Raw genomic sequence first — 72,089 nt, 5'->3', positions numbered from 1 at the left:
ACACACACACACACACACACAAACACACACACACACACACACACACACACACACACACACATATACATGTACAAAGAATATAAATCTAGAAAGTTTCCTAATTACCTAAAATCATAACCTAGAATATAACTAATTTATAGTCAATAGGTTATTTACAAAATGAAAAAAAAATTAGTGATTGAAAAAGAATATGTTAATTTCCTTTATTATGGCCTCTCAAGATGCAGCTCTAGGTGGAGAGTCCAATCTTGAACATGAGAGAAAAAAAGTGGGTGTGTGGAAGTGGTTTGGTAAGAGCATATTGTCACAAGATGGTTCAAATGACCCTCCCCATGGGCTTATATAGGAGGAAGGAAGCTTCTGGAAGACTCTTGGAGCCATCTACACTAAGCCATTGGTAGGAAGAGTGTGGAAGGTTCTAGAGATGTCTAGAGATATCTACACATCTGTACACTATGGTGGAAGGCATGAGAGGAGTCCAAGGCTTTCTAGAGAATTCTAGGAATCTCTTGTATATCCTTGTACATAGGTTTGTACATAGAATTATGTAGGGTGTTCTAGAATATTCTTGATTTGTAAGGAACCCTCCAAGGTTCCAGAGAGTTTCATTGGTGCTTATAAATAGGTGAGAGCCTCATCTAGCCAAGGCACCACCCAAAATCACTTCCTAACCAAGCAAGTGAGTAATAAAAGCTTCCATTCTTTAAAGAGTTGCCTACTACGCCTTCTAAGCTTCTAAGTCATGAGCACCTTAGCCTAGCGAGCTAAGCATAGGGAGTTAGGCTGACTTAGCAAGATCAAGCGCCTTGACTTGTCTAAGTGTCGCACGAGCTTAAAAAACGACTAAGTCCTTGACAATATGCTAGTTGATCTTCAAATGATACATGAGCAATGTGAATAACACCATTCTGAACTTGATCATGCATGAAGTGAAAATTAATGGCCACATGTTTCATGCGTGAATGAGAAACTGGATTGGAGCAAAGATGAGTAGCATCAACATTGTCGCAATAAATCACAAGTGTTTGTGGAAATAGGTTGGGGTAGGATGAGTCTTGTGAGGATGGATGCAAGTGGGTTGGGGTAGGATGTGGGTTAGAGAGCGTAGGTGAGGTGCATAGTGGGGGTACTGATAGGATGGTGGGTGGGTCTTGTGACAGCGCATTGCATAAAGGTGTTTAGAGGGACAAAGTTGTACATAGTGATGAGACTGGTGGTGGTGGAGAAGGAAGAAGAGAGATTATAAGGATATGTGGGACCTAGGCGAAAATAGTGTCAAATTGAGGACAAAGTAAATGACTTTGAAGAAACGTGAAGAGAAACAAAGAGTTAACAAACTTGACATGAAAAGTGACAAAGATTTTGGAAGTGGAAGGATCAAGGCAAAGATATGCGCTTTGAGTGAGAGAGTACCCTATGAAGACACATGGTTTAGAGTAAGAGTCAAGTTTGTGAGTGAAGTAGGGACGAAGCTAGGGGTAGCAAAGACAACCAAAGACACGAAGTTTAGAGTAGTTAGGAGAAGTGCCAAAGATTTTCTCAAAAGAATGAGTGATTAAGGTGGGGAGTGGGTATGCAGTTTATAAGATAAACAACAATGGCAAAGGCATGAGACCAAAAGGTGAGGGAAAGATAGGCATGAGAAAGAAGGAAGAGATCGGTTTCAAAAAATGTGACAATGATGTATTTTGGAATAGCCATTGTTTTCAAGGGTGTGGGGGGAGTGTGAGGTGAGAAATACCTTGGGTGGCATTAAAATTTGCAAGATCTTGGTATTCACCTCCATTATCAGAGTAAAAGGTGATGATTTTGCAATCAAATTATTTTTCTACAAGAGCCTTAAATTGAATGAATATATCATGAACTTTGGATTTTTGCTTAAGTGGATAAACCAAATATACTTTGTGAAGTGATCGACAAAGATAACATAATATTTAAAATCATTATAAGAGAAGTCCACACATCAGAGAAAAGAATTTCAAGTGGTTGGGAGGAGATAATTTGTGACTTTTATTGCAATTGCAAGCATGAAAAAACAAACTTGATGACATAGAAGATGACAAATTGAAGTTGTAACTAGAAACAATGTGCTTTAAAATTAGAGAAGCAGGGTGACCTAATCGATGATGCCACTCAAATGAAGTAGTCTTGACACTAGAGAAGGCAAGTAAAGGTAATGACTTAGGAGGGAAGATCGACCACTCATACACTTCATTCTTAGTTCGACCCTTTAAAAGGATTGCCCCCATGCAAAGTTCCTTCACAAGAAACGAAAAAAGTAAGAATTCAACTGATACATGATTTGATGTGCAAAATTAAGAGATTGAAATCAAGTTTTTTTTTTCATACTAGGTACACAAAGAACATTATTTAAAGAAAAGGTAGTAATAGGAGTGATAAGAGAGGTGGAACCAGTATGTGTGATAGGAAGCCTTGTGTCATCACCAATCATGATGTTGTTGATGTTAGTGTACGAGGAATGGAGGGATGGATTGCTCAAGTTGGCATTAACATGATGAGAAGCACCACTATCAAGAAGCCATGATAGAGGGTTGCAAGTGATGTTGACAACAAGATCAACATGAGGTTGCCATGGTGCCTATGGATGTGGTGTCGAAAGGCAAGAATGCGTGGAGGCTTGAACCAGTATGAAGCAGAAGAAAAGGCACCATATGGTAGTGTGACATTGGAAGTTATAAATTTGACAAAAACCTTAGTAGAGATATAGATGTAGTTGGTCACCTTGTGATGGTACTAAATTTGGTCCGACATTGGGGGCCATGGGAGAGTGATTACTAGAGAGAAAGGATGGACACCAGCCCCTATTATGGCTAGGGGAATGAGATGAGTGCCAATTTATGTTTCGATGAGTCAGATTAGCAGTAGCAGGGAGGTGATCCAATGTAGGTTGCTTGGTATGAAGAGATGCTTCAAAATTTACGAGCTTTTCATGGAGCTCATCAAACGTGATTGCGGTGTCATGTGCTTGAATGACATAGATTAGTTCTTTGTATTCATCATCGACACCATCAAGGATTTGCTCCATGAGATCCTCTTCATCCATTAGGGCACCAAGGAGAGCAAGTTCATCTACATGAGCTTTGACGGTTTATAGGAAGACATTGATGCTTTATGAACCCTTGGTGGGATTCTCAAGGTGGCTATTGACTTGTTTAATGTGGCCACACAATGGTTTCACTTAGGTATTAGCAAGGATGGTCCATGCTTCATGAGAGATTGTGGCACAGGCAATGAATGGAATTATGTTGTGTGAAAAAGGGTTAATAAGTGCATTTAGTATCAATTGATCTTGATGAAGCCATGAGAAATAGGTTGGGTTGGGTATTAAGGTATTTTTGGCAATGAGAGTGGTGGGTGAGCAAGGTTTGGTTCCATCAATATAGCCAAGGAGGTCATAGCTAATGAACAGGGTTTGGGATTGAAGCCTCAATGATACATAGTTGGTAGTGGTTAGTTTAAGTGGGGCTTGAGCAGAAACATTTATTGAGATGAGTGTTTGATATGACTCATGGGTGTCGTGAATATTGAGAGTAGAAGTTGGAGAAATGGTGGCATTTTGGATGGCCATAAGGCTATGAGGATGAGGAGGAGCACTAGATGGCTTTAGCAAAGAGAAAGAGGCAAGAAGGAAGAACAAGTGGTGGTTGGCCAAGAAGCTTGAATGCTCTGATACCATATTGAAGACGAATGAGATTGGTAAAGTATTTTGTGTATTTCCTTTGATTGTGAAGAATATATATATACAAAGAATATGAATCTAGGAAGTTTCTTAATTACCAAAATTATAACCTAGAATATAACTAATTTACAGTCAATAGTTTATTTACAAAAGAAAACAAATAAGTAATTGATAGAGAATATGCTAACATCCTTTATTAGGTACAAGGCAGTACTTCTCATGGGAATTTTGGAAAGCATGGATTAGCAACAGAAGATACTAACAGTAAAGCTTACAATGAAAGGAACCCCATAGAATAGAGCCAAGTGGAGGAGACACATCATAAAAGATTCACAGGAACATGATAAACATTTTGGGCTCAACCACACTTACAACCAATGCTCTCTAATTCAAAGGTAAGAATTTTTATTTATTATTTTTTTTTATCATGTTTCTCCTTTTTATTTGTTTTTTTTCCCAAGAAAAACAAAATTTTGGGGCTATCACCCATGGGTGCAAACTTCAATCATACCCTTCCCAAGGTTTTTTTTTTCTCTCTCTCTAGATTTTTTTGCATTTTCTTTAACCTCACATTTCCAGGAATAGATATGAAATTCAATTACATTAGAGCATTTGAATCTCTGTAGATACCATCTAAATCATTTCTAGGGTTTCTATTTTTTATGATGGTTGTAATGTTATTGATTTGTAAGACACCTTTTTATGTAAAGAAGAAATCATGGTCTTCTTTTCTCTTTTTACGTTTGTTTAAGTTCTATCATAAATCCAAGCTTTGGCTTGCTACTTCAACCATCAGGGATCAGTTTTTCTATTTGATCTTGTACTCTGATCTTGGTCTATAAATAATTATATAACATCTACATTATAACTTGTTATGTATCTATTAAAGTAATAAAAACATATATTGTTAAGAACTTAAGATGCATGTTATGATTCATTGATTATTTAGTCTTTTGCATTATACTTTGGGTAGTATGTACAGATAAACAATACAGAGAACAGGTCAGTACTTCATGTTTCTTTTCGTGCTCCAAAGGATGCTGTTATAGAAAGTGATGAAAAGAATATGGTCTCAAATGTCTACGAGGTTCTAGACAAGATGGCAATATTTTCTGATAGTGGTTCGTTGTAATCAAAGTAGTTGTTTACAAATCTAATTCAAATATGTAGTCCATAAATATCAAGTAATAATTAAATCTTGACCTATAAAAAATGTAATTATTAAATTTTGGTGCGTTGGAGCCACAAGAAAAGCATTGAAAGATGTAATTTCTGTGGGCATTGATGGCAGCTTCTTAACTAGACCCTCTTTTTTGTGCTCATTGCTCTACAAACAAGATTAGATTCATAATTTACTCAGCAACCTTCTAAAACTTAGGAATTTGGATTGGGAACCATGAGGAATCATTTAGAGATTGTATGAGAATAAATTTTAGAGTAAGGTAGGTGATGCATGTTAAAGGATGAAAGAGGGATGTGTCTCATCCTATAGTTCTTTGGAATAATTATAGGATTTTGGAAATAACTTTGGACTAATCTGGAATGTTCAAGATTTTTGAATAATTTATAGACCACATCTTTTTTTTTTCTTTTTTTTTACATAAAAAACTTCGATAAGGCCTACAGCAGTAGCAAAACATATGTTGGCTGGCAACACTGATCTTACAGTATATTCTCTCTCTTGCAAATAGGTTTTAAAAGCATCTGTTGCATTCTAACTATGATATTTTTCTTGAAAAAAGAATTCCACTCTAACTTTGATATTTTTCTTGAAAAAAAAGAATTCCCTTCACTTGCACTAAATTTATCCCTGGAAAGTATTCTTATTGTACTAAATGTCTATTGGTAGTCATTGTGGTCTTTTCTAGACAAATGCTATTGTTTGAGCACACCTTACTTTTAATAGATTTCCTTGCTTTCAAGATAACAAAGAAAGGAAAACTTTGGGTTTGCATAGTTGTATGATAGAAAGCAACATCTGGATTACTCTCTTCTATCTCCTTCTATTTTGAATGGATGACTTCTCCATCTATTTCCAAATTCCTCATTATTTTGATATATTTCAAAGAGGAACTAAAGACATTGGCAACGTATTTTTCATATTTAAGAAACTCGTGTAGTTGAATTGCTTGCACATGATAACATCGATATCCTCTAAAGCACAATTTCATTTACATTGAAACATGAGAAATTTCAAAATCATGATTTAAATTGTTTTCAAGTCAAGTAATAGGCATCCATCCAATGCACTAATTTGTTCCTAAGGCAGTGAGGAGACTAATGGCGATGGTAAAAATATAAAATAGGTCAATTGTGATCATCGGCCGTTTGCTGTCATTTTCTTCTTCTTCTTCTTCTTTTTTTTTTTTTTCTTTTGCAATATATAAAAATCTTAAATAATATCCTACAATTGTGACATGTATTTGTTCCTACTCTTAATTTCAAGATATAAGAGTTTGGTTTTTGATAGTTTTTTTCATGTAACTTAATTCTATACATGCATTTACTTTTACTTTTATTTTAAATGTTTTAATAATTCAATTTTTTTCTATTAATCTTGAAGGAAAGGCAATTTTAGAATTTCAATAATTAGATATTCAAGTAAAAGTTCTAAATATTCTTTTTGTTTCTGATGCAGCTTATAGAACAGTTTGGCATTAATCCTAATATTGCTTTTTCATTTCGGGTCTAGGTACACTACAAGAAAAAGGGGAAATAGTCGTAGGACTTTAGTAGGGGATTAAAAAATAACCGCAACTAAAGGGTATGTATAGTTGCCTTTGAGTATGTTTGCCTTTACTATGTCATGACCATATCTCATGGCGCTAAATTGAAGTGAGCAAATTTCCTGAGCCTATTATTAGGATGGTACTATGACCACAACCATAGAATGGTTTTGAACAAGGCATCTCATGCATTGCAAAAATAAGCCGGATATGGCTATGGTGGGCTAAGCAATAAAAACAGGGTCAATACATGAGCACTGATTCTTCTTTATGCAGTCCTATCTCTTTTGATAGTCCCATTTTAGTAGCAAGAGACTACTAAGTCTAATTATTCCTGATTTTGACCATGGTAGGCTAAAATAAATTGGGTAATTGCATGTTTCTATTTTTCTCCACACCACACTCTTCCTATTTTTCTCTTTTCTTCTTTTTTATCTCTTTCAATTTAAGGTTCATATTGGTACTCCCATTTTCATTTCCACTAGAAAAAATATTTTCTCCACAAAATCATCAATTTTTTTCCTATAGAATATGAAACAAGTGATAGCAATTTGAATAATGTAGGTTAGTGTTAGGGTCTCGATTATTTATTCATTACCTTTTCCAATTTCATTTGGATGCTTTCTTGTCTTGTGGCTCCAAATGGTTTGGAGACTGGGAATTTATTATTCTCAGACAAAGCTCACTATCTGTTTATTTTTTGTTTTGTCATTTTCTGCTTTTTATGTTTTTTATTACTCTTTTTGAATATGGTTTTGGTGAATGATTTCTTCATCGCTTTATGGTTCAATGTTTTAATGCTACCAATATGTTTTTGGCAATTGACTATTTCATTGATTATATTTTAGGTTTTATTCAAGCTAAAGATGATGAAGGATGGTGTTTTGAAGTCTATGTGGACAATTTTATTTGGTTCTCTCTGAGTTGAGTTTTGGTATTGCCAAAATTGTTGTGGATTGTGGTTGAGGTTTTAGCTTTTTTTTTGGTAGTTGTGAATAGGGAGGAAAAGAAAAAGAAATGAACATTTGGAGCTTTCAATCTTCTTTTCCTTTTTGGTGCTCTCCCAGCAAGGATAGTTAGAGTTGTCATTTACTGGTTTGCTATTTTGCTCAGTTGGCTGCTGAGAAATTGGAGGAGAGGAAAGAAAATTCCAAACTGTACACTTTTGTTCTCAATGAAATTTAGAGAACTATTGGACCTTCTTTTGTGTGTGTGTATTTTTTTTTTTGACATAAGACTTTAATTTTTCTTTTTGTTCTCGATTTCTCGACAACAAAATAAAACCTTTGGGGAATTTACATTCTTTACATCTATTTACCATCCCCTGTTTTACGCCTGTATTTTTGTTTTTACCATCTCATTTTGCAGCACTTGACGCAGCTACAAGGGGAAATTGTATATAAATTCATGTCTCAAGTATTACATTTAGATGTCCAATATTGGTATTCTATGGTTTCATGTTCTAGTTGTGCTATACTTGGAGGTTACTGGCATAGTAGATGGAACTAGGTAGCATTTGTTTTTGTTAATTGTAGCTAATTATTTATTTTTATGCATTTTATTTGACATTGTATTTGAGCTACATACTTTCCCTTTTTACCAAGTTTTGGAAGTCATTCTCACTAATGCTTCAAATCAGAGGAAAAGGAATGTGCAAAAATTATATAAAGTTTACTCAGGTTGAAGAGGGCTTAATGATGGTTTTTAGTTATGACAGTTGTAGCTGTTGTTTGTAAGGGGTGTAAAATGGGTCAGACCTAGTTCTTTCTTCGCTAGGGTCATCCAGGCCTGAGAACATGGCTTGGCCTTATGCTTCAAGCTTTTATTGCTTGAAACTTTAATAATTTAAACTTGATAAATCTAATGTTCACTAAACTTCATAATTTCATAATTGAACTTTAAATTAAATTAATGATTTAATATTCACAAGCTTAGGGGTACTTATAAATTATTATTTAACTTGTTTATGCTCTATATAAGTTTATAAATAAAAGTCGTGCATCGACTTTCTAGCATTTATGAAACATTACCTTCTTCCAATTATCCTTCTAAGGTGGATGGAAATGCAAGTGTCATTATCATGATCTTGGATCATTAGGATGTGAAAGCAAGTGTATGATATATTGAAGAAGGAAGAATCTAACTACTAGTTTATAGAATATGAAGTTCTTTGCTGAACTTGTAGTTTAACCAAATATGAGTTGGAATTGTATACCTAAGTTGGTTGTCTAAATAGGATCAGCTTGATTCTCTTTATTTCCATGGATGGAATTGTACACTGAATTATGCTCTCAAATTACATCAATGGTTGTTCATCTACAGTTTCTTTCACCTTATTTAATTTTATATGTAGACTACTTTTTCGGTTTTGTTTTGCATGTATGCCATGAGCATATATGTAATGTACGTACCTGAAATAAAACGGTGACAGATTTTGTTTGTGATGGTTCCACACTATATCTGGTAATTGATGTAGCTAAGTAATTTGTCCACTTCTAGTCAAACTAGCACCTACCCCAAAACCTAAAAAAAATGAGTTAACAATGAATGTCAAATACCTTCTCATATTGTGATCCATCACCTCTATTCCATTTTGCAAGTAAATGGTATAAAAAAGAATCTGAAATCTAAATGACTGAGGAATATTTTATAATATAGATAATTAAGAAGGAAAAAAGTCATTTTAGAACGAAATCACTGGTCTCGGAATTTGAATCCTTTAAATCCAGGTGTTTTAGCAGAAATATAGTATGCAAGGCCATCTCCAAGACGCCTTAAAAAGCTGGGAGTTTTGCTAAAAGTTCCACACTCCCTTTCCCCATGGTGTCTTGTAAGATGTCATTCTGCATTAAGGTATTATATTTTAGCTCTCACACTGGGATAATACTCAATATCTAATTTTCATTTTGTTCCTCATGTAAGGCCTATCACTTTATGTCTACTTTTGGCAGCATAAGTTTTAACTCTTCATTAGCTAGTTTTTCCAAATTCCCGTGGAATGGTTAAAACTGCTTGATCAGTTTCCTCTTAGGTACACTGCAATTTAATAACTGAGGAAGTCCGGATAAGCATGACTCTATGGTACATGAACCAAACTTTTGAAGTTGATATCAAAGTTTTTGTGAATTTTATTGATTAATCATTTTATACCTTGACAAATGAGGTTTTCCTATACTTGAATATGCATAATTACCATAACTTCAGTATGTAAGCTATGCGTAATTTAGCTCCTCTATTCATTTTTCAGCATGGGGATAAAGACATGACATTTATACTCCATTCACATGCCAAGACTATATGATGATACCAACATGAAAATAAACTTACCTACCATCTTGAAGACCTTATAACAAGACTATTACACCATGGCACCATGCAACATACTATTTTATAATGTGTTGTGAACAAGAAATCAAAGTAAACATTGAATATGAAGGTTAGAGTCGAAGGTTCATTCTGCATAAGTTGGTAGCTTAATAGATACAAAAGGACTGTATGTCTAATATTGAATTTTAGTTTAGCTTAACAAATGCAAATTCCTCAACTTTTGCGTTCACTAGATAGAAGAGATGAGCATTGTTAGACCAAGATGGGAAATAGAATTACCATTTGGTAGTCTACAATCTCACACTTCATCTTAATCAGTAGGCATGTAACACTAAGATTTGTCTTATCCACCTATGTTAATTATTTTTTCACTTTCTATCAATCCTTCATGTAATGTTTTTTCTATTTATTGTTTTAATTTTTTATTATAGTATTATCTAAGAGGATGTTTGCTTTTTTAGCTTTTTGTTGAAAGCAATTTGCTTTCAAACTTAAATTGTTTGTTTTTCTACTTCTTCATGACTTATTATAATTTTTTTGCTAAATAAAAAAAGTTAAAATATTTGGTTTTTTATAAATGGAAAAAGTAACATATTAGTTTTTCTTTACTTTTTAATGCTTAATAGAAATAAAATATTATAAAAACAAACAACCTAATACTTAACTCTATTAAACACTATTTAGATTTAAGTTCTATTTAAAATTTTAAGTAAAAAAAACAAACACCGCCAAAGACTTTTTTCAAACTTTCTTTTGATTATCTTTGACCTAGATGTTCCTGTTGTGCCAGCGAAAGCTTTGATGCCAATAATGTTAGTTCAAGAACACAAAGATAAAACAATCACACATACAGTACACGAGGTTTTAACATGGTTCGGCCAACCATGCCTACGTCCACGGATGAGAGAGAATGATTCCACTATAGAATAAAGAATATTACAGAGGACAGAACCAGATACAACTATTGGGTTCCCGAAATATCCCATGTTTCCCCACTCCTTGTATTCTTGTATCCATAACCTACGATTCCTCTCCCTCCATCGGGTACCTCCCGTTCTTCCTCACATCTCTATCCACCTCGTATAGTCTTTACAAGCTCATCTCCATCTCATGACTTTTTCCCCTGGTATTAGAGCCTAGGGTTAGGTTTGAGTGGGAGCAATGGCAGAGGAAGCAGGAAAGGTGTCTGGAATAGAAAATTTTGATGGCACAGACTTTGCGTATTGGAGGATGCAGATTGAAGATTATCTCTATGGGAGAAAATTGCATCTGCCTCTTTTAGGGACAAAACCTGAGAGTATGAAGGTTGAAGAATGGGCGCTTCTTGACAAACAGATTCTGGGAGTTATTAGGTTAACTCTATCTAAGTCTGTTGCACACAATGTTGTAAAGGAGAAGACCACAACAGATCTGATGAAGGCTTTGTCTGGTATGTATGAAAAGCCATCTACAAACAATAAGGTGCATCTGATGAAAAAATTGTTCAATTTAAAGATGGTAGAGAATGCATCAGTAGCACAACATTTGAATGAATTTAATACAATCACAAATCAATTGTCATCTGTAGAAATTGATTTTGATGATGAGATTCATGTTCTAATCGTCTTGGCTTCTTTGCCAAACAATTGGGAGGCAATGAGGATGGCAGTAAGCAATTCTACAGGAAAGGAAAAGCTCAAGTACAATGATATATGAGATTTAATTCTGGCTGAGGAGATTCGCCGAAGAGATGCAGGCAAAATCTCAGGATCTGGTTCTGCTCTAAACCTTGAAACAAGAGGCAGAGGTAATGACAGAAATTCAAATCAGGGTAGATCAAAATCCAGAAATTCTAATCGGAATAAAAGCAAATCTAGATCAGGCCAACAAGTACAATGCTGGAATTGATTACTACTCAAAAAGTGCTATTTGATAACCTTTAATTAATCCTTTTAAACACTTTTGAGTAGTAGTTAGTGCCTTTTAACCCAATTAGCATGTTAAGACCCCTTTCAATCAATTCTAATCAAATTGTGTAAGTTTTGGTGTTTTTGTTAGTATTTTGATCACCAAAGCATTATGAGATTGAGGAGAGTTATATGGAATCCTTGGCAAGCAATGGGAAGCTTAGAGGCATGAAGAATCAAAGCTTTGAAGCACTTTTTCCATAAGCAAGTCTGGAATGCAAGGGGAAGCAAAGAGAATCCAGCCATGAAGCATTTTTTATGACAGTCACTGCAGCCACTTTTGGAGCACTTCCTGAAGTCCAAATTATGTATGCTATATGTCATTTGAAAGCTTAGGAAGTCAAAAATCCAATGCTTTAAACCGTGTGCAAATCGGAGTTGAAATGAGGAAGTTACAACCTTTGGAAGGAAACTGCTTCAAGCTGAAGGAAGGATTCAGAAAAGTGCTGCGGAATCAGCCTTTTGTTGCGAGATATTTCGCAACACTTTTGTACAGTGCTATGGATTTCCCCTGAAGCTTCAAGCCGCGATGGAAGCCAAACACCAGAAGATGGAAGTCAACTTTGCAGAGGTGTTGAATCAGCCTTTTGCTGCAAAGAAATTTCGCAGCCCTTCTTATGCACCTGCGAAATTTCGCAGACCTCACTTTTCACCTGCGAAGTGGTCCTTAGTGCTTCCCGATATTTGTAACCGACACTTAGAGATATTTTTCATTAGATTTTTGTTACCTAATTGCCCAAATTCTCCTTGTAAGTCACCAATGATAGGATTCCTTAGCTTTTAAGTTAGGAATTTGGCAAAAATATCAAGGTAATAGCTATCATTGTAATTTTGGTTTAAAGGGAGCCCGAGGAGCCTGTTCTGGGTGTTGAACCTTTTGTAAGTTTGAAAGAAAGTAATATACAGAGCTTGAGCTCTATCTTTACCTTACCTTCTCACTTTGTATTTTACTTATTTTACTAAGTTATGCACTCTCTGAGGAGCTTTCCCCAGAGAATGAGTAACTAAACCTTTTAGTTCCTTGGAGTTAAGGTTGCCGGGAAAGGTTCCAAGTGCAAGAATCAGAAGCTTTGTGGTTTCAGCTATGAATGAAGAGAGTGTGTGTCCCGTGAATGGTTTCTAATGTTTTTAGTTAACTTAAAACACCTTGGAGTCACCTGGGCCAACACTTGGTAAGGCAAGTGATCTCTAACCATGGAGATGCACTAGTTTACCCCTTGCGAGCCTCTGGTAGGTGACTTGAAGGTAGGATTTTCTAGAATAGCCAACACTTGGTAAGCTTTTGGACTCTTAGGAGACATCCATTAGTTACCTCTTGCGAGCTTTAGACGGGTAATCCAAGGTTAAAGATCACCTTGAATGGTAAAGGCTAAGTGAGAGGCTCAAACCATTGCAAGTTGCATCAGTGAGAGAATTAAAGCTGAAATCCAATTGAGGGATGCATTTGTGCAGCACCTGTTAGAGAATTGACTTTATGTTAATTCTCTAATGTGAGAAAATGAACCAACTGACCGAAGCTATGCTTTTGCATGAGGAACCTCCCCTGTAAACCTGAATCTCCAAGGAATGCTTTTCTTCTTAAGTTATTTTCATCACTTGTTGTGTTGTTAATCTAAGTCCAAACCTTTTCCAACCAAAGTTTGTGTTTTATTTCTTAAGCTAATCTTGAAATGAAACAGCACCAATTCACTTTGAATTGGTATCATTTTCAACTTGAGTACCCTTCCCAGTGGAACGATCCTAGAGCCACTATGCTATAGTAGCTTTGTATTTGCTACCCTAGTTCATGGTGTTATAGGTTATAAATATTGTTGATTACTCTCGCCATCAAGGAGCACCAGTTGGACACGAACCAGCTGAGACACCAATTAGGCATGAATCAAATGGCGCCGCTGCCGGGGGAGGTGTCAAGAATCAGTGATACTATTTCAGTGTACTTGTGATTTTCATCACAAGTGTGGTAACGTTTCTTTTGAGTTATTAATTCTTTTTCTTTCTTTTCTATTTACTCATAATTTAAAGTTAGCTTTTAAATTCAGCTTAGTTTTATTTTGTTTTTGTAGCCTTGTTTTCTTTTGTTGTCCTGTATTTTCATTTTAGTTTCAGCTAGATACTAGTTGTATATGCCAAAGTGGATACGAGGCAGTAGAGGAAGGCTTGTTAGAAGTGATTCACCTCATACTAAGGAATTGGAATTGAGCTTGAATATCATGGAAACTACACCTGAAGATCAGCATAGTCACCAAGTTCGTCAAGACAATCTCAATGAATTTAGATCAATGAGGGACCGTATGCATCCACCTCGTATGAGTGCACCATCATGTATAATACCTCCTACAGAGTAGCTAGTGATCAGACCGTATATTGTTCCACTTTTACCAACTTTCCATGGGATGGAAAGTGAGAATCCCTATGCACATATCAAGGAATTTGAAGATGTTTGTAATACATTCCAAGAGGGAGGAGCTTCAATTGATTTGATGAGGCTTAAGCTATTTCCTTTTACTTTAAAGGATAAAGCCAAAATTTGGCTTAATTCTTTAAGGCCAAGGAGTATCCGTACTTGGACTGACTTACAAGCTGAATTCCTTAAGAAATTTTTTCCCACTCATAGAACAAATGGCTTGAAAAGGCAAATTTCAAACTTCTCAGCTAAAGAGAATGAGAAATTCTATGAGTGTTAGGAAAGATATATGGAAGCTATAAATGCATGCCCTCACCATGGTTTTGATACATGGCTATTGGTGAGCTATTTTTATGATGGGATGTCATCCTCAATGAAGCAACTCCTGGAGACAATGTGTGGAGGAGATTTCATGAGCAAAAATCCGGAGGAAGCTATGGATTTTTTGAATTATGTAGCTGAAGTTTCAAGAGGATGGGATGAACCAACCAAAGGAGAAGGGGGAAAGATGAAGTCTCAACTGAATGCTTTCAATGCTAAAGCTGGGATGTATACCTTGAAAGAAGAAGATGATACAAAAGCAAAGTTTGCAGCTGTGACAAGAAGATTGGAGGAGCTGGAACTGAAAAAAATGCATGAAGTGCAAGCTGTTGCTGAATCACTAGTGCAAGTGAAGTTTTGTCCTAATTGTCAATCCTATGAACACTTGGTGGAGGAATGCCCTACAATTTCAACTGAAAGGGAAATGTTTGGAGAGCAAGCAAATGTTGTTGGACAATTTAAGCCCAATAACAATGCACCCTATGGAAATACTTACAACTCAAGTTGGAGGAATCATCCAAATTTTTCATGGAAGCCTAGAGCACCTCAGTACCAACAGCCAGATCAACCATCTCAACAATCTTCAAGTCTTGAACAAGCCATTGTGAATCTCAGCAAGGTAGTGGGAGATTTTGTTGGAGAACAAAAAGCCATCAATACTCAACTTAATCAAAGAATTGACAGAGTAGAGAATATTCTGAATAAAATGATGGATGGAATGCAAAATGATATAACTCAAAGAATTGATAATCTCCAGTACTCAATATCAAGACTTACAAATTTGAATACAGTGCAAGAAAAGGGAAGATTTCCTTCCCAACCCCATCAAAATCCCAAGGGTGTCCAAGAAGTGGAAAGCCATGAGGGGGAATCATCACAGATGAAAGATGTCAAAGCCTTGATCACTCTGAGGAGTGGTAAAAAAATTGAGCAGCCACCACCTAAGCCACCTGTTGAAGAAAAAGAGACAAAGAAGGAGGAGGAAATGAAAGACAAAGAAGGAGAGATCAATGATAAGAAAGAGGACTCTGAGTCAACAATGAATGCAAATCCAGAGAAGGAACTTCTGAAGGAAGAAAGGCTGAAGAAATCAACTTCTCCACCTTTTCCTCAAGCATTGCATGGGAAAAAAAGGGATTAGAAATGCAGCTGAAATTCTTGAAGTATTGAGACAAGTTAAAGTCAATATCCCACTGTTGGATATGATTAAACAAGTTCCAACATATGCAAAATTCCTAAAGGACTTGTGTACTATCAAAAGAGGGTTGACTGTAAATAAGAAAGCCTTCTTGACTGAGCAAGTAAGTGCAATCTTACAATGTAAATCTCCTTTGAAGTACAAAGATCCGAGAAGTCCTACCATTTCAGTCATGATTGGAGGAAAGGTAGTGGAGAAAGCTTTATTAGACTTGGGAGCTAGTGTGAATTTGCTTCCATATACTGTCTACAAGCAATTGGGGCTTGGTGAGTTGAAGCCAACAGCAATCACTTTATCTCTAGCAGATAGATCAATAAAAATTCCCAGAGGAGTAATTGAGGATGTCTTGGTTCAAGTTGATAATTTCTACTATCCAGTGGATTTTATTGTTCTTGATACGGATCCTACTGTTAAGGAAGCTAATTTAGTTCCTATCATCCTGGGAAGGCCATTCCTAGCTACCTCAAATGCAATTATCAACTGTAGGAATGGGCTCATGCAACTCACTTTTGGCAACATGACACTTGATCTCAACATTTTCTATATGTCTAAAAAACAAATCACTCCGAAAGAAGAAGAGGGTCCAGAAGAAGTGTGTATTATTGATACTCTGGTAGAGGAGCACTGTAATCAGAATGTGCAAGACAAGCTGAATGAAAATTTTGTGGATTGTGAGGAAGGTTTGTCTGAACCTCCTAATGAGCTTGCTACTCTACAAAGTTGGAGAATGATAGAAGAGATTCTACCTTTGTTCAATAAAGAAGAAGGAGCAGATAATGAACAAAGAGAACCACAGAGGATAGTCATCAAGAAAGAATTGATGAAGAAACATATGCCTCTACTTTTCCTCCAAGCGTTGTATGGCAAAAAGGGAATTGGTTTCGTTGCCATCATACACAGCAAGCCTCAAATGAAGGATATTAACTTCATATGGGATCCGGGCAAGCTAACTCAGGATCAAATTCTTTGATGGACTTAGTCTTTCTTAAGACTAGCTAGTCCATATCTTTTTGTTTTACTTATTACTTGTTTTAATTTTGATTTCAATGTTTTAATTTTGATTTCAATGCTTTAATTTTGATTTTAATGCTTTAATTCTACTTTGTTTTGATGTAATATAGGTTTTTGGATGATCTCAGGTGAGAGAAAATGCAAAGGAAGAAATCAGGAAGAAATCGGGAAGAAAACAGAGCGAAAACAGAGCAAAAACAGGGGAGGAAAAGAGCTCTGCGAGATTTCGCAGCCAAAGAGGATTTCTCTGTGAAAATGGTTTTTTGTTGCGAAATCACTTCGCAACACTTTTTAGCCCTCTGCGAATCCAAGATTGGCACACGAGTACCACTCCGCAGCACAGGAACCCCTATTTCGCAGCTACAAAGTGCTCTGCGAACCACTAAGGCGTAAAAGAGCGCCATTCCGCAGCGATTTCTCAGCGATTTCTCTTTTGCGAAGGGTGTTCCGCAATTGCGAAACCGATTTTTGGCACACGAGCGCCATTCCGCAGCATAGTAACTCCAATTTCGCAGCTGCGAAAGCAATTTTCGCTTCCGAAACGCCCAATTTTGCTGCGAAACAGGTTTTCTTCTGCGAAACCCCAAATGACCGTTCATATTCCATTAGCCGTTATAAATACCGGTCATTTGGGCTGCGAATCCATTTCAGAAAAGGGGAAAAATCGCAGCAGCAATCCGTTCGTCTCCTCTCCATTGCCCGTCGCCGCTCGCACCTCCGGTCGTCCCTTCCAATCATCACCGCCGTCCTAACCCTCGTTAGTTCGCAATGGCACGAACCAGAGGCGCTAAAACTTTCTCTCTTTCAGCCCGAAAGTCGGCGCCGCGCGAGGCACCTGTGCAAGCTTCAACCTCTGAGCCGCCTCGACCAGAAGCCGTTCCGCTGCCGGCAAAGCCCTCGCCAAAGAAGTGCCAGGCCAAGCCAGCATTGCAAACGCCTCCGGTGAGGCGTTACCTTACCAGGTCAGGGGGCCGGCTCCTCCAAAAGCGAGCTAGAGTGGAAAGCTCGGAGCCCACTGACTTGACAGGGCAATCCCCTGTTTCGTCCCCTGTTGCATCCCCTGCCCCATCTCCAATTCCATCTCCGATGCCATCTCCGGCACCGCCTGCGAAGCTTCAAGCAAGCCAGCCGCCGCCTCCTGAGCCCCAAATTCCATCTGAACCAGCTCAAGAAGCGATAATCAGGCGTCCAATTCTCGCTCAGCCTCCAATTGAAGGCAATTTGGATTGCCGAGCTCGGTCATTCCATTCGGAGCTGTGTTTTGATACAGCCGCCTTCCAGTTGCACCCAGAGCTTGAAGGATCATTCCAATTGCTGCGAAGATATCGAATGGAGCAGCTTCTGACACCGCGAGACTTCTTCTATCCGAGAATAGCAATGGATTTCTATCAATCCATGACTACTCGACAGGTCAGGGATCCTACCTTAATTCATTTCACTATTGATGGTAGACATGGCATCTTGGGAGCTCGGCAAATAGCTGAGGCTTTGCATATTCCATATGAGCCCAGCCATTTTGATGATTTCCGAGCTTGGGCCAATCCATCTCAGCTAGAGATGGTGCATATTCTGTCTGGAAGAGCTTCCAGAAATCCGTATCTGTTGAGGGGGGAACTTCCTCCAAGGATGTTCCTCATTGATGCCCTGTTGCGGCATAGTATCTATCCCCTCCAGCATTGGACCCAAAGAAGAGAAATTATGTTGGAGACTTTGTTCAGAATGTCAGAGGGCTACTTTTTTGGCCCTCACCACTTGATCCTGGCAGCCCTTCTCTACTTTGAAGAGAAGGTGCATAAGAAGAAGTTGCAAAGAGCTGATGCCATTCCACTCCTCTTCCCACGGCTGCTATGCCAAATTCTTGAGCACTTGGGATATCCAGCAGAGCCTCAGCAGGAGCAAAAGAGGATTTGTAGAGATGTGTTTACTTTTGAAAAATGGAGCAACATGACAACTTATAGGATGGAGCAACTAGAGCTTCCACAGCCAGCTCAGGCTCCAGCTGCCAGGAGAGCATCCCCACGCCTTATACCTGAGGGTATACCTGCTGCCTCTCCCTCCATAGCCAGTGCCTCTCCAGTTCCTCCAGTTGCCCCAGCTTCAGCACAGCCTTCCACATCAGCCGAGCCTAGGATGGCTATCCCTATTTCTGAGTATAGGGATTTATGCCAGGCATTGGAGACCTTGACAGCCTCTCAGAGCAGTCTTGCTCAGGAGATGGCATCCTTGAGAGCTCGCCAGGAGCAGATGATGGCTACTCAAGCTCAGCATACTATTATTCTGAGGCAGCTTCAGCAGCATCTTGGCCTCCCAGCAGCTGATGAGCAGATCACTCCTACCACCACAGAGCCTCACGCCCCTCATGAGTCAGCTACTCCAGAGGCAGAGCCGTCTTCATAGGCCATCAGCTTTAGCACTACCCTCCTATCTGAACATTTATATGTCTTTTATATATTACTTTTTTGTATTTTGTTTTGGTTAGTCTTATATGAAATCTCCTACATTTTGATAGCATATATGGAGATTCTTTGGATTACTTGTATTACTTCTTTTTCCAGCTGTTCACAAATGATTAAAGTAATACAAAGTCTAGTTTTTTTGTTAACTCTTAGCATTAATTTACTCTTATTTCCTTTGCTCACACCTTTTATTCTTTTTGAAACATGTGGTTTCTCCAATCAGTATTCGAAATTGATATCGATCAGGAGGTACCACTTCCTCCCTTTATTTTCGATCACCCATATCACATTGAGGACAATGCTCAGCTCGGTTGGGGGGGAGAAATGAGGAAGGAAGTTTGCCAAGTTGAAGGAAGTATGCTAAGTTATTTTGATATTTCAGCCTTGTCTAGCAATTTAGTTGTAGTTTTTTTTGCTTGTTACTATAATCTCCATGGATTTTGAGGAAAAAGTTCAAATAAAAATAAGAGAAACTGAACTTTTGCTTTTCATCTAACTTAGAGTTTGGATTATGCTTGCTAAAGTGGTTCAATTGTTGAAACTTTTATTGAAATCAAATTTAGTCCTTCCACTTTAAGCTATCCACACACTGTGCACAATAGATTCCTTTTATAAAATGAGAAACTATTTCCCCCTTGACTTAGGAAATTTTGAGACTTGGTACCTTTGACCTCATTTTAATGATATTGAGACACCTTATGAAAGGCCAATGAGCCTTTGAGAAAAAAAAAAAAAAAAAAGCAAAATGTTTGCTTGCCTTGAAACCCGAGCAAGGTCTGAAAGGGTATATGGTGAAAACCTTTGAAACCTGGTGCCCTAAGCCTTCAATGGTTGGGAGTCACCGGCCTCAATGCTCATTACAAGGGTGGATAGGTGGAGTTAGCATATGGTAGGCAAAAAGGGTATATGAAAAAGTCCGGGGCGAAATCCGAGGAGTTAGTGGTTGAAAGATCCTTAAAGCTTGATGCCCTAAACCTTAATTGGTTGGGAGTCATCGATGGACCCCCGTTACATGGACAAAACAGAAAAGAATGCCCCTTAAGCCTAATACCTTAAAAAAAATAAAAATAAACCTTAATTGGTTGGGAGTCATCGATGGACCCCCGTTACATGGACAAAACAGAAAAGAATGCCCCTTAAGCCTGATACCTTAAAAAAAAAAAAAAAAAAAAAAAATGGTGTTCTCTGTCTATTGAATTTGGTCAGTTTGCTAAGTGTTAAAAAGAGATAGGTTGGGGGGAGAGACTAGTTTAGCATGCTATATTCGGAAGCTATCATCTTACACTTAGATTTTTGTGGAAGAATAAAGTTTGGTTCTTTGGAAGTGAAAATGGTTTTAAAACTTCAATTTGCATAATGCATTCCCTTGATCAATGGTATTTAGCAAAGTTTTTGATAACTCTTGTTGAAATTTGAGGTTATATTCCTTTAATGTTCCATGTGAGAGTTTGTCAGTCATGCCACTTAAATATTTTTTGGAAGTGATTAGCATGATGTTGTAAATTATGGTATTTTTATTTTGTTTTTCTCTCCTTCATTGCTAAGGGACTAGCAACATGTCGGTTGGGGGAGTGATTACTACTCAAAAAGTGCTATTTGATAACCTTTAATTAATCCTTTTAAACACTTTTGAGTAGTAATTAGTGCCTTTTAACCCAATTAGCATGTTAAGGCCCCTTTCAATCAATTCTAATCAAATTGTGTAAGTTTTGGTGTTTTTGTTAGTATTTTGATCACCAAAGCATTATGAGATTGAGGAGGGTTATATGGAATCCTTGGCAAGCAATGGGAAGCTTAGAGGCATGAAGAATCAAAGCTTTGAAGCACTTTTGCCATAAGCAAGTCTGGAATGCAAGGGGAAGCAAAGAGAATCCAGCCATGAAGCATTTTTTATGACAGTCACTGCAGCCACTTTTGGAGCACTTCCTGAAGTCCAAATTATGCATGCTATATGTCATTTGAAATCTTAGGAAGTCAACAATCCAATGCTTCAAACCGTGTGCAATTCGGAGTTGAAATGAGGAAGTTACAGCCTTTGGAAGGCAACTGCTCCAAGCTGAAGGAAGGATTCAGAAAAGTGCTGCGGAATCAGCCTTTTGTTGCGAGATATTTCGCAACACTTTTGTACAGTGCTATGGATTTCCCCTGAAGCTTCACGCCGCGATGGAAGCCAAACACCACAAGATGGAAGTCAACTTTGCAGAGGTGTTGAATCAGCCTTTTGCTGCAAAGAAATTTCGCAGCCCTTCTTATGCACCTGCGAAATTTCGCAGACCTCACTTTTCACCTGCGAAGTGGTCCTTAGTGCTTCCCGATATTTGTAACCGACACTTGGAGATATTTTTCATTAGATTTTTGTTACCTAATTGCCCAAATTCTCCTTGTAAGTCACCAATGATAGGATTCCTTAGCTTTTAAGTTAGGAATTTGGCAAAAATATCAAGGTAATAGCTATCATTGTAATTTTGGTTTAAAGGGAGCCCGAGGAGCCTGTTCTGGGTGTTGAACCTTTTGTAAGTTTGAAAGAAAGTAATATACAGAGCTTGAGCTCTATCTTTACCTTACCTTCTCACTTTGTATTTTACTTATTTTACTAAGTTATGCACTCTCTGAGGAGCTTTCCCTAGAGAATGAGTAACTAAACCTTTTAGTTCCTTGGAGTTAAGGTTGCCGGGAAAGGTTCCAAGTGCAAGAATCAGAAGCTTTGTGGTTTTAGCTATGAATGAAGAGAGTGTGTGTCCCGTGAATGGTTTCTAATGTTTTTAGTTAACTTAAAACACCTTGGAGTCACCTGGGCCAACACTTGGTAAGGCAAGTGATCTCTAACCATGGAGATGCACTAGTTTACCCCTTGCGAGCCTCTGGTAGGTGACTTGAAGGTAGGATTTTCTAGAATAGCCAACACTTGGTAAGCTTTTGGACTCTTAGGAGACATCCATTAGTTACCTCTTGCGAGCTTTAGACGGGTAATCCAAGGTTAAAGATCACCTTGAATGGTAAAGGCTAAGTGAGAGGCTCAAACCATTGCAAGTTGCATCAGTGAGAGAATTAAAGCTGAAATCCAATTGAGGGATGCATTTGTGCAGCACCTGTTAGAGAATTGACTTTATGTTAATTCTCTAATGTGAGGAAATGAACCAACTGACCGGAGCTATGCTTTTGCATGAGGAACCTCCCCTGTAAACCTGAATCTCCAAGGAATGCTTTTCTTCTTAAGTTATTTTCATCACTTGTTGTGTTGTTAATCTAAGTCCAAACCTTTTCCAACCAAAGTTTGTGTTTTATTTCTTAAGCTAATCTTGAAATGAAACAGCACCAATTCACTTTGAATTGGTATCATTTTCAACTTGAGTACCCTTCCCAGTGGAACGATCCTAGAGCCACTATGCTATAGTAGCTTTGTATTTGCTACCCTAGTTCATGGTGTTATAGGTTATAAATATTGTTGATTACTCTCGCCATCAAGGAGCACCAGCTGGACACGAACCAGCTGAGACACCAATTAGGCATGAATCAGGAATTGTGGGAAAATAAGTCACTTTAAAAAGTAATGCAAAAGTCCTAAGAAGAAGAATGAAGATGATTCTGCTAATGCTGTAACAGAAGAGGTACAGGATGCATTACTTCTTGCAGTAGATAGTCCACTTGATGATTGGGTTTTGGATTCAAGAACTTCGTTTCGTACCACTTCACACCGAGAAATCATACAGAATTATGCTGCAGGTGATTTTGGTAAGGTGTATTTTGCTGATGGTTCAGCCTTGGATGTTGTGGGTCTGGGAGACATCCGGATATCGTTGCCTAATGGGTCTGTTAGGTTACTGGAGAAGGTTCGACATATTCTTGACCTGAAGAGGAATTTGATTTCTATTGGACAACTTGATGATGAAGGACATGCAATACTATTTGTTGGTGGTACTTGGAAGGTTACAAAGGGAGCTAGGGTATTGGCTCGTGGAAAGAAGACTGGTACTCTGTATATGACCTCATGTCCAAGAGACACAATTGTAGTTGCTGATGCAAGTACTGATACAAGCTTATGGCACCGCAGACTTGGTCACATAGTGAGAAAGGGATGAAGATGCCGTTGTCAAAAGGAAAACTACCAGAATTGAAGTCCATTGATTTTGACATGTGTGAAAGTTGCATCTTAGGAAAGCAAAAAAAAAGTGAGCTTCTTGAAAATTGGCAGGACACCGAAGGCTAAAAAATTGGAACTAGTACACACTGATTTGTGGGGGGCCTTCTCTGGTTGCATCCCTTGGAGGTTCAAGGTACTACATTAGTTTTATTGATGACTCAAGCAGAAAGGTATGGGTTTATTTTCTGAAAAATAAATCTAATGTATTTGAAACTTTTAAGAAGTGGAAGGCCATGGTTGAGACAGAAACAGGTTTGAAAGTAAAATGTTTGAGGTTAAATAATGGAGGAGAGTAAATAGATGGAGGGCTCAGTGAGTATTGTGTTGCACAGGGAATTAGGATGGAGAAAACCATTCATAGGACACCACAGCAGAATAGTGTGGCTGAGAGCATGAACAGAACTCTAAATGAGCGTGCTAGAAGTATGAGGTTGCATGCTGGACTACCAAATAATTTTTGGGCTGATGCTATTAGCACTACAGCTTACCTAATAAACCGCGGACCATCAGTTCCCATGGAGTTCAGACTTCCTGAGGAGGTTTGGAGCGGTAAAGAGGTAAAGTTTTCACATTTAAAAGTTTTTGGTTGTGTTTCTTATGTTCATATTGATTCTGATGCTCGTAGTAAACTTGATGCAAAGTCTAAAATATGTTTTTTCATTGGCTATGGTGATGAGAAATTTGGCTATAGGTTTTGGGATGAACAAAACAGGAAAATCATCAGAAGTAGAAATGTGATATTTAATGAACAGGTTATATACAAGGACAGGTCAACTGTAGTGTCAGATGCTATAGAGATAGATCAAAAGAAATCTGAGTTTGTCAACTTAGATGAATTGACTAAAAGTACTATCCAAAAAGGGGGTAAAGAAGATGAGAGAGAATGATTCCACTATACAATAAAGAATATTACAGAGGACAGAACCAAATACAACTATTGGATTCTGATTCATGCCTAATTGGTGTCTTAGCTGATTCGTGTCCAGCTGGTGCTCCTTGATTGAGGGAGTAATCAACAAAATTTATAACCTATTACACCATATACTAGGGTAGCAAAGACAAAGCTACTATAGCATAGTGGCTCTAGGATCGTTCACTGGGATAGGTTTTCACTTCACAAATGATATCAATTCAAAGCTGAATTGGTGTCTTTTCATTTCAAGGTTAGCTTTAAAAGAAAACATAAAGATGCTTGAAAAATGATTGGTTTTAAACTAACCAAAAATAGTAACTAATTTTACTTACAAAGAAAAGTGTTTCTTGGAGTTTCAGATCACTAGGCTCAGATTCCTTGTACAAAAAGGAGAGTTCCGGTCACTTGTTTCTTTTTCTCGCATTAGAGAATTAACATATAGTTCCTTCTCTAACCGGTGTTGTACAGATGCTTCCCATTAATGGGTTCAAACACTAAATCTCTCTCACTGATGCACCTTGCAATGGCTCATACCTCTCACTTAGCACTTGCCATTCAAGGTGATCTTTAACCTTGGATTTCCCTTCACAAGCTCGCAAGAGATAACTAATGGATGTCTCCTTGGAGTCCAAAAGCTTACCAAGTGTTGGCAATTCTAGAAAATCCTACCTTCAAGTCACCTCCCAGAGGCTCGCAAGGGGTAAACTAGTGAATCTCCATGGATAGAGATCACTTGCCTTACCAAGTGTTGGCCCAGGTGATTTAAAGACGTTTTAAGTTAACTAAAAAGATAGAAATCACTAACGGGTCACACTTTCTCTTCATTAAAAACTAAAACAACAAAACTTCCAATTTATGCATGTGGAAACTTACCCGGCTTTCTTCACTCCAAGAGACAAAGAGCCTAGCCTCTCATCCTCTGAGGAAAAATCCTCAGAGTTTGATTGGCTAGAAAGAAAACTAAAGAGAAAACAAGAATATATAGGAAAAACAGAGCAAGTGCTCTGTTCGTCGGTTTCACATATATTATATCTATCTAATGGATTCTCTATTTTACAATGGATGCAAGGGAGTCTATATAGGAAGGTAATTTACCCTTCCTTGGATACTTCCTAGCTAAGGAATTACATGAGTGGCTAAATACAAGGAGAAAATGGAAATTTAGACACAAAAATATCAGAAGAAAAGATCTAAAAAAGTCGGTGCACAACTATCGGGAAGCTTCAGGACCGTTGCACTGTGCAAAATGAGGTCTGCGAGATTTCGCAGATGTACAAAAAGGGCTGCGAAATTACTTCGCAGCAAATGGTTAATTTCGCACAGCTGCGAAGTGGTCTTCCAGCTTGCGGCTATCGGCTTCCAACTTGACGTGAAACTTCGGGGGGAATTCACAGCACTGTGCAAAAAGGCTGCGAAATATCTCGCAACAAAAGGGTGATTTCGCAGCACTTTGCAAAATCTTCCTTCAGCTTGGAGTGATCGGCTTCCAATGGCTGTAACTTCCTCATTTCGACTCCGAATTGCACATAGTTTGAAGAGTTGGATTCTTGACTTCCTGAGCTTTGAAATGGTATATAGTATGTAGAAAATGGACTTCGGGAAGTGCTCCAAAAGTGCGAAGGAAGACTGCAGCTGCTGTCCTCTGTTTTCTTCTTTGCTTTTCTCTTCTTTGCTTCTCTCCTTGCATTCCGGATTTGCTTATGGCAAAGGACTTCAAAGCTTTGGTTCTTCATGTATTTGAGCTTTCCATTGCTTTTCCATGGATTCCAAATAATTCTCCTCAATCTTGGATTGCTTTGGTGATCAAAAAGCTATCAAAAACACCAAAACTTAACACAATTTGATTAGAAACGATTGCAAGGGTCCTTAACATGTTAATTGGGTTAAAAAGCAATAACTACTACTCAAAAGTGTTTAAAAGAGTTAATTACAAGCTATCAAATAGCACTTTTTGAGTAGTAATCACTTCCCCCAACCGACATATTGCTAGTCCCTTAGCAATGAAGGAGAGAAAAATAAAAATAAACAATACTATAATTTACAACATCATGCTGATCACTTCAAAAAATGTTTAAGTGGCATGACTGATCTAACTCTCACATGGAACATTAAAGAAATAAAACTCAAACTTCAACAAGAGTTATCAAATAAATTGTCTAATCACAATTCTTAAAGAGAAGGCATTATGCAAATTTAAGCTTCAAAATAATTTCCACTCCCAAAGGTCCAAACCTTACTCTTCCACAAAAATCTAAGTGTTACTTATTAGCTTCCGAATATAGTATGTTGAACTAATCTCTCCCCTCAACCTAGTTCTTTTCAAAGCTTAGCAAACTAATCAACCTCCAATAAGCTAAGAACGCACCTCTTTTCTTTCACAATTTTTTTCTTGTAGGAGTGCAAAGCTTAAAGGCATTCTTTTCTAAATTGTCCATGTAACGGGGGTCCATCGATGACTCCCAACCAATCAAGGTTTAGGGCATCAAGCATTAAGGATTTTTCAACCACTAACTCCTCGGATTTCACCCCGGACTTTTGAGAATGATTTTTTAAATACCCAAGCACCTACAATATGTTAAACTCCACCTATCCACCCTTATAACGAGCATTGAGGTCGGTGACTCCCAACCAATTAAGGCTTAGGGCACCAGGTTTTAAAGATTTTCACCATATACCCTTCAGACCTTGCTCGGGTTTCAAGGCAAGTAAACATTTTGCTTTCTTTCTTTTTTTTTTTTTTTTTTTTTAAAGACTCATTGGCCTTTCATAAGGTGTCCCAACACTATTAAATGAGGTCAAAGGTACCAAGTCTAAATTTTTCCTAAGTCAAAAGGGAAATAGTTTTTCATCTTATAAACGGAACCTAGTGTGCACAGTGTGTGATAAGCTTAAAGTGGAAGAACTAAGGTTGACTTCAATAAATGTTTCAACAATTCATCAACTTTAATAAACATAATACAAACACTAAGTCAAGTAAAAAGACAAAAATTCAATTTCTCCCTTTTCATTTTGAAAATTTTTCCTTAATAACCATGGAGAGTAGAATAAAAAACTTAAAAATTTTAAAAATTAAACAAAAAGCAACTAAATTACCAAAATAACTTAGCATTAATAGCAATACTTACTTCCTCAACTCTCCCCCCAACCAAGCTGAACATTGTCCTCAATGTGACAAAAGCGATTAAAAAATAGGGAGGAAGTGGTACCTCCTGAGTGACATGGAGTCTGAGTCGTATAGGAGAAACCACATGTTTCAAAAAAAACAAAAGAGTTAGTGAGTAGAGAAAATAGAAAAATGCCAAGTTTAAACAAGAATTGATGTCTATATATGATGTATCATCAGTAATACATCCAATCCCAGAATATAAGACATCAAAATATGGAATTATGTATACTAATATAATAAGTAAATACAAAAAATAAAAAAGATGATCAAGTAATGGAAGGGTCTTGTGGAGCTGATGCATCTGTGGTGGCCTCTTGAGTGACATAGATCAGAACTTCAACCTCTGTTCTGGTAGTCTCCTTAGATGGCATAGTCTCCTCAACTGGAGCTATGGGCTTTGATGGTTTAAGGAGGTAAGAAATGGAATGAGAGGCTTCGTGTGTGTGATCTCAGGGTGCGCGGGGCTTTCCTCTAGTCTTGGCCATGGCTGAAATGGAGAGAGGTGGCTATTCATGAGTTCCAGAGGGTACTCAGCTGGTGCGTGGGGCTCTGTTGGCATTTTAGCAACTTCCCTTAGCTTTGCAAGGTGTTTTTGCAAACTTCCCTCCATTTTGCAAATCAATTTCACAATTTGAAGGCCATTTCGAAGCTTGGAGATCATTTCATAGCCATTTCGCAGCTCAAAAGTGATTTCGCAGCCCAAAAGTGATGAAAAGAAAGAAAAAAATTTTCGCAGCCCATTTCGCAGCTGCGAAATGAGGGTCACTGTGCTGCAAAATGGCACCCGTGTGCCAAAAAGTGGCTTCGCAGCTGCGAAACTCCCTTCCAAATGGCGTCTCGACTGCAAAATTCCCGCTCAGCTTTGCACGCTCGTCTTCAAACGGCCATAACTTCTTCATTTCACCTCCAAATCGCATACTGTTTGAAGCGCTGGACTCCTGACTTCCCAAGCTTTGAAACGAGATATGGTATGCATAATTTGAGCTCCAGGAAGTGCTTCAAAAATGTGTCCAATAGTAGCAAAATGGAGGTGCGACATTTCCGCTCATGGTTTGCACAGTCATCTTCAAACAACCATAACTTTTTCGTTTCAAATCCAAATCGAGTACCGTTTGAAGCTATGGACTCCTGACTTCCCAAGATTTCAAATGATATATGGTATGAATGAAATGAACTTCGTAAAGTGATCTAAATGTGTCCAATAGTTGCCAAAATGGGGGTGCGGCTGTGACATGTCTGTTCATGGTGTGCGCGCTGAAGGATTTTAAGGTGTGGAGGTTTCACAGCCATTTCGCAGCTGCGAAATGAGTGTACAGGGCTTCCAAATGGCACTCGTGTGCCAAAAAGTGGTTTCGCAGAAGAAAGGCCGATTCCGCAGCAAAAATTGGAGTTTCGCAAGAGAAAACCACTTTCGCAGCTCACTTCGCAGCTGCGAAATTGGAGTCACTGTACCGCGGAATGGCACTCGTGTGCCAAAAATTGGTTTCGCAGCTGCGAAACATCCTTCGAAATGGAGAAATCGCTGCGGAATTGGGGCTTTTTACGCCTTAGTGGTTCGCAGACCACTTCGCAGCTGCGAAATGGGGGCTCCTGTGCTGCGAAGTGGCACTCGTGTGCCATTCTTGGATTCGCAGCTGCGAAAACTTTCGTAGAGGACTCAAAAGTGTTGCGAACTGATTTCGCAACAAAAAGCCATCTTCGCAGAGAAATCCTCTTTGGCTGCGAAATCTCGCAGAGTTCTTTTCCTCCCCTGTTTTTGCTCTGTTTTTGCTCTGTTTTCGCTCCGATTTCTTCCCGATTTCTTCCTTTGCATCTTCTCCTGATTTTGATCATCCAAAAACCTATATTACATCAAAACAAATTAGAATTAAAGCATTGAAATCAAAATTAAAACATTGAAATCTAAATTAAAACAAGTAATAAGTAAAACAAAAATATATGGACTAGCTAGTCTTTAAAAAGACTAAGTCCATCAAAAAATTTAATCCTGATTTAGCTTGCCCGGATCCCATATGAAGTTTGCATCTCTCACTTGAGGCTTGCTATGTATGATGGCAACAAAACCAATTCCCTTTTTGCCATACAAAGCTTGGAGAAAAAGCAGATGCATTTGTTTCATCATTTCTTCCTTGATGACTATCCTCTGTGGTTCTCCTTGTACATTAACATCATAGCCATCTTTCTCTATCATTTCCCCCTTTCTCTTTCCTTTGATTTCCTCCCTCTTTTCTTTCTCTGTTTCACTCTCTACCTCATGCTCTAGCTTACATGTGGGCAGATCAACCTCTTCACCACTCCTCAGAGTGATCACTTCTTTGACTTCCCTCTTTTGTGAAGATTCTCCCTCCTTAGCCTCCATTTCATGGATACTCGTGGAATTTTGATAAGGTTGAGAATGAGAGTTTTCTTTCTCTTGCATTGTTTTGAGGTTGGCAAACCTTGATATTGAATCTTGGAGATTATCTATCTTTTGAGATAGATCATGTTGCACTTCATCCCTCTTTTTGTTCAATGAACTCTCTACACTGTCAATTCTTTGACTGAGCTGAGCATTGATGGATTTTTTAGGTTCAACAAAGTCTTCCATGACCTTGTTAAGATTCATCATAGCTTGTTCAAGGTTTGAGGCTTGCTGAGGTGCTTGAGCAGGTTGCTGATACTGAGGTGGCTGTGGTTTCCAAGAGAATGTTGGATGGTCCCTCCAATTGGAATTGTAGGTGTTGCAATCACCAAACATTTCCCTCTCCGTTGGAATGATAGGACACTCTTCAACCAAGTGCTCATAAGATAGACAAATGGCACAAGGCATAGGTTGCAATGGTGTCTGAGAGATGGCTTGCACTTCTTGCATGTTCTTCATTTCTAGCTCATCCAATCTCCTTTCCATAGCTGCAATCTCTGCCTTCATGTCCATGCCGTCATTCAAAATATACATCTCACCCTTAGCTTTAGGTTGAGACGTCATTCTTCCCATATCTCTAGCATTTGGTTCACCCCATTCTCTTGAAAATTCAGGCACATAACTGATGAAGTTCATGGCTTCCTCTGCTATCTCATATTCAATATGGCATGCACAACTAGCAATTTGTGAATTAAAAACAGAGAAAACAAAAGAAAACAAAAGAAAAACAATTCTAAAAAAAATTAAGACTAACTAAAACTAGCCGAAAGGTAAACTAAAACATAAATAAAGAAAAATAACAATTAAAAAGAGTTAGTAAAAAGAAAAGAAAAGTCACCAAACTTGTGATGAAGATCACAAGTGTTCTCAAAAGATCATATCATTGCAAAGTGGCACCATCCCCGGCAACGGCGCCATTTGATTCGTGCCTAATTGGTGTCTCAGCTGATTCGTGTCTAGCTGGTGCTCCTTGATTGAGGGAGTAATCAACAAAATTTATAACCTATTACACCATATACTAGGGTAGCAAAGACAAAGCTACTATAGCATAGTGGCTCTAGGATCGTTCACTGGGATAGGTTTTCACTTCACAAATGATATCAATTCAAAGCTGAATTGGTGTCTTTTCATTTCAAGGTTAGCTTTAAAAGAAAACATAAAGATGCTTGAAAAAGGATTGGTTTTAAACTAACCAAAAATAGTAACTAATTTTACTTACAAAGAAAAGTGTTTCTTGGAGTTTCAGATCACTAGGATCAGATTCCTTGTACAAAAAGGAGAGTTCCGGTCACTTGTTTCTTTTCCTCGCATTAGAGAATTAACATATAGTTCCTTCTCTAACCGGTGTTATACAGATGCTTCCCATTAATGGGTTCAAACACTAAATCTCTCTCACTGATGCACCTTGCAATGGCTCATACCTCTCACTTAGCACTTGCCATTCAAGGTGATCTTTAACCTTGGATTTCCCTTCACAAGCTCGCAAGAGATAACTAATGGATGTCTCCTTGGAGTCCAAAATCTTACCAAGTGTTGGCAATTCTAGAAAATCCTACCTTCAAGTCACCTCCCAGAGGCTCGCAAGGGGTAAACTAGTGAATCTCCATGGATAAAGATCACTTGCCTTACCAAGTGTTGGCCCAGGTGATTTAAAGACGTTTTAAGTTAACTAAAAAGATAGAAATCACTAACGGGTCACACTTTCTCTTCATTAAAAACTAAAACAACAAAACTTCCAATTTATGCATGTGGAAACTTACCCGGCTTTCTTCACTCCAAGAGACAAAGAGCCTAGCCTCTCATCCTCTGAGAAAAAATCCTCAGAGTTTGATTGGCTAGAAAGAAAACTAAAGAGAAAACAAGAATATATAGGAAAAACAGAGCAAGTGCTCTGTTCGTCGGTTTCACATATATTATATCTATCTGATGGATTCTCTATTTTACAATGGATGCAAGGGAGTTTATATAGGAAGGTAATTTACCCTTCCTTGGATACTTCCTAGCTAAGGAATTACATGAGTGGCTGAATACAAGGAGAAAATGGAAATTTAGACACAAAAATATCAGAAGAAAAGATCTAAAAGAGTCGGTGCACAACTATCGGGAAGCTTCAGGACCGTTGCACTGTGCAAAATGAGGTCTATGAGATTTCGCAGATGTACAAAAAGGGCTGCGAAATTACTTCGCAACAAATGGTTAATTTCGCACCGCTGCGAAGTGGTCTTCCAGCTTGCGGCTATCGGCTTCCAACTTGACGTGAAACTTCGGGGGGAATTCACAGCACTGTGCAAAAAGGTTGCGAAATATCTCGCAACAAAAGGGTGATTTCGCAACACTTTGCAAAATCTTCCTTCAGCTTGGAGTGATCGGATTCCAATGGCTGTAACTTCCTCATTTCGACTCCGAATTGCACACGGTTTGAAGCGTTGGATTCTTGACTTCTTGAGCTTTGAAATGGTATATAGCATGTAGAAAATGGACTTTGGGAAGTTCTCCAAAAGTGCGAAGGAAGACTGCAGCTGCTGTCCTCTGTTTTCTTCTTTGCTTTTCTCCTCTTTGCTTCTCTCCTTGCATTCCGGATTTGCTTATGGCAAAGGACTTCAAAGCTTTGGTTCTTCATGTATTTGAGCTTTCCATTGCTTTGCCATGGATTCCAAATAACTCTCCTCAATCTCGGATTGCTTTGGTGATCAAAAAGCTATCAAAAACACCAAAACTTAACACAATTTGATTAGAAACGATTGCAAGGGTCCTTAACATGTTAATTGGGTTAAAAAGCAATAACTACTACTCAAAAGTGTTTAAAAGAGTTAATTACAAGCTATCAAATAGCACTTTTTGAGTAGTAATCAGGTTCCCGAAACATCCCATGTTTTCCCACTCCTTGTATTCTTGTATCCATACCCTACGAGCCCTCTCACTCCACCGGGTACCTCCCGTTCTTCCTCACATCTCTATCCACCTCGTATAGTCTTTACAAGCCCATCTCCATCTCATGACTTTTTCCCCTCATGACCTAGAATATTTATAGAGATATTTCCAACAACCTTCCTTATTCTATAAGGAAGTCTAATATTACAATAATATATCAACCTAGAAATATTCTATATAATTTTTTTTTTTTTAACAAAAAAATGAATCTATACTAATTAGGAATTTGGGACACTTCCTAAAAGTTCCAAGATTCATTTGGCTAAAAAACATTTCTTTTCTCTAATGATGATATTTAGTTCATGACTGCACTTTGTTTTACAAGATTGACCTTTACCCCATCATTGTCCTTTTGGTGTAAGAAGTCATATTCACTTTGATTGTATTAAAAAATCATGCTTGACAAAGCATTTTTAGATTGTCATGTTTTTAGAAAACTACTTTGTTTTGGAGCTCAAGATAGTCTCTTCTTCATAGTCATATCAACTCTTGAATAAAGGTAATGGAACTTGATCAAATGAAGGATATTATATTGTTAGTTAATTTTCTTGTAATTTAATTTGATTGTGATTGGGTCTTAGTTTTGTAAATGCAAGGTGAGTGATTGTGGTTAAGATATATTGAAAAAACTTGAGCTATGATCTACTATTGTTTTCTATCTTTATTGTATTGTGATTAATGCAAGGAACACATACGTTCTTGACAAATTGGTGAGCTTAGTGTAAATGCTTTATCATGATTTTTCCTTTTTAAATGTAAATTCTAAGCATGAATCTATCAACTATAATTAAGGAATAACTGAGAATCTAGAAATCATGGTTTTTTTTTAGATAAAGCTCTAAAAAGCATGACATGATATAATAAATTAAGATTCATTAAAAAATTATTTATTTATGTTCCTGGTTCTCTTGTATTATCCCATTTTCATTAATTGGTTATTTGAGTATTCGTGCTCATATCAATTGCATTGTACATGATATTGGTGCATTAGGAGTTACACAAAAGATTCAAGTCAGGGGTTTTTGGTAAGGTGATAAGTGACTTGCTATCAATTCATGGGTTTAGGCAATCCAATAGAGATTATAGTGCACTAGCTCTTAATTGGAGAAATGATTTATCTTGTTCATCAAGATGACTTTCCCATGGTGAGTGCACTAGTGTGTATGGTTACACATTGGATAAGATCTACAGTGGATCATGACATTAGCTATCGAGTAGTCATGTTTCACTAAGCTACTATACTGCATGGACTCTCAACCTTGAGAAGATAGTGAGCATGTGCTAAAATCAATAAGAGGCTTTAACTTATGGGTGAGATCATATATTCCCTATGTATTGGGTCGCTATTGATGGAGGCTAGTGGCAACATGTATTCTCGATAGAGGCACTATGATATCTCTTGGGATTGAGACAATGTGTCCCCTTTGGTAATCCTAAGGACATGTGATTAGGAAAACTATGGTCATAATAATTCCCTAAGTGGAATTTAACACATGCTCTTTATGAGTTATATGTCAGTTAAACACATAACAAAAATATTTATAACTCAATGATTGGTGAGATAATCTTAAAAGGTTGGTAGAACTACCTCATTAGATTACGAGTACTAGTTCATGTGGAGTCTACATGCAATGAATAATAGGTCATAGATCCAAGCTTTACCTCGTTGTAATATTATAGGATACTAGAGTACAATTGACTCTCTTTAGTGTAGTGTTGAGTCAACTTCAAAATTGAATTTTGAGGAAGCCAGTATTTTCATGTTGTCCCAATGGTCCCCACTCAAGCTCCGATTTTATGGTGATATGTTTGTTTGAGGAATTTTAGGTTTCTAATTCATAAGTTTGCAGGGAATCCCAAATCATTTTATTCTCTATCCTTAAATTAGGTTAAGCAGATAAAATCTCCCTAGAGCATCTAGATCTTTTAATACAAAAGGATCTAGAATAGTGCTTTAGAAAAAATTACCTCTAATTTGGATGTTTCTAAATCAAATCTACTCAAAGAACACAAGATTTACAACTGTAGGAAGTCTCGTATACTTGCAATATTCCACCTAATGACTCTTCTTTATTCTTTAGCATACAAACGATGGGAAGGTTTGAGATAGAGGAGGTTATGACTCTCTTTTCTCTCTCAATGGTGGAAGAAGATGACTTAACTACAAACCTTAACCCTAGATGGGGTATTTATAGGGTCCTAAATTGGCTTAAGTGACTTAAACTCACTAAGGGCTTAGGTCACTTAATTTAGCCCACAAAGGGTTCTAATTGACTAATTAACCTCACAAGGCCTTCTAGTTAATCAAGTAGCCCAATTTAGATATGTTGTACACTAACCACTATGCAACCTTACTAAAGTACCAAAATGCCCTTATGCACATAAGTGAACCTACAGTTAATCCGACTCTCATAAATCCTGTTGACAAGGTCTATGAACTTGAGTGGGGACCACTAAGACTCATAGGATAGTATTGGCTCCCTCAAAATCCAACTCTAAATTTGATTCAACATCCCATCATAAAGAATCAATTACAGTCTCGTATCTTATATAAATGACAACGAGACGCTAAATGCTTAGGTTTGTGGCTTGCTATCCATTGTGTTAGTCTCCTTATGAATTGGTCATCCATAGTGTAACAAGGAGAAAGTCATCAACCTTTCAAGACTACCTCTACCATCCTCGAGTTCCAAATCCTCCTATGATATGATCAACTAACATATCTTAGTTCTCCAAAAGTTTATGTTAAGTTCCACTTAAGGAACTACTATAACCATAGTTTTAATGAACACACCTCCTTAGGATCACCAAAAGGCCGGGATACACTGTCTCAATTCCATGAGATATCATGGTGCCTCTATAAAGAATGTTTGTTGCTACTAGCTTTCATCAACAATGACCAAATCCATAGAGAATATATAATCACTTTAGGATCTAACTTGTAGGTCAAAGCCACTACTAACTTTAGAATAAACTCAACATTCTCTCAAGGTTGAGAGACTACACAACGAAGTAGCTTGGTGAAGTCATGAGTACTTGATAGCCTTACATCATGACTCACAATAGGTCTTGTCTAACATTTAATCATACACACTAGTGCACTCACCATGGGAAACTTATCCTGATGATTAAGACCAATCATCTCTCCAATTAGAAGATAGTGCACTGCAACCTCTAATGGGTTGTCTAAGCCCATAAATTGACAGTGAGTCATCTATTTGCAAGGAACCCATGACTTAGATCTTTTGTACAATTTCTAATGCACCTAAGTCATGTATAAAGCAAAAGGTGCATGTTAGAATGCTTACAAAGTATAATGCATGAAAAGAGGACAAATAAAAGTTACACAAGAACTTTATTAATAAGTAATAAAATCTAAATTTTTATACATCATATGATACTTTTAAAGGTTCTATCTTAACAAAGTGTGCATAAGGACATTTTGGTAAAAATATAAGGTTGCACTAAATCTTATAGACGATCTTTTTAGGTTGAGTTAATTAATTGGAGTCTAATAGGGTTAATTAATTAGAACCCAAGTGAGCTATATTCTAGGTGATCAAAGTCCATTTTAGGCTCATGTGACTTAAGCCCACAAGGAAGCCTATAAAACCCCTTAAGGATGAGGGCTTTAGACTTTTGCATCCTCTCTTCTGTAGAGAGTTTTTCTAGAGAGAAATCCTAGCCACCTTCTAGAGAGAAAGAGAAGATCACACTTTTCTTGTGCCAAGGTTCATGAAAGGAGAGATTGGGTGGAAGATCGTTGGATGGACATGTTCTATGACATTTTCGATATCCTCTACAAGCATATTGAAATCGATCTGGGAACATATAGATCACAAGTATAATTCATAAGCCTCTAGATCTAAGCTTGTTAATGGTTTTTGAGACCATTGTTTTTCACTACATTAAATCTCGAGAAGCTTAGGGATAGATTGCATGCACCCTATTAATATAGGGCTTGGGAATAGAGTAATCTAAGGTTCTAATCAGTTTTTTCAATTTATTTTTGCATATCAAAATTTCTAAATCTAACTCCATTGTATTACTTTTTTAGCTAATTTAAATCATGAGTTGTAACATCCTAGTAGCTATCCATCAGAATTAGTTCACAAAAATATTTTAAATATTTGTTGAGGATTATCATTATTGGATGAATTCATAGAATTTTGAAACTTAATTGCGATCAACTCCAAACTGCAACTATATACCTTTTAGTAGGGTTAAAAATATGATGCAACCATAAGAACCATTTGCTGCACTTGTGGCCACTACTAATGCTTTAACATGTACTTATAGTAAGCTTCACAGCTACAACCATAATAAGGTTCACAACTGCAACTATTAGATATAGTTGCACCCTCTGTGGCCATACTCTATAGCAATTAGTTTGTTGTGCAAATTAAGTTTGAGAGCATTTTTTGAATTAATGGAAGGTCAATTTTACAATCAACAACTTAGAAATTTTGGAGATCTGTTATGACCACTGTTAAGATTTGTTAAGACCATTCTTAAGCATTCTAACGGTCTGCGATAGTTTTCATACTCATGATGTACTTGTGCTCCTTTTAAAGATATTTGGTTTGAATTGAAACTATAACTTATAATTTTTAGATTATTCATTAAGTGTTATCTACATCTTGTCTAGTTGTGTCATTTACTAAACTTGGTAAGACAAGTATGATTATATTAAATAAAAACTGAAAACAAAGAAAGGAAGTCCTTATAGCTAAATTTTTTTAGAAGAACTATATAATATTATATATGATATTTCAAGGTTAATTAATGCAAGGATCAAACGTAGAAAATTATTGAAGATCATCAAAGGCCTGCCAAAAAGTAAAAATACATGAAGATGAATCCATAATTTGCATGTACAGAAGTGCACAACATGCAATATTTTTTTCATAACCAAAATTATCATTGGCTAGGGGTGGTGGTATTCATTAATCTTTGGTAATAATTAAATAAAATATAGAGCTACGGAGACATTCACAGGTCCATAGAATAGATGTAGTCGATATCAGCAGTCAGGGTTCTCTTCGTCAAGCACCTCTCCAAATCTGCAACTCCTCGGCAACTTTCACCCACCACCTCTATGTTCTTCCCTGCTTCCACACCCTATACAAAACAAAAACCAGAACCAGAGAAACACAATCAGATTTTTTTGTTAAAAAAATAAAATAAAATAGTATAGTTGATGAAGAAGAATGAAAATGAGGTACCTCAGACTGAGTTTTCCCAACAAAGTCGCCAACGAGGCTACGCTCGGGGCGTGTGGCATTGGTTATTGTGAAGAAGAGGAGGACTATGGTGAGAAGAGTAGTAAATTTAGACGTTATTGTTGTTGTTGTTCAGTGAATTGCTGAGCTTGGGATTTAAACGGTGACTGGTGAGGGAGAATAGATAAAGGAGACATGAATTTATAGAAGAGAAGGTGCATGATAAGGATAGCACAAGCTTAGCTGTGTTTTTGTCATGGGTTCTATAATAAAGCAATCTTGTCTTTCTGTTTCCATTTGAAGCTCTCTAGAAGGAGCACGCCTACGCACAAATCCATTGCCATTGATTGAGCCTGTGGGCAAATGAAAAGGTGACTACAGGACATATCTTTAGATATGATGGACCTGCCTCATTTCTTTTAAGTGACAAGGAAAAAAAAAAAAAAAAAAAAAAGAGACAAACATAGCTTTTCCTTATTAAAGATGAAAAGTTCACACTATTTTAAGGAGACATTCCAAACTGAAAGATCATCATGGCAATGATTTTTACTTTAATATTATATTTATTATTTGTCTCTGGTTTAAAAGCCAAATCTCAATGATTTAATTAAAGATATTCCTGAAAACCTCCTGTTTACATTTATGCTGTTCCTACCTTGCATTACATAATTCTTGATTGGATATGATTTGCAGATGAAGTGGTGAGTAACCACGACACTCCAGTTTCTTGCAGACCCCTGAACAATTGCAAAATGAGAATGTTCCCCTGCATCTTATTCCTCACAAGGCAATGCCCTTTCAGTTTGTGCGCTGAATTCTTTCAATAATTAAGCTTTGTGCCTTAATGACTGGATTTTCTTTCACAGACCTTCTCCGGCAACCGGCCATCTCTGAGCCCTCTACTTCCATCACTGGATGCTTATAATATTTAACAAATTCGGGATTTTTTCACTCCTTTTTCATCCTTTACCGAACCATCTTGTTCATGCGGATAAATTAGTAGAAGTGTTGATGGAGTTTGAATTATTCCATGATGGTCAGAAACTGCTAGAATCTGTCAAGGTTAGATTACCATTAAATTATTTTCACTTGGGAGCATATGCATCAAGGCTAACAACAAAGGTAAGGTTATGTTTGGCTCAGGAAAAGTAACAAGAAAAGAAAAAAAATATTAAAGAAAATAATTTTCTTATATTTAATTGTCTTGTGAAAAATACCAAATAAAATCAAACATGTCTTCTACTGAAGATCTTTACCCTTTTACTGATGATCCTTTGTCTGTATAGAAGATGCACTGCACATTTTTTCACCTTGGCAGGTCTACCATGAATATACCCCTGAAATGAAGCACTCGAGGACGAAGAATTCCCTAAGAAATGATCCCTTGCAAGAGCACCCTTAGGATACTTGATCTGATACATCACCATCATTGTAGCATGTACACCTTGATTTTAATGGGAGCTCAGTCAGAAATCCATGAAAGTTCAACACACATTTGAAAGTACAAGGATATTCATCCCCATCTCCATCCTTGGATTCATTATCAAGTGGAGAATAAGCAGACCATAAAGCAAATCCCAAGAAGTTGTGATCATGATACCAATTCCAAGGAAGCTTCAGTGTTACGTGAGATCCCTCATGGAATGTCCCCTCTGGGATTCCACTACTTCCAGGAATTACAATATTCACTCCATGATAGACAAATCCTTGCAGAAATAGACTAGGCGAAGCCATCCTGCATTCTAACTCCTGCACAAAAGTACCATGTGACTCTTTTCCTTACCTAAAAGATGTTTAAGTCAAAATCATACCTGAATTTCTGATTTGAAGCATTTGAATAGAGAAGACCAGAGTGGACTCTGTGGACTTGATAAACTTTCCAGCCGAATGCATCCATGGGCATCCAAAACTCGCAAACTTGATGGAAGCTCTGGAATTTGTTGAAGCATCTCACAGTGGCTTAAGTCAAGGATTTTCAGCTTAGAAAGCTGACTGATCCCAGAAGGTATGCTACTAAAATGATTCCCCTTCAGATATAATGTTTGCAGTGATGATAGGTAGCAAATTTCACTGGGGATTCCTCCTTCAGCTAGATTGCAGTAGCTTAGATCTACTTCTTCCAATGAGTACAGGGTGGAAATGTCACTCGGAATTGCTCCTTGCACTAAATTTGACCGATCTAGATTTAATATTCTTAAGAAGCATAGGTCTAACAAAGAAGGCAATTGACAACTCATTGAATCTAAACGTGCAGCATAAAGCAGCTGTAGATGTGTAAGGCTCCCCAAGTTCTCTGGCAGTTTGTTGAGTTTTGAACAACCAGAGACAATGAGAGTTTTGAGAGATCTCAAGTTACAAATGTTGTCTGGAATATTCACAAGGTTTTTGCAGTTTTCCAGATTCAAATATTGAAGCCCTTGTAGATGTTGAATTGATGATGGCAGTTCTTTTAAAGAGGTTCCATCCAAACAAAGCTCTCTTAAATTTCTCATATCTTCCATAATTTCTGGAAAATTTTGCAGTTTTGAACAGCCAGAGCAAGAAAGAGTTGTAAGGGATTTCAACTTATAAATATCAATTGGAAGACTCTCAAGACTTTTGCAGTTCCGCAAACATAAGCTATCAATTCCGGAGAGGCACTCACTAATGGATACTTCATTGATAGCAGATCCCCCTAAACATAGGTTCTCTTGAAGCTCCTCATTCTTTTGACAATTTGAGCAGGTAACAGATACATTCGCAACAAATTCAAAAAGCTTTTTTTTCTGTTCATATATAAGTGTGACCCCACACTTTATGACTTCAAAGGATCCAGTGCCATAGCCGACAAATAAAGCTGTAAACTGCCTCCACTTATTGGAGCGATACTTCTCCTGAATAGCAATTTGAGGATAATAGGTCATCCACACTTGATCACTTGATTCACCACCACAATAGCATTTACAAACAGAATAAAAGGAGAGATAATCCCTGAACCCGAATTGATCACCACACAAACTCAAATGACATCCTAATCCATAAGACACTACAGGTGCATCCCCAAGTGTGTCGTTAAGTGGAACATAAACGGCACATAAAGCAAATCCCAAAAAGTCATTGTCCTCGTACCAATTCATAGGAAGCTCAATTCTTATCTCATTTCCTGCATTCTGATACCTTATCCAATCTGGCATTCCACAAATTACAATACTAATTCCTTTGCCAAAAAAGCCAGATTGACCAAATTGTATGTCATGCCAACCACCCCTACACTCCATATCCTGCACAGAAAAAAGGTAGCATGTAAATCCCGTGCCTACATAAAAGGGTTGTTGTGCCATGAAAACCATACCTGAATTTCTGATTTGAAGCAATTGATTAGGGAACCCCATAGCCATATCTGCCACGATAATGATTCGAAGCAATCATGGGCATCTAAAAATCGTACACTTGATGGAAGCTCTAGACTTCCTTGAAGCTGCTTGCAGTGACTCAACCCAACAAATTTCAGCTTAGAAAGATGGCTGATGCTAGTAGGCAAGTAAGGGATATTAGTTCCACTGAGATCTAATGCTTGCAATGATGATAGATGATAAATATCATTGGGGATTCCTCCTACCATTAGAGAGCAGTTACTTAGATCTAATTCTTTCAACGATGATAGACAAAAAATATGGTCCAGGACCCTTGTTTCCATTACATTGCAATCACTTAGACTTAGTTCCTCCAATAAGGATAAGAACTTATCGTTGCGGATTACTCTTGGAGTTATATAGGAGCCATTTAGATGTAATACTCTTAAGGAGGATAAACCTGACAAATTAGGCAATTCACAATTAAGCCAACCTAAATAAATCTCCTCTAAGCATTGCAGGCTCTCTAGGTTCTCCATCAACTTGTGGAGTTTTGAACATGCATTGACATTGAGAAACTTAAGAAATCTCAAATTACAAATGCTCTCAGGAAGAATCACAAGGTTTTTGCAATGTGCTAAATTCAAATATTCAAGCCCTTCCAAATGTTCAATTGATGATGGTAGCTTCTCTATTGCTGTTCCATATAAATCAAGCTTTTTGAGATTTTTCATTGTGTACTTGATCTCTGGAAAATGCTCTAGTTTTGAACAACCATGGCAAGAGAAAATCTGAAGGTGTTGCAACTTATCAATGTCCATTGGAAGACTCTCAAGGCTTATGCACCCTACCCAATTCAAGGAGGAAAAAAAGCTAGTTAATAAGTAGCTAGTATTATAATTGATTAATAAATCTTAAGTAAATGTACAACCTTCAAGGGTTAGTATCTCCAAATTTGGCATCATTGAGAAGGTTGGGAACTCCATGAGATGTTGTGAATGATTAAGATTGATGACCTTTAACTTTTTAAGAAGCTGTAAGTAAAGAATATTATTTTAATAAATAAATTTCTATAAACTTTAAAGGCAATCCAAAGAAAAAAACATGCAATTAAATAATTAATAATACCTTATTTCCTTCCCAAAGTTGTTTTATATTGCTACACCGCAAGTTGAGCTCAATGAGATTCTTCGGATAAAAATTTGGTGGCAAGCATTTTAAAGAATACTCATCCCAATGGAGATACCTTAACTCAAAAAAAGGCAATTTTAAGTCTTCAGGAAGGGATACTTGAGGAAAATTTAGACCTCGATCACTTTCCATAATCTGATCACATTTAGCATCTTGATGAACTTTGAGCAATCTAAGTCTATTCATCTTTATGAAGGTTTCAGCTGTGAATTGAATTTCTTCTTCTGCAGACATGTCTATGGATAATCCTTCAATCACCTCTGTCCCCTAAAAAATAAGAGCTAAGAATAAGCAAATAATAAAGCTTATCAAACCTCACCAAAATTATATAATGGTTTCTTAGAGAAAAAAGAGGTAACATAATATAGTTCAAGCATGTAGTTCTTACCGCATTTCTAGCTAATACACTAGAGACGTCATCAAGATTCCATAACCTGCTCTGTTTCCCAAGCTCGTTTTGACACTTTTCACGAACAATTTCCCATCCCATTTTCTGTATTAAGTCATGCATATATATCCGGTTGTCTATAAGAGTCATAAGACATCTTTCACACAGAGTACTTATTTCACCTTCAGCATCATCCAATATTCTTGAAACAAAATCTCTCTCTTTTCCTTTAAAAAAACAAGCAATGTCAAGGAATATTTCCCTTTCTACACGACTTAATCCATCAAAACTTATTCTAAGCACATTATAAATAACCCTATTAGGTTCTTTTTCCAATTTACGCAATTCGCTTTCCCATTCACGTATTCCTCTCTTGCTAGATAAGGTAGAACCCAAAACTGCAAGTGCTAGGGGAAGGCCTTGGGCATACTTTACTGCCTTATCACAAAGATTTTTGTAACTTTCTCTTGGAACATTTGGTTTAAAGGCATATGAACTGAAAAGCTTGATGGCATCTTCATCATTTAACTGTCTAGGCTCATATGACTTATTTTCTCCATCTGTAACTATCAAATCTTTATGCCTAGTAGTTATGATGATTCTACTTCCTGAACCAAACCATTCACACTCTCCAACTAAGTAGTCTAATTGCCTTTGCCCATCCACATCATCAAGAACAACAAGAACTCTTTTCCACTGAAGGTTGTCCCTTATCTCATGGGTTGCTTCATGAATGCTACTATTTTTTTTTTTATATGTTCCTGTGAAGGTATCATTAAGAAGTTGATTTTGTAATCTCAGTAGACCAGCATTATCTTTTGACTTCTCTCGAACATCTGCAAGAAAGCTACTGCCCTCAAATTTACATGAAATTTCATTGTAAATTGCTTTGGCAATGGTAGTCTTGCCAATTCCACCAATTCCATAAATTCCAATTATACGAACATCATTCAACTCAATATTTATTAATGCTTTGAGTTGTTCCAAATGATAATCCATTCCAACAATGTTCTTGCCAACATATAAATGCGTAGGTCCCAATTTTCCCAATTTTTGAAGGATTTTCTCAACAATTTGTCCAATAACCTCTGACTCATACCTGTCAATTATAATGTATAATAAAACTCATTATTCCAAAATTAGATAGTTATGTTCACTAAAAATTTTAATCTTAATAACAGAAAACTAGCATTCCTTAGAAAGAAAATGAATGAATATACTTTCACCATGGAAAGAAAAGAGTTTAAAAAAAAAAGTAAATATAGCTAATAAAACTATTTTAAAATTTTGATGGAAAGAGCCCTATTACTAGATCTTATTTGATATAATGTTGATGAATGACTAATGACAAAATATCTTAATTATTCTAGAATGGTATAATATGAAAATATAATTATTCCAATGGGTTTGATAGCGAATTCATTATATTTAGGGATAATTAGCGATTGGAGTTGGGCTAAAGCCTTATTTGTTTAAGACTTAAGATATTTTTATAGTTTATAAAATTTTTAAGACAATTTTAGTTTTAAAGGAAGAAGCGATTTTTTTGTTTTTTACTTTTATGGAAAAGGTTTATCTTCTCTTTTCCTTTTTTTGACCTTTAACCTTTTTATGCAATTTCACCCAATTCCCACTCAAAATAAAACCAAATTCATTTTTTAAAATGATTTTCAATTTTTGTCTTTAAAATAAATCAAAGTACCCCAATTTATGCAATGTAAATTATAAGTAAATTTACAAATTAGAAAAATTGTCATAAGAAAAACTCGAATATGATAAAGACAATCCCTTTTTTTTGTCCATCTTTTTTTCTCTTATTTCTTAAAATAAATTAGATTTAAAATTTTCTTATGACTTCTTACTAAAAAATAAAATCAATAGTTTGAATTCACTTAATTTGAATAAGACATGGATTTAAAATAAGTCCATCAAAATTCCAAAATCAAAACTAAGATTCAACTACATGCAACCACTATTTTTGCCACATAATATTTATCCAATTCTCAATTAAATTAAACTTCATATATTTTTAAAGATTTGTCATTCAAAAATGAAAACAACATTGAAATCATAAAGTTTGAATTAGAATGAATGTACTATAGTTTTTCAAAATTCAACATCTTATAATACCACAAACATTAAATAAATTAATTATCATTAATTCCAATGAAATTTCTCTAGTTAGAATTTCAAAACATAATTCACACTCCTCTGCTTACTACTAGTATGAACAATTTCAATCAATTTTAAAAAATAAAAAGTTTTTTTTCCCAAATTGACAATCCAAAAATAATAAATTAATCTCACCAAATGAATACATATTTCAATCACAAATTTATAAATTTAGAGATGCACCACATAAAAACTAGTGAACAATCAATGAAAGTTAACCTGAAAAGTTTCAAATTAACATTTTCGTAGCAACCAAATATAATTTAAAACCATAACTACAACCCAATTACCAATGTCCTAATAGCTATATAATTAATCATTATAAATTTTTTGTTACTATAATAAATTTTACCTATTTTTTAATTACTTAAAATATTTTTAATTATAGGAAATAATAAGAAAGATAATAATTAATCTCATTATTAAAATATTTAACATATAAAAATAAATAGATTTAATACTTAATAGTATTAAGAAAATAATAAATAAAAAAAAACAATTCAACACAAAATCCAGACATTAATAGAAACAAATAAATGATAATAAACTCTAACCAGTTTAAGTCAAACTTAGGTCTATTCAATTTTAAGATTAAAGAGGAATGCTATCTAAGTCCTATTAATGGATCAATAACAAACAATAAATATAATGTTATCTATGTTTATGAGTCTATTTTCAAAGAAATACACAAAAATATATATATATATATTATTGGTGGAAATGTTCTAGCATAGTATCTCTTAACAAGCATGATGCTATATTAATGTATGCCCTTATTTCTTATTTGTTTGAAAAATATTTTATATTTATTGGATATAAAAAAGTGCTAGTGTCAGCCTATTTTGATAACTATCGGGAACAAACTCTCAAATCATTTTTTTTTTTTTTTTATCAGTAAGTGATATATGTATTGAAAAAGAGACGCTAAAGAAGCGACTCAAATAGTTACAATATAGAAAAAAATGACTCACCCCCTTACAAAAGAACCCACCCCTCTATGAAAGCATAAAAAACCCTCTTCCTTAATACATGCACACCCAATCTATAAAATCTAATAAGGTCGAAGGACCATCTTTTATCCACACTTTGGTTTCCGACCATAGCAAATACACAAAGGAAATTTTCAGCTTTTGTATAGATAGCACCCCGTCCTCAAAAGCAATTGAATTTCTAGCCTTCCAAATGACCCAAAACAAGCATAACGGTCCCAAAAACCACGTCACCTTCCTCTTCTTGCCCATAAGAGAACCTCTCCAACCTATTAGAGTTTCCTTAACCGAACGCGGAAAAACCCAAGAGACTCCAAAAAAAGAGAAGAGCAAGGTCCACACCTCCCTTGTACTATCACAATAAAGGAGGAGGTGGTCAATCGACTCCTCGCACTTTTGGCAAAGAAAGCACCTATTTGCCAAAGCCCAACCCCTCTTTTGCAAACGGTCCAAAGTTAGGACTCTACCCCACGACGCCTCCCACGCAAAGAAGCTTATCTTGGGTTGAGCATAAGACATCCAAATAATCTTTGAAGGAAACCAAGCTGACGACACCGGCTGCATTGTCCTATACAAGGACTTTACCGAAAAAACCCCATCCTTTGATTCCACCCATCTCACCCTGTCCTCCTCATCCACCCTCACCATCTTTCCTTCCAAACACCTAAGTAACCTTCCCACTTCTTCCAATTCCCAATCATTAAACGGCCTATTGAAAGTAGGAGTCCAACTTCCCCTCCTATCCCCTCGGCTGTCCACACTTCATTTACGCATGCCTCTTTTGACGTTGCTATGGAAATAAAGAAGGGAAAGCCTCACTTAAAGGGCTGGTACCACACCACTTATCTTTCCAAAACCTCACATTCTTACCATCCCCCACCTCATAGCCAAAGAAAGGGTTTACAAATTGTCCCACCTTATTTATAGCTTTCCACAAACCAACCTCATAAGCCTCCCTAATCTCACAAGATCTCCATCCTCCTTTCTCCTCCCATACTTCCTTCTAATCACCTGATTCCATAAGGCCGTTTTCTCGTTAGCAAAACGCCATGCCCACTTCCCCAGGAGAGCCTTATTGAACAACCCAAGACTCTTACCCCCAACCCTCCTTTACCTTTATCATCACACACAATCGACCACCTTACTAAGTGAGGTTTCTGCTCAAGAGCGCCTCCTCCCCACAGAAAATCTCTTTGTATCTTTTCCAGTCTTATCCTAACCGCCCTTGGAATTTGGAAGATGGACATGAAATAGATTGGCAAGTTGGACAAAGTACTCCGAATTAAGGTAATCCTTCCTCCTTTTGAAATGTATTGTCGCTTCCACATAGTCAATCTCCTTTTGAATCTTTCCTCTATTCCATCCCAAACACCACTAGATTTAAAAGGAGCACCTAAAGGCATTCCTAGGTAGGTGGATGGTAAGTTTCCCACCTTATAACCAAATTCATCAGCTAACTCTCCCACATTCTCAACTCTACCAACTGGAATCAATTCACTCTTTTCCATATTCACTTTTAACCCTGACAAAGCCTCAAACCACATTAGCAGCCAACATAGGTGTGTCAACTGATCCTCTTTAGCTTCACAAAAGACCAACGTGTCATCAGCAAACAACAAATGTGTAATTTGGACCCCTTCGCCCCTTCTTCCCCGAACCAAACAAGGAGTCAAAAAACCACCATCGACTGCTCTTTTCATCAAACAACTGAAAGCCTCCATCACTATTACGAATAAATAAGGCGAGAGGGGGTCTCCTTGCCTTATGCCCCTCGAGCTCTGGAAAAAACCCGTTGAACTGCCATTCACCAGAACTAAAAATCTGACAGTGGATAAGCACCATTTTATCCAATTACACCACCTACCTCCAAATCCCATTTTCCCCATTACCGCTATCAAAAATTTCCAATCCACATGGTCATAAGCTTTCTCTATATCTAATTTGCACATTATTGCCCCTCTATTATTTTTCAGGATGGAATCTATTGCCTCATTAGCGATCAAAACTGCGTCCATAATCTGCCGCCCCTCCACAAAAGCATTTTGAGATAAAGATATCACTTTAGCTAACACTCCTTTTAACCTGTTAGCCAACACCTTAGCTAACCATTTGTAAAGCCCTCCCACCAAACTTATTGGCCTAAAGTCCTTTAAGTCCTCAGCCCCCCCTTTCTTGGGAATCAAAACTAAGAAGGTTGCATTCATGCTTCTGACAAATCTCCCCGTCTCATGAAACTGTCTGAACAAATTCAAGACCTCCACCTTCACAAAATCCCAAGCAAACTGCCAAAAGGCCATTGAGAAGTCGTCCGGTCATGGTGCTTTCTCACTACAACAGCCTTTCAGCGCTTCAAAGACCTCCTCCTCTGAAAATGGCTGCTCCAGCCTCTCTACCTCCCTCTCTTCCAGCCTCTCAAAGTTTAGCCCTTCAATACTAGGCTTCCAATCACCGGGTCTGTCAACAGTTCTTGGAAATTTCTGCCAACCTCCTCTTTGATTTCACTCTCCTCAGTAAAACACCTCTCATTCACCTTTATTCTATTCAGTTGCTTCCTCCTTCTATGAGCATTTGCCATTTTATGAAAAAACTTGGTGTTTCTGTCCCCCTTTTTTAGCCAAATTTCCCTAGACTTTTGCCTCCATGATACTTCTTTCAATAGAGCCCACTTCTTATATAACTCCCTTGCCTCCTTCCTAACTTCTTCTTCTTCTATTGACAGAGAACGAACCATTTCTTCCTTGTCCCAATACTCTATTAAGTTCCATGCTTTATGTTTCTCTAAATCAATCTGTCCAAAAACCTCTTTATTCCAACTTCTTAACAGCGGTTTTAAGGCCTTCAGTTTTTCAGTCAATATGAAACTAGCCGATCCATTCACTTGAATCCCCTCCCACCACCGTCTCATTACCTCTTTAAAGCCCTCACTTTTCAGCCACATGTTCTCAAATCTAAAAGGCGTGGGTCCTCTCCTCATTCCTTCCCCATCCAGAAGAATCGGGGCATGGTCAGAGATAGGCCTAGCCAAGACAGTTTGGATGGCCCCTTGAAAATGAGTTTCCCAATCCTCAGAAATGAAAAATCGATCAATTCTTGATTTTGATCTATTATTGAGACCACCACACCACGCAGCGGCAAATCCCTTAATTCTAACTCCTCAACCACCTCTGAAAATCTCCTCATTGCCTGGGTTAAACGGCCTCCTCTACTCCTCTCAGATGGGTATCTAATCATATTGAAGTCTCCTGCAATGCACCACGGCTCATTCCATAACCCTTTTATTGCCCCCAGCTCACTCCAAAAAAAATCCTCTCTCTCCGCTTTTGCTGTGGGCCCATAAACTCCTGTGAAACACCAACAGAACCCATCCTCACAGCTCTTAAAACGACAAGAGACTGTAAATTTGCCCACCTCCATCTCCTCTAATTGCAATACCCTGTTATCCCAAAACACCAACACCCCCCCAGCCGTCCCCCTGGAATTTAAAGACCCCCATTCCAAACATCTTCCAACCCCGAGGCTTTTGACCAACCCATTTGACATCTCCTAGATTTTTGTTTCCTGAATACACACTAGGTCAACCTTCTGCGATTTAATCACATCCTTTATCACCCTTCTCTTTTCCTTGTCGTTTGCCCCCCTTACATTCCACGACAGAATCCTTAGCTTCATCTACCAGACTCTTGATGGCCCCGATCCTCTACAATTCCTCCATAATTCACCGACCACTCAAGTTTCTTTAATTCACGATCAAATCTCGAAAGTCCCTTACATTTCCTCTTTTTTCCTGTAACCCTCTCAAAACAATCCCTTCTTTCCCTAATTTTATTGAGGAGTTGCAATATCTCCCTTTCAAAGCCTTCCGAAGGCATTCCCAAACACTGACAAAATCTTGCCAGACAACTATACCTCCAACTCTCCTCTTCTTCTCCTTCTTTCTCAACCCCTTCGCCTCTCCCCTCTTCCAACATAAAAGAAACCCCCACTCTCATCTAATCGTCCCTTACTTCCGCCGGACACACTCTCAACGGAGTAAAGTTTAACTTCCTGTAGACCCTCAATTTTGTTCCTTTAGCACATGTCTTTAAAATTCGTTTTCAATGCTTCACAATAGTTCCTTGGTGGCCCATGGCTACTCATACCACTTACCTTTTTTTCTGAGTCACCTTGGAGACTTTGGTTGAGGGATTATTTGATCCCTTATTATGGCCCTTGGCAGCCCTAACTTAGACTTAGGCTTTTCTTGTTTTTTTAGGATAGCTTTTAGGGTAGTCTACTTAGGCCCACTTAGGCACCTTAGTGTCACAAGCTTACTCAAATGAGCCTCCCCATGGCCTTATATAGAGCCAGGAAGCTTCTGGAGACTCCTAGAAGTGGGAAGAGTGTGGAAGGTTCTAGAGAAGCCTGGAGGAATCCACACAATTCTACACCATGGTGGAAGGCACGAGAGGAGTCCGGGGCTTTCTAGAGAAATCTAGAAGACTCTTGTACATACTTGTATATAGGCTTGTAACTAGAATGGTGTAGGACATTCTAGAATAGTCTTGAGTTGTAAGGAACCCTCCAAGGTTCCAGAGAGTTCCATTGATGCCTATAAATAGGTGAGGGCCTCATTTGGCCAAGGCACCAAGCAAGTGAGCATCCAAGCACTTGTAAAGGCTTTCTTGAGTTAATAGAGCTTCCATTCTTTAAGGAGTTGCCTACCAAGCTTCTTAAGCTTTTGAGTCGCGAGTGTCTTAGCCTAGCAAGCTAAGCATTGGGGAGAAGGCTGACTTAGCAAGATCAAGGGTCTTGGCTTGTCTAAGTGCCGCACGAGCTTAGTGAACGACTAAGTCCGTGACATTAGGCCCACTTAGATTTTTTTTTTTTTTTTTTTTTTTTTAGCGTGACTTGTATGACTTGCATGGCCCGCATGGGATTGACTGTTTTATTTCATTTCATTTTATTATGTTTTACTTTATTTATTTTTATTTTATTTTAATCTTTGATAGGTTGTAAGATTGCTAACCTTTTTTATTTATTTATTTTTTATTTTTATTCTCTCTATTTTCGTTTTTTTTATTGTTGGCAAGAGAATGGGGGCTACTATTCAAATCTCACTAAGGTATGTGCACTCAAAAGGTAAGAAAAATATTTTGTGAGGGAAAAAGGAATTAATGTGGTTACATACATATGGAAATAAGAGATCCTAAAGGAGCATTCTGANAAATATGAATGAATTGAGAAGTTAAAAAGTGAGTTTTATAGATAGTATATCTTAGGGAAAATAATCTCCAAATCATGTATTAGAATAGTAACTTAAGTATGCTTCTAAGATTATCTTTCAACTAGTTGAAAGTGAGTTACCCCTATGCAAAATAAAGACATGTGGATATTGTTTTATTTTTATTTTTATTTTTTAAAATTTAGGTTTAATATTCTAGAAAAAAGTTCAAAAACATAAAATATAAAAAATGAGATTCATGATATGAAAATTATAAATATAAAAATATTATGAATATTATATATTTGAAATCAATATTTTTTAAAGTATTAGTATTTATTTATTTTTAGATTATTAATTATTATAGATGAATATATTTTTATATTAAAAAATAATTTATTTTAATGTTAGTTACGCATGATGTTAAAATAAAATTTTAATAAAGAAAATGAAAAAATAATGAATAAATGAATTGTAATTTTAAAAAATAAATTTTGCTTTTTTAATTAAGTTGATTTTCAAATATAAGGAAAAACATGAGAATTATTTTCAAAAAAGAAAATCAAAATTTAAAAATAATTTTAGACCGAACACCTAAAGAAAAGTGGAATGGGGAAGGGTTGACTTCTTGAAAGGACAAAAATAGGAAAGGGAGAAGGGCACCAAACTTTAACTCATTGAAGGAACATTTCTTTTATAATTTTGCTTTTTTTAGTTGAAAGGTTACATTTATAGCTTAATAGTAGTCTTCGAAGCATGCATAAATTACTATTTTAATGCTAATTTGGGAATTATTTTTCCCAAAATGTACTATTCATGAAACCACTTCTTTAGGTTCACAATTTATTCATATTTTTTAAATGGTGCACTTTTACATGATTCCCCCGAAAAATTTCTTTAAGTAAACCAATCAAGGTTGTGGTCTTTTGGTCATTAATGTCGAGAACCGAATAATCATAGGTTAATTTATGTCTTTTTTGTTTTTTAACTATACCCTAATTTAAAAAAATAAAGAAAAGAAAGGAAAATATCACAAGGAAAATGATATAGGAATATAGGAGTTGCTGCTCCGTAGTTGTCATTCATGCACTAAATATATAAAACCTATCTCTCTATCTATCTATATCAATCAAGTAATCAATGAAATTAGAGGAGTTGCTCTCTTTAATTTGTTGAGTTCACTAACACACTATGGAGAGCTCAGGAGTTAGGAAAGGTGCACGGAGCCATGAAGAAGATGTTCTCCTAAGGAACTGCATTGAGAAATATGGAGAAGGAAAGTGGCATCTGGTTCCTCTCCGTGCAGGTACTATGAGAGAGAAAGGCAGTATTAAGTTGTAGATTTTTTTTTTTTTTTTTTTTATCCTTCGGTTTTCTTAAAAGAATTTCTTTTGCCTGAGTTTGCAGGGTTGAATAGATGCCGAAAAAGCTGCAGATTGAGATAGCTCAATTATTTGAAGCCGGATATTAAGAGATGAGAGTTTGCATTAGACGAGGTTGATCTCATGATTAGGCTTCACAATTTGTTGGGGAACAGGCAAGTCCATAATAGCTCAAGTACTAGCTTGATAACCATATTGGTGACATGATATTATTATATCAATTCTGAAGCTATATTCCAAATTAGAAAAGCCTCCATGTGGTGCTTGTACTTGGTAGTTGATCTGTTGCATGCTGTGCTTGTATAGATGGTCCTTGATCGCGGGCAGACTTCCAGGGAGGACTGCTAATGATGTCAAGAATTACTGGCATACTCACCGCTTTAAAAAGATGGTTCACTTCCCGGACGAAGGGAGAGATAAACCCCAAACACATTCTAAAACCAAAGTTCTAAACCCTCGGCCCTACAAGTTATCCAAATCATCGCCAAGGTTTGAACTAAAAACTACAGCTACGGATGCTTTTGACACGCAAGTTAGTACTGTTGACATTTAACACGGAAATTAACACACAATATTCCAGATCATTGAATTCAAACTCATCTCTGAAAAATAAAATAATAAAAATATTAATTAAAATAGATTACATACCGTTTGAAGAACACGCAGCCATGAGAGATTTCCCTTCAGTTTATAGATCTTAAATCCTTGATCTCTTCTTCTCCTTATATATCAAACTTTAATACACAGAATTGTTTTCTGTAATTGATGGAAGAGAGCACTCACCGCACATGAAGGGATTTCTGTATATATATCTTATTGATAGGAGAAGAGGGCCAAGAATACACGTTCAAAAACCGTTCTGAACGTGTTATTTGAATAACTGTTTTTTATTCCAAATAAAAATATTATTATTATTATAATTTACCCACTCCATCAAAGGGTAAATATCTTTATAATAGTTTAAATATTTTGGGTATTCTTTTAATTGGCTAAATACTAGGTTAGTGGGCCACCCACTTAATTTTAATGTGGAAATAACATTCTCCTACTTGGCCCACTAAACCGATTATGAAAACTATAATATATTTAGTTTTTATATATAAAATATATACTAGAAAATAAATTTGACACGTGATCACGATTTCAATAAACTTAGCCAATACGTCCAAAATCATATACCATAATACTGAATCAGTTTAGATCATAAATACGAGTCATGACGGTCACATAACCATAATGTCATGTTTCCTTCCATGCACCACACATCAATAACCCTTACTAACCCAGTCCTTAATGCCAAACAACCCCTGTAATTTGTCTTGTCAAGACAATTCTTGTTTATCAAACAATAAAACGTGCACCCATAATTGAAAACAAGAATAAACAGAAACAATTTTAATGCGCAAATTGTCAATTACATAACCACCATTCATTATCATACATATTATGGATTACTCAAAAGGCCCATCCTCATAACATGTTCCAAATATGCCTTTGGAGGTAATCCTTTAGTTAATGGATCAACAACCATAAGTGTGGTCCTAATATTTTCAATTGACACTTGTTGTTTCTGGACTCTTTCTTTAACAACTAAATACTTTAAATCCATGTGTTTCGATCCACTAGAAAATTTGCCATTCTTAGAGAAGAAAACAGTTGCGGTGTTATCGCAATATATTCTTAAAGGTTTAGCAATAGAGTTGACAACACCAAGCCCTGAGATAAAATTTAGCAACCATAAAGCATGACTTGAAGCTTCAAAACAAGCAACAAACTCGGCCTCCATTGTGGATGAAGCAGTAATTGATTGTTTTTCACTCTTCCATGAGATTGCCCCATTTGCTAGCATAAAGACAAATCTTGAAGTTGACTCTAAGCTATCGAGACAACCACCATAATCAGAATTCGAGTAACCGACAACCTCTAATTGTTCTGATCTTTTATATGTGAGCATATAATCCTTTGTCCCTTGTAAGTACCTCATCACCTTCTTTGCAGCTTTCCAGTGTTCAAATCCTGGATCACTTTGGTATCTTCCTAACATGCCTACATGTAGACCCTCAATTTTGTCCCTTTAACACATGTCTTTAAGTTCATTTTCAGTGCTCCACAGTAGTTTCTTGGTGGCCCAGTACTACTCACCACTTACCTTTTTCTGAGTCACCTTGGAGACTTTGGTTGAGGGATTATTTGATCCCTTATTATGGCCCTTGGCAGCCCTAACTTAGACTTAGGCTTTTCTTGTTTTTTTAGGATAGCTTTTAGGGTAGTCTACTTAGGCCCACTTAGGCACCTTAGGCCCACTTAGATTTTTTTTTTAGTGTGACTTGTATGACTTGCATGGCCCGCATGGGATTGACTGTTTTATTTCATTTCATTTTATTATGTTTTACTTTATTTATTTTTATTTTATTTTAATCTTGGATAGGTTGTAAGATTGCTAACCTTTTTTTTTTATTTTTTATTTTTATTCTCTCTATTTTCGTTTTTTTTATTGTTTGGCAAGGGAATGGGGGCTACTATTCAAATCTCACTAAGGTATGTGCACTCAAAAAGGTAAGAAAAATATTTTGTGAGGGAAAAAGGAATTAATGTGGTTACATACATATGGAAATAAGAGATCCTAAAGGAGCATTCTGATTTTCGAAAAAGGAAAGGAAATAGAAGAAAGGAAAGTGGATTTTCCTTAGCATATTTGGTTTGAGAGGCTGATACAAATATAAGGAAAAAGGAGCTCTTTGGGGATTAGGGGGAGAGGAGATTCTTTTTTTTTGGGGAAAAGAGGACACCATAGAGAGGGGGTTGGACAAGGAGAGGTTTTTGGGAGAGTAGATTTTTGAGTCGAGAGAAAGGTGCAGCAGCCGGAAACCAAGCAATTAGAGAGAATATTGTGCAGGTATATTTTGGGATTTTTGCTATATCACCATCTAGTTTTAATATCCCCTGACCTGGTTTTCTAAAAATTCATTCTTGTTGTTTGGTGTGGACGCAAAGGGCCACAATTTGATTTGTTAAGACTGATTTGCTTGCATACTTATGCTATTCTAATCTTCCTTTTAATGTCTTTTAGTTCCATCTGAAAGTAATCTAAATATGAGTTTACTTTGGAATTTGATGTTGGGGGCCTTGTCCCCGTTTGTGTTCCAATCTCACTGTTGAAATACCCACCTTTCGTCTTCTTTTCTCTGGTTTTCTTTTCTTTTCTTTCTTGGTCTTTTTTTTTTTTTGTTTTGTTTTTCTGTGCTTCTGTATCTATGTTTCTTCCTTTTCTTTACCTTGGTGTTCCCGGATATGGAGACTATGACGACAGGAGTATTTTATGAAAGGTGAAAACTTTATAAAGGCTATGCAGAATGTGGGCTGTTTGTGGGGTTTTGGCACGTGGTTGCAGATTATTGAATCAAATTGGGTATTTCTTCTTCAAGACAAGAAAGTTGTTAAATCGGGCCCCGGGTGTGACTTAGTTGGATTCAGAACTTGCTTCTATTTCTGGGTTTCTCTGTTCGTGGTATTCTGGGCTGGAATCCTGGCAGGCTTTTCCTTGTCTCGACAGTGACAATACCTTCAATCAAAACTACTGTCATGGAGGAATAATATTGCAACACCATTAGTATTATCCAAGCCAACAGGATATATAGAGATGTTGAGTTTGTTTTCCGAATGTCTGTTTCGTTTGACGAGGTCCAGTTCAATACGACAACAATGATATGTATTAAGTGCGTGAATGAAAGAAAAGAGCAGATCTGTTGTCTGTGGATAACTCGAGAAAAACGAGATAAAGCTTTGTGGATGATACAAAGCTGTAGGTGAAAACTGGTGTAGAGGCTGCAGTTGATTTGACTACGTTGCTAAAGGAGATTTTCAACAAAGAAGGAAAGCCTCCAGCAGAATCCTCTGTAGACAGTGGCAGAGTCTTATAGAGGAAAATATGCTGTCATTCTTGGATTAGCAGCACTGAAAGCCATAGAAGTAGAAAATTTGAAGCTTAATGATGATGTTGGGTAGAAGTCGCAATCTTAATGATGAAGACATCACAATAAAAAGAAGAGAATCTGAAGTTTAGAATCAGGAATGGAGCTGCCATTTTGGGTAAACCCGACCCCAGGAGTGGCTACATGCAGTAGTTCAGGTTTATGAGACTTGCTCGAATTTCTGTATGACAGGAAGAGATAAGAACAGAACCTGCTGGAGAGTGTCCAGAAAAGGTTCCGCTTTCTTTGATATGCAGGAAATCAGGAAAGTCTTGATGATTGTGTAGCATCTGGCTGAAGTTCAGCTTCAGGAATGTGAAGCAAAGATATACTTACGTGATGTGTGAAGAGTACTATTTCTTGTCAAGAAGCTTGGTGTCCGCCCACTTCGAAAAGCGTTGCTTACTGAGAGTGCTGATTCGATGAATTTGAGTTTACCCGGAGCCGCTGAAACTTCTGGACCTCATGAAGCTTTAACCACCACACTTAAGCATATTCTTGAAACGTGTGCAGATAGACCTGAGATGCTCTCTGGGCTGGTGTAAAATGCGGAGGATGTAAGAGCTTCAGAGGTGATCTTTCTATGAAACTCGCGAAGGCAGAAGAAGAGAAACCCTTGGCAGGCCAAACTCAATTAAAGAGCATCAGAAGAAGACTAGAAAGAAAGGACGTCCCCAATTACAACAGCAGAAAATATGAGGGTTTATCAACATCAGCTATTGTTTTGAAGTCTGAGCTTATGTATGCTCCCATGTTGGCGAATGGGTTCGAGTTACAGCCTTCTCTGGATGCATGCTCTACTTCAGTTCATGAATTTCGGATTCCTCCTAAAGTTTTCCTTGGACTGCATTCATATTGCTCCGTTCATTTTGATTCTTTCCAAGCCGTGCTTGTTGATATAGGCTTACGTATTCCTCTGTTGAGAGCTGGTATTCATGCGCCTTCATCGAAAGTACCCAGCAATTTTCGTGCTGTTGAAGACGTTGCTGGAGGGAATCTTGACGGATCAATTCAAGTCTTTAAAGCATTATTTGCTGCCTGTGACAGACTTCTTGAAGAGCTCCAGAAACTTAGCAAAACGATTAATCAGACAATTGATTCAACTGATTTCATTTCCAAACTGAATGATACAAGGATGGTTATGTTCCATATCATTTTGCTAGAATCAAATTGTGCCAGGGAGCTTCATGGAACTACTCAAAGAAGGGCGAAGTGTTTCTGGAGACACTGAACGAGTGTTTGGATCAGATAACGAGTGCTTCATGGGACAGCCCATAATTCATGAAACTGTTCTCAATAGCTCAGTCTCAAAACATTTCTCTCATTGAATTTCTAACTCTTCCAATAACTGTCAATGGTGAGGATGATAGGTCCATTCATAGAGACAAAATTCTCAAGACCATTAGAAGATCAGATTGCTAATGGAGCTGTACCCAATTTTTTCAGAATAAGGAACTCGGTTAGAAGTTCATGGCACTTGTCAGGGATTGAAGTTATATTCAAACTACTTTCATGACTTAATTTTTCCTGATTTTCTGAAATAATGCCTATTGCTCTACATAATAACTCGGTTTATGAAAAGCTTTACTCAACATCATCCAACACAAGTACTCCATGAAATCGATCAACAATTCTACAAGTCTCCAAGGCTTCCTTTTTATCAATGCTAACGGTTTCCCCGGGATTAAAAATTCATGAACAAGGACTTTCTGGATCATCCAAATTTTCCTAGTCATATTCCTAAAGATTCTAACGAAATGGAAAAGGAGATTTTTCCCAGATCGGCTGGTATATATATCCGAAATGAGACTGCTCGATCAAGTCAGAACATGCTTGAACTTCTTTGTTAAGCGGACCAACTAAAGGATCAAAGTGCAGCATGCTCAGTTCAGATCTCAGAGAGGAAGCCATTATCTGAAATATCAGAATCAGAAATTTTTATGGTTCTATAGGTCACCTTCAGCGAAATCAGTCCTCTGCTTCTTAAATCAGTTAATTCGCTCAACTCACATACTTCTCCTGAGATAGAAGATAAGAGTCATGCATGATTGACATCCATTCCTCCTGTCCGGTCTTTACCTCATTCCTATGAAGTGTCTCAAAAAGAGTCGGGGCATAATGAATTCTTGGGGAAAAGAGCATCCGAGACTGTATGTAAGGCATTTGATGAAGTAGATGGAATAGAACTCGCATGGGGTCAAGTGGAAATTAAGGATTTATTACAATCCTTTCAACAGCTAGAAAGACTATATTCAGAAGTTCATTTACTGATGTCACTGAAACACGATACATCATCCAGTTCTATAACACTTGGGTTGATGATATGAATAGGACTATTAACTTGATTACAGAGTCATTCAATTCCAGGAGTTTGAGACAATATCGGAAGAAGTATCAGCATATTGACTTCAAAGTTCCCAATCCGTTTCGAGTCCCACGGATGCCCAAGCCGTCTTTGAAACTCTGACAAGAAGGAGTAGCTATTCAAACCATCTCCAACAGTACACCCAGTGCTGATAGTTTCTGGTGGATAACAGGGATCATTACAAGGAAATAGGAAGGTGCTGCTGCTGTTTTTCTAAGGGAACTGAACCGAATGACACTAGCATGCTATTATTGCCCAAGAGCACCAGAAGAACAGGAACTCTTATCATCTCATCTTGGAGCAGCCTCCACGCTCTCTACAGGACTCTTAGTTGATACAAATCTGGGAACATCACCTTCTGACACTTATAGACCATCCCCTGCACCAATTCCATACAATGTGGATTTAGGACATCCTCAAACTCCACCAGCTGCTGAAGAAAGCTGTGTTAACAGAATGTCACTGCTGAACCTGTGGCATCTTCTATTTATGTGGGGCAATTTACTTGATTACTTGAGCAAGGAAATGCATCCACCATACAATCCCTTACAGACGACAAGTATTCCTGCTATGCTCTTGCAACGGGAAGAAATGGATACAGTTGATAATCCGAAGCACAAATCCAGATATCCCAAAATCCCCTGCAGCTCTAAACCAATAGATGCAGAATTGTCAAACCGGAATATCAATAACCAAGCCAATTCTGGAAAGCATTGGCGTCCTCTCCAATGCCAAGGCAGGCTATGAATTTTTGAAAAGCTTCTCGAAGTCGATTACTTTTCGAAGAGATATAGTAGAGAAATGACAGATGGAGGAGTTAATGGCTCAACATGGCATTGGAAATCATCAAAATTCTGAACAGCAGAAAGCCACGGAGGGTGCCAAAAGAGAGGCAGACGAACGAAGGAAAATGACTCTCAGCCAGATTTTATCTTCTGAAGCAAGGGAAAGGTTTGCTCGGATTGCTTTGGTGAAGCCTAAGAAAGCAAGAGAAGATTGAAGAAAATACTTTAGCCGATACCTAAAGAATGTGGAAAAAGGAATTTATACGTCTTCAGTTACAATGTTGAAGATCAGAAGCTGGAGAATGAGCAACGACATAAGAAATCCAATTATGGAATTAAGACCTTGCCACACATCATATTCCTTCTAATGTTTCTCCTTCTTCTTTTTGTGATCTTATGCATCTTAAAGCCGGATTTCAAAACCTCTTTCTATCAAAAATGAATTTGGTTTTCTCTAAGGTTCCTTAGAAGCTTTTAGGTACAAAATCCAGATTTTAACATGCAATTTGCTGCCACTTTATTTCGGGTATGCACTTTTACTGTTTTCCTTGATTTTTAACTATTTTCGTGATTTTCTCGATTTTCAACAAGCATGAATAAATTTTATGATTCCAAACAATGGAATTCATAGAACCAACTCATGCGAAATTAATTAGGGCTTTGGTGGGGGCCCGACATTCATAACACTCACTTCAATACTGTTTGCTTGATATGATGATCTTTGATTCTTCTTGATGAAATACTTGAATTCATTTTATATCTATTGTTGAGATGCTCTTGATTCCCATAGAGGAGTACTGGCTTGCTATCCAGGTACGCTCTCTTCTCATCTATTTTCTAGAACTCTATGGACTTGTATGCCATTGATGACCATAGCCATATTTGACGTGATTCTTGGATGTCTTGATATATGCCTGATTTGCTTGAATAAAATAAATGTTGTGTGCTACATTTCTACACTAACTTTTATGTTTTATGATAGCGCTTGAAGAGCGGTTCAGGTACGCACCCTAACTCTCCTTCATTGCAAATTGATTGTGTTTGGCATGCCACTCTCTAAAATCACCTAACCTATTTAGGTATCTATAATTAACTGATTAATTGCCACATTTCCCTTAATTTTGTCAGTAGAGACCTTTATAGGGCTTAGAGGGGTGCTACCTCCTAGAGGTACCTTCCCAATAAGTAACCTGATCCCCGGACCAAGACTCGGGTTTTTTCAAAGACATGCCTTTTTTTTCCAAAAATTATGGAGTCACATTTTAAGGTTTTCTTTCTTGTTTTATTTTCCCTTTAAAATAAAAATAAAATAAGTGGCGACTCCGACTTTTCTAAAATTAATTTTTCACAAATAAAAAGCGAGTCTCGCCGATCGAGTGGGGACGCACGTGAAAAATGCGGGTCCACACTTCCCTTCACTTTCCTCCTCCACAGCGTCATTACCGCACCTTTCATCCATCTCAATCACAGCCCCCTTTCCCCCAGAGAGAGTAGAAGAAGAAGAGACCCGTCCCCCCCCCCCCCCCCCCCAAAAGCACATCGTAGAGGGCTCAAGATTGGAGTACCTAGAATTTTCCTCCATCGGCCACTCGTCCGCAAGGGAAGCCCTTTGTTTCTCGCTTCTCTCCGCTGCAGACGGCATCCCACTGGGCAAGAGTTCTTCTTCGAACCAAATCTCTGAACGCGATTGTCCTAAAGAAGCCCTAGCTTCTTTTAAAATACTTCCCTTTGTGGGCCTAAAAGAAGTGCCAGCCCACAAGGCCTCAAAAGACTGTCCTTCTCTCATAACCATATTGGGCCTGCACTCCTCCCTATCCGGCCCAACCCAAAAGGAATTTAAATGGCCAGCACTGTAAGCCCGCCCTGAAACTCCACTAGACTGCCCCTCTTCCCAGCAGTCCCGCGGTCCATTGGGCTTTTTCTTCACTTTTGAAGCCCAGTCCAGCTGGTCTTGAGAGCCTTCACTGTTGGGCTTAATAACCCCTTCATTTAAGCCCACCATTCCTTTCCCTTTTCCTCCATACTTCTTCCCTACGACTGAAAAAGCTGCAGCTGTACCAGACTTCCCATCTTCAACAGGCTTTTCTTCCCCTCCATCTTTTCTGGCTGGGTCTACCCCCACATCCTCTGCAACACGCCAACTTTCTTTCCTTTTGCTACTCCTACTCTCCGCGCGTGAGCCCACTTCCCGTTCTTCCCTTGCCTTCTCCTTCTCCCCCCCTATCATCTTCTTTATCGGCAACACCTTTGAAAACCATGGTAGCCTCTCCCACCACAGCTGTAAATCATAGCAGTAATCGTCTACCACTAAGTGCATAGTTCCCGGAAATAAATTACCCCTCTTCTTTACCAAAATTCTGGCCCACTGGATCTGAGAATAATTCTTTGTTTCTCTATCCACCTCCACAAAGCCTCCACAACAGTCCCCTACTCTCTTAAAAACTTTTTCACTCCAACAACGAAGCGGGAGTCCCACCACTCTTACCCAGACATTTTCAACTAGGCTTCCTACCTTTGAGCATCCTGCCTCCACGCTCCATCTCTCTAAATGCAACACTTTGTCATTAAATCTTCGTGTCCCCCTCTTTAGTGTTCTCTCTGCCTCATTTTCATCTTCGAATTCCAGCAACATGAAGGGACCTCCCATACTCTTCACCTTCAATCCGTTTCTTATATTCCAACTGTGCACCCCCCATTCTCTGACCGACTGCAACTCCGACTCCCCCACTGATCCAGCACCCCAACTTCCAACAAGGCACCGACCCAATCCTTCCTTCCTGTCACTCAACCCTCTCCCTCCAACTTGAAGCCATAAAGCTTCTCCTTCACCTTGCCTTCCAGCTTGCTCCTTAGTCACTTCCACAAAAGTCTTCTTCGTACTCTGCACCTTCTTTTCTTGGTATCTTCCATCCATTTTCTCTATTGCCTCCTCTTTCGGCTTTGATTCACCTCGATGAACTTCTTCCACCTTCATATCCTCAAATGTTACTACCCCTAAACCCCTAAGTTTCTCAGCAAACAAGGCCCATCCTCCTATCAAACCCTTTCTTTCGGGGACAACTACACAAAACCTCTTAGCCTCTACATCAATCACAGAACAGAGGATGAATCTCCCCGACCCATTTTCGCGTCTTTCCACTTTAAACTTTCTACCTTCTTCCTCCCACACTTTATCTAATCTTCCTTTCCTTTCCTCCCTACAGCATTCTTCAAGACCTTCCAAAAACTTTCTCAAACTTGTCACCCCAAATCTGATCCAGGAAGAGAAACCTCTGCTCCTTTCCACAATGGTACCTCGTATCTTCCCTCTAACTTCCTCTACTAAAACCTCAAACGTCTTCGACTCAATCGCAAACCAACACCTTCCCCCTCTCATTGCACCTTTAAGAAAAAGAAAGAAAAAAGAACAGCTAGAACATAACACCTGTTCTCATCATGGAACAATCTCAAAGAAAGGGAATTACAATGGCCAACAATAGCTTCCATTTTCAAATAATTTGGAGTTTAGGGCTAAGTAACCTCAACAAGACAAATTTGTTGCTCCATTATAAGGTGATAAAAATGCATTACTTAGATCATGAAAACTATTCCAAAGTCGCTAAGTATTTTGTTCACCAAAAAAAAATTGTTATTCTAATATATTTATAAGTCTTTTTAATAAATTTTTCTTTTGACTTATACATGCCAATTTGACTTCTAACTAATTCAGAACTAACTTTGAATTGTTTTAGCAACAATGTTATTCAAAATATGTATGCATTTGAGGTTCTTAAAGCTTTTGAAATGAGTAGAATACAAATTCTAGGCATGTGTTGTGGAGAAAATGGAAGAAAACTGAGTCAAGAATTCAAATTTTGTAGGAAATGTTTGACACCCTAAATGGAGTAAGTCAGAATTCCAATTTTGTAGGAAATGTTTGAATGCCCTAAATGGAGGGTTCAAACATTCAATTGGGTGTTCAAACATCTCCCTAGGAATGTTCAAACATTCATGTCCAAAATTAAAATGCTCCCTTCAAGCATTCAAATGCTGGTTGTAAATTTTTCATAATTTTGATTTGACTTTAATTACATTTTTAGTGGCCATTTTGTTAACTTAAAAGCTTAATTGTTTTCCAAAACTAGCCCTTGGTTTTCTCAAGTATAAAAGCGTTTATTTTGTGAAAGTTAAGTAACCTTAGAAAATATAACCATTCTTAGAGCTTGTACCTCCATCTTTCAAGTCTTTCAAGATTTTTCTTCAAAGAAACATTCGATTATAGGAAAGTTTGGAGACTTGCATCATGAAATTTTGATAAGGGCTTTGAGGGATCTACCAAGGAGCACGTGAAAGTAGTGTGTTAGGAACATGGTAAAGGAGGGTAGTTGGTCAAGTAAAATTGTCTATCATTTTATTAAAATTAATGGATTATTTAACAATTAAGAAGCCATCTAGAATTTTTACATCTAATAGGTTTTTAGGTGGTTTTCCCACGTTATATCCTATGTTTATTGTGCGATATCAAATTGTTATATCATGTCCATAAAATTTCTCAATATTTTAATATTTGAAATTAGTATTAATCAACATGTCTAAACATAATTATAAGATTAAAAAAGGGATACATCCAAATACAAACATGATATATGACATTAAATAGTAATTTATCAAAAACAAATCAAGGTTAAGTCAAGTTTGTCAAAATTGTATATAATCAAATGAAAATTGAAAACAACCAAAATAATCATTAGATGTGGTCGAAACAACTTTTTATAGAAAAATAATTTGAGCAAGAAAATTAATAAACACAATTTTAAGTTAAATTTCATTGAAAATTTTGGATAATATTATTAATTTTTTTCAATCCAAAAGGTCTATAATATCTTATTATTAAAAAAGTTTCAATAATTTCACAAAGTAATATCAAATCCTCTGTATTAAAAGGCAAGTATGGCAAGATACCTCCTACAGAAAAAGAAAGTAAACTTATATTTAAAAATATGGTAAAATTTAAGTAATTTTACGAAGATTAAAATCTTATATATGAAGAGGCAAATTGCTTGTCATCTCACAAAAAATAAATTAAATAAATAAATAAATTCTAAAATAAAAGTGAAGGGCAGCATAGTTACTGGTTTTCCACGTGCCATCCAGATATATTGGCTGCTTTCGTCAAGGCAATCCTCCACTTTTCTACCATCTCCTTCTTTTGATCTGCATCTTTTTCATGCAAGGTGAATGCATCATCAAAACTTCCGGATTGATTTCGTACATCTCTTGGAGGCACATGATAGAAAATTGGTACAACCACTGATTCTTTTCGGGTCATACACTCAATGATCTTTAGAAGTTCATTCAAACACCATCTGGAGTAGGCATAATTCTTTGAGAAAATAATAATGAAAATCCTTGATTCTTCTATAGCTCTTGAGAGATCAGCCGCAATATCTCCTCCTTTCTCAAGCTCTTCATCATCTCTAAACGTATGAATTCCACGTGTAACCAAAGTGGTATAGAGATGATCAGTGAAATTCTTACGAGTGTCACCCCCTCTAAAACTCAAGAACACATCATAACTACGAGGATTAGAAGAAGTAGAAGAGGCTCTGTGGGTGCTGGTCGAAGCCATTTTGGAGTGCTTTTACCGAAGTTACCAACGAGTTTGGGGAAAAGAAGGGAAGGGTCTTCGGATGCTCACGGCCACTAGCTCCTGGCCTCTTCATCAGGGACAAGCTGGGGGGAGGGGCAGCTGAAAAGCTTCATCTGCAAACATTATAAGAAAAAAACACACATATAAGGCCCCTTTGATAAATTTTCTTTGCGTCCTCTGTACGAAATCAAGTGGCAGGAGGTGACAAATCGAAGAGAAACTCACACATATTCTTTACCTTTTGGGAGATAAACAGCTCTGGTTCAGTGGAAGATGGTGACGGGGCTCAGGTGGCTGCCCATGAACTAGGTTTTGAGTGGAATAAGCAAACAACTAGCTGTAGTTGGATCAGTGGGTGAAAATTTCAGGGAAAGAGGTGGAGGTGAGGGAAGATCCAGGCACGAGGGTACGGAGGATAGACGGAAGGATGAAGTGATGAACTGTTGAAGATAAGGCAGGAGCGTCATCTCTGGCTATGAGCTGCCAGCAGCTGCTAGTCTTGTGGTCCCCAAACGTCCGCTCATCTTTCTCTTTTCTTGTTTCCTTTTTAGTTTTTCTTTTTTTTTTTCTGAAATAGAAAGGGTCAAATCCAAAGTACATTTTGGGCTCTCATGCGTGAGCCAGTAATCATCGTCTCAAGGATGAAGAATGGGCATGATAAGGTGAGACCTAGATGAAACAGATCATTCCAAGAAATAATAATCCTCTCCTGCATTTCATCAAACAGCTAGTGATCTCTTCTCTTCCGAGTTTATCCTCTCCTCCGAAAGCATTAATGCTCATCCTCCAAATTCACTTATAAAACTCAAAGTTACATTTATAGCTCGGAGTTGAAAAAGAGGGTCCCTTGGTGCTATTAAGTGGCAAGTGGCTAAAGGTAAAGCAAAAATTATTCAAACTAAGATGCTATTAATTATTTATGCAATAGAAATTTTTTTATTTTTTTTTTTAATATTTCCATACTAGCAGTCTTAGCACACCAAAATAACATTATGGTTGGTTTCTCTTGAAACCATAAAAAACAATTAAAAGGAATGGGAAGGAAGGAACCAGCACATATAAAATTCAAAAGAATCTTTTGTTTCTTACCATTTGTACACTAGCAGATTAAAATGTGGGAGACAGTTGGCTAGCTCCTTGTCATCTTTGAAAGGAATGCTAACATCACAAGTGGGTAGATGATATGGATTCATAGGATGGAAAGTTGCTCAATTCTTTTTATTATTATTATTATTATTATTATTATTATTTATTTATGTTTTAAGGGCTTGAATGAATTATTTTTTATTTTGAATTACTTTTTTATATTATATTCATAGTCAATTCTTTTTTTCTTTTGTATATGCATACCAAAGTAAAGTATACGACTTGACTATTACAAATTTTGTCAAAATTCATGCTCCTTATCATTTTAACTCACTCAAGTTTCATCCTTGAAGAAAGGATAAAAAATAAAATAAAATTCAGCTATTTAATAAAATATTTTATCCTACTTTTGGTATTTACTTTTTTAAATAAGAAAAATTAAGATGACATTGTTAATAGATAGTTATAACTATCGATAAAGAAACTCGATTAAATAATTTTATGTATTTAAAGTAAATTAGTCTTCGATGTATATTGCATAAGAAAAGTGTTAACTTAAACCATACATCTAAAAACAGATTTGTTAATATTTGTATTTTGTACAAATAAATATTCTTAATATATAAATTTGCATTCAATAGGCAAAACAAGTATCCCATAATAATCACTAATTACAAAGAGGATATGGCATAACAATTTTTTATCAACCAACTGCAATTAAAAAGTCAACAAAATTGAAAAATTGAAAATTTAAACATGCTTTTAACATTTCTATAGTTGCAGTTGGCTGACAAAAATTATCCTTCTCTTTCATTGATATGACAATGAAAACAACATCCCCAAGAGTTGATAAGGTAGGAAATGAACTTTAGTTTTAGTATACTCCGTCTTATAAACTATGCTAGAACTAAATTCACATGTCATGAATGTAATAGGATTATACCTTTTATAATTTACATCAAATTGGTATCATTCAATTAACACTTTTCTATGAATGAGGAATAATGACAATATTTGTTTTAATGAGAAACATTAGTATTGTAGCATTATTTTGCAAATACACTTAAAATTGTATTTTAAGTTTTGCCTATTAGAAATATTAAACAAAATTAACAAATGAAATAGAAGATTGTATGTATGAAAGTGACATAGACTTAAAAAATTTCTTATGAAAGGCTTTTGAAGAGGTCACACTATATCACTAGTAGAATTTGATTCCATGGGAATAACACTTTGTACTATAGAGATACGAGGAAGAATTGGAAATACCTAATGTAGTGAGAGGGCTCGTTGTTGAGGGTGTAGATACACAAAGTGGGGAAACATGAAATGTTTTAGGAACTCAATAGTTGTATTTAATTTATATCATCTGTAATATTCCCTATAATATAGTGAAATTATTTTCTCTTATTCGTGAATGTAGACATGGTTGACTAAACCATGTTATAATCTTATGTACCTTTGTGTGTTTTGTTTTATCTTTATATTCTTGAGCTAACATTATTTGCATTAAAGTTTTCGTTGATACAACAAATTGGTATCAAAGCTTAAGTTGATGACTTCTGGAAGAGCTAAAGAGAAAAAACACACAAGACGATAAAAAAAGGAAATTTTAGTTAAATGTGGAGTTGTATTAAAGAAAAACGAATCATTCTAGTATATGGTATAATTGTGATTTGGAAGGTATGAATGGCAAGGAATCCGAATTATGTCAATGTAAATATCAAAGTAGTCAACAATTTCTTAAAATAGTTTTTTTTTCTATAAATAAAACCCCTATAACACTAAAAGTTATACAAATAGAGCAATACAAAGAAAATTTCTGCATTATTCTCCCCATTATTTTTATTTCTTTAATCACCATTTTACATGGTATCAGAGCCACAATCTTGGTAACTCTTTAAAACTAAGCTTGCTTCACTATGAAAACGACATAATGGAAGAAACAAAGATTGTAGAAACAATGATTTATGATTCTTTTACATCACTCTCACTATTCGAGAATTGTTCTAGTCTCCAAACTCTTTGAAGGTTACAACTATGGGCAATGGAGTCATGCCATGCATATTAGTCTTAGTGCAAAGAATACGATCAGATTCATCAATGGATCTATTAAGGCACCAACATCTATAGGTCTAAAGTTTCCTATCTGGTGGCGATGAAATGGCATGGTGTTGTAATGGATCTTGAACTCGGTCTATCCTTACATAGTTAATAGTGTTATTTAAGCTAAGACAGTTGTCAAAGTTGGGAACGATCTCAAAGAGAGATTCTCACAAGGAAATGACTTTAGAATTTATCAGATTTGATAAAAAATTATTGAACATAGACAAGAATAACAATTTGTTTATGTTTATTATACTAAGATGAAAACACTTTGGGATGAATTGGCCTCATACCATGATCCCTTGCCTTGCACTTGTGGTGGACTGAAAGACGTTGCCAAATGAGAAGAAAATGAAAGAGTCATGTAGTTCCTTATGGGATTAAATGAATCCTATGCCACTGTCTGAGGATCAATTTTGATGATAACTCCTCTACCAAACACTCGCAAGGCCTAGGCCCTGATGCTTCAACAAGAAAGGCAAGTTGATGTAGCCTCCCGATGTGAGCCCAATACTAGCCATCATGCAATGCAATTGACTCATTTGCATTAGATGACACAAGTCACCCAAACAAGTTGACCTTTTAATTTGCAAGAAAATGGGACTTCAAGAAAACAACTTAAGTACAGCTATTGTGATTGAAATGACCACCCTATTGATTATTGTTTTTATTTACATGGGTTTCCAATTGGTCACAAATTGCATGACAAGAATGTGAAGCTAAAGAAACCAGCTACAAACAACATTCACACTAATACAGTGGAACCAATCAAAGGACCAACTATAGGGGCAACTACATTTACCACTGAGGAATATGATCAACTCATGACTTTGCTTCGAAAAGAGAATGGTAATAATAAACTTTTCACAAATGCTACAGGTATAACTAGATCCACTTGCAATAATGCTCAATATAGTTTACATTCAACCTTATATTGGATTGTGGATAGTGGTGCGATCGATCACATATCTAAGTCATCACCGTCACAAATAAATTGAATACTAATCATGATTTTGTGGAATTAACTGATGGTGGTCAAGCTAAAATCAAATCGACTAGGTCTATTGAGTTATCATCTTACTTGATTCTTGATGGGGTGTTGCATGTTCCAAAAATTCGAGTTAATTTGTTGTCAGTTAGCAAGCTTACTCAAGCATTGAGGTGTAATGTGACATTTTACCTTGATTTTTATGTGGTACAGGACATGTCTACGAAGAAGATGATTGACATGGGCAAGCAACATAATGCGTTATACTACCTCACATCCAACCAAAATCCTCACTTAGCTCACAGTGTCAACCGTACCTCTAAACTTTGGCATCAACGGCTAGGGCATCCATCATCCACACCTTTTCAAGATTTATCTAAGACCATTCCAGAAATAATTTTTTATTCTCAACATGTTTATGACATTTGTCTTTTAGCCAAATAAACACATTTACCTTTTTCCTATAGTTTAATATCATTTAATGCACCTTTTGATTTAATTCATTATGATATTTGAGGACCTCACAAAGTCCAATCTCATTCTAAGGCATGGTATTTTTTAACTATTGTGGACGACTTTTCTCGTTTTACTTGGATTCATCTCATGAGTTTTAAATTTGAAACACAATCATTATTGAAATCATATTTCTCTGGGCTAAAACTCAATTTCATCATGATATCAAGATTACTAATAATGAGAATGAATTCACCTCTATGCATTTTTTTTTTTTATTGTCATGGCACTATTTTTCAACATTCTTATACAAACACATCTCAACAAAATGGGGTTATAGGGCGCAAATACCACCATTTCTTAAATACGGGATGCATTTTCACTTTCAAGTAAATTTGCCCATAGAGTTTTAGAGAGATAGTGTCTAGATAGCTTGCTATCTCATTAATCATCTACCTACACCTTTGTTGTCTCACAGGTCACCATATGAAATTTTACATGGAAAGTCATTTACTTACTCAAATGTTCTTAGGATAAGCTTTGATGGGTTAGCTGATTTTGAGAAGGAATTATTCCTCGATATTGCATGTTTCTTCACAAGGCAAAATGAGGATTTTGTTACTAGAATACTTAGAGTTGTAGTTTCAATGCAACTATTGGATTAAAAGTTCTTAGCGACAAGTGTCTAATAACATTTTTCCATGGTACCATAGGGATGCATGATCTATTACAAGAAATGGGTTGGGAAATTGTTTGTGAAGAGTATCCTAGAGATCTAGGAAAATGGAGTAGATTATGGGAACCTGACAATGTGTATCATGTATTACAAAGAGAAATGGTAAGAGCTAATATATATGAGTTTCAATGATATATTTTTGTTTAATTAGTTACATGGTTATATAATTTTAGCAAGGTTTTCACTTTTTCTTCTTCACATATTCTCTACTTTTTTTGTTCACGGACCAAAGCAATTGAAGGGATATTCCTAGACATGGCTACATTGAGAGAGATTCAGTTTACCAATGAAGCTTTCAAAATGATGAAAAATCTCAGATTATTCAAAGTTTATTGGAGTAGTCATCACTATGGCTTTACTAAAAGGAATTACAAAGTGCTTCTTCCCCAAAATTTTGAATTTCCTTCTTATGAGTTGAGATATCTCTATTGGGATGGATATCCTTTGAAATTCTTACCATCACATTTTGACGCAGAGAACTTGGTAGAACTCAACTTGCAGTCTAGTAACATAAAACAAATTTGGAAAGGGAGTAAGGTATAATAAATATTTAGTTATACTGTAGTTTTTTTACTTTACATTAATTTTGAAGTTTATGAAAACTTTATTTATTAAAATAAATTTCTTTTATCAGTGTTTGCAAGCTTTGAAGGTGGTTGACCTAAGTCACTCAAAGAAGCGCATTAGAGTGTCAAATTTCTCATGCATGAAAAATCTGGAGATACTAATTCTTGAAGGTTGTACAAGTTTGTACTGTGTTGACCAATCTATTGGAGTTCTAAAGAAGCTTACTTTACTGAATTTGAAAGATTGCAAAAGGCTTAAAAGTTTGCCAAGCACCGCTGAGTGTTTGGAATCTCTTGAAACTCTATATCTCTCAAGTTGCTCCAATCTTGAAATATTTCCAGAAATCAAAAGGAATATGAAACGTTGATCTCGGCTTGAGTTAAGTGGGACAGCGATAAAAGAATTACCCTCCTTAGTGGATCATCTCACTGCACTTAAATACCTGGATCTGCCTGAGTGCAAAAATTTGAAAAGCCTTCCACGCAGCATATGTAGGTTGAAGTCGCTTGTGAATCTCAATCTTAATGGTTGCTCAAACTTGGAGGCTTTTCCTGAAATCTCCGAAAATATGAAAAGTTTACAATGTTTTTTTTTTTTTTTTGTGTGAAACGGCTATAAAAGAGCTACCATCATCAATTGAAAATCTAGTTGATCTTCGACTCTTGGTACTGGATAATTGCAAAAACCTTGCAACTCTTCCAAGCAACCTTTATTATTTGAGACATCTTACAACTCCCTGTCTTGCAAACTGTTCAAGACTCCATAAACATCCAGAGAAGTGGAACCTGAAATCTTTAGGTAGTATTGGTTCGCAATTGGCTTCCTTGAAGATGATATCTCTAAGAGGAACAAATATCCGCAACATGCCAATGGGCATCACTCAACT

At 36.9% G+C, this 72,089-nt stretch overlaps 1 protein-coding gene and 1 pseudogene across 2 annotated transcripts; one reads left to right on the top strand and one right to left on the bottom strand.

Moving 5' to 3' along the window:
* Positions 1-38,448: 38,448 nt before the first annotated feature.
* On the bottom strand, positions 38,449-65,767 carry LOC117909948 (disease resistance protein RUN1-like). Of its 2 annotated transcripts, XR_004650504.1 has the most exons (9): positions 65,506-65,767; positions 64,750-65,380; positions 42,775-43,873; positions 42,324-42,653; positions 42,127-42,229; positions 41,195-42,042; positions 39,675-41,123; positions 39,120-39,612; positions 38,449-38,917 (listed from the first exon to the last, which is right to left on the bottom strand). XR_004650504.1 is itself a non-coding variant. In XM_034823994.1 (8 exons), the coding sequence occupies exons 2-8, from the start codon at positions 65,244-65,246 to the stop codon at positions 39,262-39,264; spliced, it is 4,677 nt and encodes a 1,558-aa protein (XP_034679885.1). In that variant the 5' UTR covers positions 65,247-65,380; positions 65,506-65,767; the 3' UTR covers positions 39,073-39,261. The 2 variants fall into 2 exon arrangements, 1 of the variants encoding a protein (XP_034679885.1); XM_034823994.1 differs by lacking the exon at positions 38,449-38,917 and having other exon boundaries at positions 39,073-39,612.
* On the top strand, positions 52,327-53,070 carry LOC117909947 (annotated as a pseudogene).
* Positions 65,768-72,089: the final 6,322 nt, after the last annotated feature.

The sequence above is a fragment of the Vitis riparia genome, unplaced genomic scaffold (genome assembly GCF_004353265.1).
Source record: "Vitis riparia cultivar Riparia Gloire de Montpellier isolate 1030 unplaced genomic scaffold, EGFV_Vit.rip_1.0 scaffold478_pilon_pilon, whole genome shotgun sequence".
NCBI lineage: Eukaryota > Viridiplantae > Streptophyta > Magnoliopsida > Vitales > Vitaceae > Vitis > Vitis riparia.
The sequence above is the reverse complement of the archived record's forward strand: the minus strand, read 5'-3'. Positions and strand labels throughout refer to the sequence as shown.

What these genes read in the sequence shown, in the direction of transcription:
- LOC117909948 (XM_034823994.1), bottom strand. Translation starts at nt 65,246, where the DNA reads ATGGCTTCGACCAGCACCCACAGAGCCTCTTCTACTTCTTCTAATCCT. An exon ending in GTGTATTAGCTAGAAATGCG is followed by an intron (nt 42,654 to 42,774) that starts GTAAGAACTACA and finishes CTTATTTTTTAG; the next exon opens with GGGACAGAGGTGATTGAAGG. An exon ending in GGAGATACTAACCCTTGAAG is followed by an intron (nt 42,043 to 42,126) that starts GTTGTACATTTA and finishes TGAATTGGGTAG; the next exon opens with GGTGCATAAGCCTTGAGAGT.